Source organism: Heteronotia binoei, chromosome 15 (genome assembly GCF_032191835.1).
Source record: "Heteronotia binoei isolate CCM8104 ecotype False Entrance Well chromosome 15, APGP_CSIRO_Hbin_v1, whole genome shotgun sequence".
Lineage (NCBI taxonomy): Eukaryota > Metazoa > Chordata > Lepidosauria > Squamata > Gekkonidae > Heteronotia > Heteronotia binoei.
This window is the reverse complement of record NC_083237.1, coordinates 56531260-56603348: the sequence shown is the minus strand read 5'-3', so window position 1 is coordinate 56603348 and position 72089 is coordinate 56531260. Positions and strand designations below refer to the sequence as shown.

Sequence of the window (72089 nt, the reverse complement as noted above, 5' to 3'; positions counted from 1 at the left end):
GAGGGAAAATTTAGGCTGAAGGCAGGTAATAGTGTTCTCAGGCATGTGACAGAGGCATTATTGCTCACAATGTGCTCACATCTGTTGTGATTAGATCTTTCTGCTTTTATTTAATAAACTTAATGCTAAATTTTGTTTTTAATTACATCAGCTGAGCTTGGAGAGCATGTTTAGCCCTTTCAGCCACATTGTTGCCAAAATTGAAATATGTCCTTTCAGCTGCTGTTAGCCCCACAGCTGAAGTAAATCTCTATTATCCCACCATTATATTAACAGCAGTGTTCAAGGTAGTTCTGCTCCAATCAAACTTTGAAGCCTTCCACAACTTCTTCCCTATGAAGAAAGGTTAAAATGCTTGGGGCTCTTGAGCTTGGAGAAACGTCAACTGAGGGGGTGACATGATAGAGGTTTACAAGATTATGCATGGGACAGAGAAGGTAGATAATGAATTAATTTTAATAATAATAATAATAATAAATTTTATTTATATCCCGCCCTCCCCGCCTAGGCAGGCTCAGGGCGGCTAACAACATTTCAATAAGTTATACAATATAGGGTTTAAAACAATTAGGTTATACAGTAATATAAAATAACAATCTAAAACAATATAAGATTATACAATAATTTAAAACAGCGATCTAAAACCAGTTCCAGTTGCCTGGATCATTCCATGATTTGGACGGCAGTGATCTTCCTGATGTTGTTCTGTTCACTTATGTTATGGCAGGGGTCACTAGATAAATCGTTGATGGATTAAACAGCCATCCTATCAACGGTCTACAAAAGCCTGCTTAAAAAGAATGGTCTTACAGGCCCTGCGGAATTGATCCAAATTCCGCAGGGCCCGTACCTCCTCCGGGAGTTGTTTCCAAAGGCACGGGGCTGTAACAGAGAAGGCCCGTGCCCGGGTACTCTGTAATTTTGCTTCCTTTGGCCCAGGGATAGTCAGCATGTTCTTCCCTGCTGACCTCAGTGCTCTTTGGGGCTCATATGGGGAGAGACGGTCCCTCAGGTAGGCAGGTCCTCGGCCATATAGGGCTTTAAAGGTGATAACCAGCACTTTGTATTGGACCCGGTATGTAACTGGCAGCCAGTGCAGTTCACGCAGCCCCGGCTGTATATGCTCCCATTTCGGGAGTCCTAATAACAGCCTGGCCGCTGCGTTCTGCACCAGCTGCAGCTTCCGGGTTTGACACAAAGGCAGCCCCATGTAGAGGGCATTGCAGTAATCTAATCTTGAGGTGACCGTCGCATGGATCACTGTTGCGGGGTCCCGGCGCTCCAGGAAGGGAGCCAACTGCCTTGCCCGCTTCAGATGGAAAAATGCCGACTTGGCAGTGGCCGCTACCTGGGCCTCCATTGATAGTGAAGGCTCCAGTAGTACTCCCAGGCTCTTGACCCGGCCCGCCGCTTTCAGCGGCGCACCATCAAAAACCGGGAGAGGTATTTCCCTTCCCAGAGCGCCGCGCCCCACGCAAAGGACCTCTGTCTTCGTCGGGTTCAGCTTCAACCCACTCAGCCTAAGCCAGGTTGCCACGGCCTGCAGTGCCCGGTCTAAATTCACTGGGACGCAGTCAGGCCGGCCATCCATTAGCAGATAGAGCTGGGTGTCATCCGCATATTGATGACAACCCAGTCCAAAACTCCGGGCAATCTGGGCAAGGGGGCGCATGTAGATGTTAAATAACATCGGGGAGAGAACTGCTCCCTGAGGCACCCCACAATCTAGTGTGCGCCTCCGGGAAAGCTCACTACCGATTGCCACCCTTTGTCCCCGACCTTTGAGGAAGGAGGAAAGCCATTGCAAGGCCAGCCCCCTGACCCCTATGTCGGCGAGGCGGCGGGTCAGTAGCCGATGGTCGACCGTGTCGAACGCTGCCGACAGGTCTAACAGCATCAGCACCGCCACGCCACCTCGATCCAGTTGCCGCTGGAGGTCATCCGCTAAGGCGCCCAGCACTGTCTCCGTCCCATGGCCCGGGCGAAAGCCGGACTGGCAAGGGTCTAGGACGGAAGCGTCATCCAGAAAACCCTGTAGTTGCAACGCCACTGCCCTCTCAATAATTTTACCTAAAAACGGTAAATTAGAAACCGGTCGGTAATTTGCCAATTCGGCCGGATCTGCTGTACATTTTTTCAGGAGGGGGCGGACCAAGGCCTCGTTCAGAGGCCTTTTGCACAATACAAGAACTTGTGGACACTCAAATTGGTTAGAATGGATAAAAGAAAGTACTTCTTCACCCAAATGGTGATTACCACATGGAATCCGCTGGTGGCAGCTACAAGCATAGACAGCTTCAAGAAGGGATTGGATAAGCATATGGAGCAGAGGTCCATCAGTGACTCTTAGCCACAGCTTATCATTGGAACTCTCTGCCTGGGGGTGTGATGCTCTGTATTCTTGGTGCTTGGAGTGGGGGGGGGCACAGTAGGAGGGCTTCTAATGTCCTGGCCCCACTGATGGACCTCCTGATGGCGCCTGGTTTTTTTTTTTATCACTGTGTGACAGAGTGTTGGACTGGATGGGCCATTGGCCTGATCCAACATGGCTTCTCTTATGTTCTTAAGTTAAGAAATAAAACACCCAGAGAGCTGATCATGGATCTCCTACATCATATCCATTTTGGCTCTCTATTCATGGGACTTTCCACATTTCTATTTACTTGTTAAGTTCCTGTTTCTTTGGGGTGGTGGTATTGTTCCTGTTCCGCTTGTGTTTTGCTACCTTTAGTTGTCAATTCGACATCAAACAGGTTTATTTCCAGTTTATCTCCCTGAAATTTAAATCTGCAGGGAAATAACTGGAAACAAACCTGTTTGATGTTGAATCAACCACTAGAAGGAGCAAAACACGCATGGAACCTCCCCAAGAAACAGGAACTTAAAGAGTAAAAAGATACTCTGCAGGAAAGCCCATGGTTTCACAGGTTCTTTTCTTTTGCACAATTGTCTTCATCTGATGCAAGAGTCAGAGAAAAAGATATGTGTATACCTCAAGAAGCAGTGCCTGTCTCTTTCCATTTTCCACTCACCTAAAAAAACCCTACCTTTTTTCTGACAAAGAAAACTAAAGGGAATTGAGTCAGCTTCATTTCACATAGGACAAAAGAGGCAATAATTGAACGCATTGTGGAACTGAACTCAGAATGTATGTCTTTGTATCTGCAAGGTGTACCTCCAGTGTTTCACCTTCTTCTCTTTTCCCCCCAGATTATGAATCCTAACATCTTCCTGGTGACATATCGATGGAACATTATGTCCTCTTCCCTGATACGCAGAACTTCTGACAGGTCAGGTAAAAGACACTTTACTAGTGCCAGAATTTGAGAACTCGATAAGCAACATTCTTGTGAGTGCTTAAAAATGAGCCAAACATGATGTGAGTCAATGGTTGCGACAAAATTGTTTCAATACCCAGCAAGCCTTTCTGAGGAAAATGCTCAGGTGACTCATTAAATGCTCTTGAAACCAAGGTGGGGATTCCATACCTCTGGATTATTATTATTCTTTTGGTTCTGTAATTCTAGCCTGGCTGCTTCCTGTAGCATATATTTATTTCTCATTAAAGAACTCATCACCTGTTTTGCTTCTAACCTGCAGACTTCATCTGTCCTTAAAAAACAGTCACAGTTCTTCTTTTGCTTCTACTTCTTTTGCGTCTGTTGTCTAACACCTGCACACCTGCACCCTTCTGTTCTGGTGGAGTTTTAATGACCATATAGCTATATGATGAAAGCATTCTACATAACCTGTTTTTTTAATTTGCTGACAGGCTCAGAAGCCTTGTAAGATCTGATTAAGACCACTGAGTTGGATCCATCCAGTTTTTTTTCACTCAGTTGGGCCTATTCCTCTTCTTACTACAGCCTGCATCTGACAAGGCTCTTGTCCATTCATGCCCCGTGATTCATGACATGGATGTTTTGGATGTTCAGAGACCTTTGTTATAGTGGAAAAATTGGCTATATTCAGCCCATTAGTTTCACTGTTGTCTTGCATAGACTCTCTGGATTGTTGCTTTTTCATGGTTCTAGTATTCTCTTGGGTGTTGCACCTTGTGGTTAATTTCCTGCCCCTTAGCCTTTCGCCCCTGCTCTAAAAAAGCTTTTTGCATTTTGTATTGTACTTTTGCATCCTGACTCCCGTCTTTGCAAAGCTGGGATACAAGGGCTGAGGGATCTCCATTCCTACTTGTAAATGACGAAGGGAACTTTGACTTTTGAAAGTTTGTTTATACCTATGATTTCTTGTTGCTCTTTAAGGCACTACTGGACTGGTATTGTAGGAGCTGTAGTTCTTTTCTCTGCTATTGAGAAATAATGGCAGTCTTGTAATTTTTTGCTGGAGAAGGGCAAAACATCTTCTTTTTGGGTCACATTCTATCCAGAGTCAACAGTGTAATGGGGGAAAGAGTTCAGGGATCAGTTTCTATGCTCTGAAACTGGCAGTCCTCCCTCAAAGATTATATGCAGTCTTCCATGTGTTCCATTTCCCTGTCATGCCACAGCTCCATTGAAGAGATCTGTCATTTGCATGAATGGTTAAATGCACAAGTGTCAACATACAAACTAGCTCTTAGGGAAAATATATATATATATATATGAACCTCTTTCTATTTATATGAATCCCTGCTTTTCATGTGGAAGGTGGGGAAAAGGACAAAAAATGCATTGTTGAGACATGTTGTGGTGGTGGTTGAATATGATTTCTTTCCTACATCTAATATATCCATTGTCATTGAGACTGAGACTGTGTGTTGAGCATCATTGTCTGATTCTCATGGTGAGAAACCGTTGGACAGTGTCCACAACATTACTGGTGGCAGCAGCCCTCAGTGGACTGACTTTGCGAGATGCAAAAAGTATTCTCAGGTTTTTCTTTATTAAAAAATATGAATGCAATTGTAGTTCAGAGCTGTTATATATCCAGAAGCATAATGGATTCTATAAGGATGTCAGCATAACAGTTTCCATCCTCATTAAATGTGGTGGAATTTACATAAATATTTACAAGAAAATACTGCAGGCCATGCATTTTCTAGAGTATGATCTATGATACTATGATCTAGAGTATGATCTATAGGATGCTATGGTCAATAATGGTAATAAATACTGCTACTTACAGTATAGCACTTCAAAGCAATATGTGATGACTAAGAAATAGCTAATTAATTCCTGCAGCACTTCTCCTTGCTACATAAGGTTTTTCATTCTTCTCTTGTGGAACATGAAACAAGAAAGACTGAAACAAGAAAGAGCGCTTGTAACATCCAGAGTATTACACAAATAAGTGCTTATTTAATTGGGTCTTTTCCTAGAAATATGTTTGGAAAGAGCTTACTATCTATTCTGCCTTCAGTTTATGTTTAATCATATCATGCTTTTTAGGGATTTCTTGTAATCCTCTGTTTTTGTGATCTTGATAGGTTATAGGTGTTTACAATACCACAGACTCTATTTTTTAAAAAAAATCTTGATTCTTTTTAAAATCTTGACATCTTGTCTACATGACAAGATAAATCTTTTTGAATGGCCAACTCAGAGTCTAACAGATGAGAACAGGGATTTCTTGGCTCCATTTGCTCCTGCTATAGACTTTCAAGAGGCTTCTGAAAAGGCACATGACACAATTTCATCTGTATTTTAATCTGGATGGTTTTAGGTTTAGATACTAATGTAATTCAGAGTTCAGTTTTCAAAATGAGAGTCACTGGGGCATAAGGTTCTCTCGAAGCTATTTCCCCTAATATGGGAATCCTTTTGTGTGATTGCAGACTGCCAGAAGAGCCCCATGGCACAGAGTGGTAATGCTGCAGTAGTGCAGTCGGAGCCCTCTGCTCACAACCTGAGTTTGATCCCAGCGGAAGCTGGTTCAGGTAGCCGGCTCCAGGATGACTCAGCCTTCCATCCTTCTGAGGTCGGTAAAAGGAGAACTCAGCTTGCTGGGGGAAAGTGTAGATGACTGAGGAAGGCAATGGCAAACCACCCCATAAAAAGTCTGCCGTGAAAACGTTGTGAAAGCAACGTCACCCCAGAGTCGAAAACGACTAGTGCTTGCACAGGGGACTACCTTTACCTTTTGAAGTGTATTGGGATTATCCAATGATGATGACCAAGCATTCTATGCATTCCTCAAATCATTCTCTCCTTATTTCAATGATCCAGGCTGATCATGCGTAATAAAAAATAGGTTTCAGAATGTGGCAGGATTTCTTTTGGGTTGGGTCTCTTATGAAATCGGCTACAAGAGCTCTTTATGAAAATTGGCCATAAAGGGTTCAAGCATTCATAGTGCCAGCAGCTTAAACTGAGAATCTAGGTCAGTGTGTGAAAGTTGAAAGCTGTCTCTGGGCACGAAAGGCCTTATATGGTATGGTCCTTATATGGTATTCTCAGGAAGCAAGATAACTGAACATCTGGATTTGCATCAACAGTAACTGGAATTCATAATATTAGGTGAAATAGAGATAAGTGATAAAGTTTTCCAGGGAAAGCCTTTAAAAGCCCCGGGTTTTTGAGCAGAAGCTGTTAACCTGCATGAGAGACAGGAGTCTCTCTGCCAGTCATGCCAAGAAATTAACAGCCTTTGTTGATTTCATGCTATCTCCTGTTTGAGGCCTCAAACAGCCTAAGTGCTCAAACTTAGAACATAGAGCATAGCTCTACTATTGACTGAAATTTAGGATTTCATAGATTTGATTCTCTTTAAAGGTATTAGACTATAAGATAGGTATTTGGTTATAAAAAAGGTTAGCTTATAAGCTTAGCTATGAGAATTTGGGTAGCATTCATCTGAATGTTAAAATGCATAACCTTCTACTGTATCCAGAAACTGTACTACTGCTATCTTTTGTTTTGCCTTCTGGGTTTATGTGTCTCTAAGCCTTCCGTTTGGAGTCCAAGCTTAAATGGAATAAAGTTTATTTGTATGAGTTCCTGGTTGTTTTGGTTATTGAGGGTGCACAGAGTTCAAACTTATGCTGAGCCCTGTGCTCTTTGTGAAGGTGTTAGATTTGCTAGATTGGCCATCTACTCCATGCAGCAAAGCAGGGTAATGTTTATAAACCTATAATAAGATGAACCCAGTGCTGGATTAAACCCGGTGGAGGCCCCCTCGGCAGTCGAAATATTGGAAGCCCCCTCGCAAATTGTCTCAGGGCGTTTTCCCACAGAGCTTACCGCGGAGCGACGTCCCTCTTCACCGCGCAGTGTCTGTGCGGATTTCCCACCAACTGCTCCGCAGAACAAGGAAGTGCCGGACCTTTTGCGTCGCAGATGTAAATTGCTAAAAGCCAGTTTACGTTAGCGACGCAAAAGCCGCGGCTCTTCCTGGTTATGTGGAGCAGTTAGTGGGAAATCCGTGCAGACGCTGCGTGGTGAAGAGGGACATCGCTCCACGGTAAGCTCTGTGGGAAAACGCCCTCAGGAGTCTGAGCACCTGCCCCACGGCCCCCGCTGCGGCCTTCAGGCACCTTCTTCAAAGCCCCTTTTCTTAATAAGCTTCAGGGGAGATGCAAACTTAGCGACAACACCAGCAGCAGCTGCATTAGGCCAGTTGGGCAAAGAGCAGCTCAGTTGCTGGCTGTGTGTGCAGGCTGGGAGGGCTGCAAGCAAGGGAAAAGCTGGGTGGGGACCCTAAAGGCATGGGGGCCCATAGGGCAGTGCCTCCTTGGCCTAATTGTTAATTCAGCTCTGGATGAACCCTTAAACATACTTAATCTCAGGCAAAATTTTATTTTCTTGTTTAAAACAACAGATGTTTCCCAAAATACCATAGAGATACCCTTTGACATCTGAAGATTTTACTTGTTCTTGTGTATTTTTCTACATAAAATTACATCCCCTTATGTATCGGTTTCCAAATGGTGCTCTGGGGAACCTTGGGGTTGCACAGCAGCTCATCAGGGGGTTCCTAAAAAAGATCAGTTATGGCAGATATGTGTCCTTGTGAGACAAGTTTGTTATCACTGCTGATCTTCTTCAATGAATAACTTCAGGGAGACTGCATATGGCTCACATAGGATAAAATTGAAGACAAATGTAATATGTACCCTAAAACATTCCCCCAGAGCTTTCTGCGAGGAGAAAGGACTCAAAATTGTCAGTGGGGTGAAAGGGCTCTGCAGAGAAAAAGAAGGGGATCCTGGAAAATGACTTCCTGTCAGATATATTGAATTTCTTGTTGTTTGCCTGACATGTTTCTGTATGTTTCTTTCAGTTATGCCAATAAAGGTGTGATATTAATATTGACTTCCTGTACAAAGCATGTCCCAGAGGCAGTAAATTTGGAAATCATGGTATTGTATCACAAACAAATTCATTGACCTATTCATGTTTTTGACCGGGTTAATTCTGTTTCGCTGAAGGTTTCAACTTTTTAAAAACCAGTAACAATGTCCTTATCCCCTCAGGTACTCCAAATCTCTATCACTATTCTTCAGCCTCTATTTCTTATATTTGAAATAGGAACAGTAGTGACATATGACACGTAGTTGTTGTGAGGACGACTGACAAAGGCTGCGATATATATTGGACACTGAAAGCACTGCTTAAAAGGAATCAGATAACATCCTGTAGAAGTTTTACATCACAAACACAATCCAGTACAAGTATGAATCATATCTTGTTTGGGTTGCAGGGAATGCAAAACCATGCCATAATCTTCTTAGAGATTTTACAGGTGACATAAAATGTTGATCCTTAAATTGGAGGACTTCTGCCATGCGATAATGCTGTTAATGGTCTCTGAGCAATTAATTAGGGCTTTGTTTTCTGTAGGTAGAGTAGCCGCACTTCCTTGAGTCGCTTGGGGCTGTCACTTGAGCAAAACGTGGCAGGCTATAATTGAGCCACCTCTGTTTCCTGCCTACACAACCTGTTGACACAGGCAAAAACTTAGCTACAACCTTGTACAATAAACCAGTCCAGAGAAGGAAGGAAACAATGCCTGTGTTGAAGAAAACATAACTTTAGTAACAGGAAGACATACTTGCTTCTGAATTCTTTAGTAATTCAGCCTTCAGTTTAATCACTTTCCAAGAAGAACTGGGGAATATGAAAAGAGCCCTGATTCTTAAGTGTTAATTATCCATTATAACATGCTGCAGAAGTAAAACAATCTGCCTTTAGCCACGTACTGATTTTAAGGATATAGCAGTTGCCATTGAATATATAGTCTTTCCTGGTACTCTGTAGTATTCTGGTTAGCAATTAATATTACTGGTCAGACACCTTGACCAGGAGCTGGGAGGTTAGCAGACCAAGGCACTGCCATTCCTGTCAAGGTGTACTGCTAGCAATTTAGTGGGTACAGCTGTTCCTTCCACACCTACTTTTTGCCTGGGACTGTCAATGGTAAGGCCAGGTGGCACTGCTTAGTCATTGAGATTTGGCTCAGAGGCTGCTACCTTCCTATTCCTGTCATAGGAAATGCCTGAATTTCTACCATAGGCATCTCCGTATTGAGGAGAGCATTGCCAACTCTGTGCTTGGAGATATCCGGAGATTTCAGGGCGGAGCCTAGAAAAATGGAGTTTAGTAGGGTTGCCAGGTCTAACCTGGCTGCCAGTGGGGGACTCTGGTCCTTTCCTTGGGAGTATCCCCTGATTTCAGGGCCTCCAACCCGCTGCCATGGAGCTGGCCAGCAGGGCCGGATTAACAATTAGGGCAAGTAGACACTGACCTATGAGCCTCCATGCCTTTAGGGTCACTGGGCCGGCTCCCCCCCCCCCCAGGTTTCCCCCCTGCTTGCCCTCAGAGCCTGCATGCCCAGCCGGCAACTGAGCTGCTCTTTGCCCAGCTTGCCTGCTGCTGGTGTTGTTGCCAAGTTTGCCTGTCTCTGCTTTGTCAAAGGGGCTTTTGAGAAGGTGCCTGCAGGCTGCAGTGGGGGCCATGGGCAGCTGGGCAGGCGCTCAGACTCTGAGATAATTTGCAAGGGGCCCCCCAAGATTTTGACTGCCTAGGGGCCTCCACAGGGCTTAATCCAAGGTCTTAGGTAGCGATACAAATAATTTGAGATCTTTTAAGCAGACACATTAAAGAACCTACTGGGTCTCACAAATACAAACCATGTACTCTGCCACAGGGCTATGAACACTTCTCTTTCATTTTGAGAGCTGTGTAAGCTGTAGATAAAAAAAAAACCCTGATAAATGCAAGTTAATGGAGAGGTCCTGTGTATGTATCAAGATGTTGAGGCAAGAAAATGCAAGAGGAGCTAGGATAATTGCTGGGAATGGCGATGAACCACTGGGAGTTGCATGAAACCTGTAATATTTTGAAATGATTGTTTATTTTTTTCTCAAGAGTGTTGGAACTGCATATGGAATATCTGGCTTTCAATCGCAGGCAAGCTCTGGGATTCTGTGGGTGGCCTTTGTAAATTTGCTATCTTTTGGATTCGGTTCTGTCCTTTCTAAAATATAATAGTGCCCTGCCCAAGAATGTTGAGATAAGAGAGCTGAATCATTGGTTTGGAAGGGGAACAATAGTTCAGGTAATCCAGCCTCTTTCATCATACAGTGCACGTGTGACAACAACCTTCTTTGGAAAACTTTCAAGGAGAATGATGCCACAACCTTCCTAGGCAGTTGTATTACAGTCAGGATTCTTCCTTGTTTTAACCTCCCCATAGGTCAAACTCTTTAATGGGTTTTTTCTCATTGGTCAACATTTTATTGAACTTGACGAATCGGCGGATTACACAGAAGACTCCTGAGGTGGTCATTCAGAAACAAGGCCTTGGAAAAGATGCTTAGGTTGATGCTACCCAAAACAACATGGTTTTTAAATACAGCATTATCCATTATGGACTCATATTCACTTTGTTATCCACTCCATCTTCTTCCAGAAGCATTTAGCAATTTTTACTCACCTTGGAGAAACCTGGTGCAGCATAATGGCAAAGGGTAAAAGCTCCTAGTTCAAATCTCATTCCAGTCATGAACTGAGTAGGTGGCCCTCAGAAACAAACTATTAGCTTCCACTGCTTTCGCCATGTGATGATTACACTCAGGGCTTTTTTTGTAGAAATAGCCCAGCAGGAAATAATTTGCATATTAGGCCACACCTCCGACACAAAGCCAGCTGGAACGGTGTTCCTGTGTGTTCCTGCTCAAAAAAAGCCCTGATTACACTACTAATGAGAAGAGTTGCCGTACCCCCAGTGGGGGCGGGGTCACCCACTGACAGACCCCACTGTCTAGCTGCCAATCAACTGACCAGCTGGGGCTCTGTTGAGGCAAAACAATGTACCCATGTCACCCAAAAATAACCTCCAGGATGTCAGAACAGTGCTCTGGTATTTGGGCAAAAACTCTATAGTAGAAACCAATTTGACCATAGAACTTTTGCCCAAATGTTAGAGTGCCACCATGATGTCCCAGAAGTGATGGCATCACTTCTGGGTCATGTGGGCAGTGATGTAAGCATATGCTGCACTTCAGAAGAGCCTCCCTCCTGCTTTCAGCAAGTTCTCACCCAATCCCCTGCCTGTTGTCAGGAGGACTTACCAACCCTACTGATGGAGAGGTAATTTGTGTGTTTTGAAATGCAACATATAAATGCCAAATATTGCTATTGCAGTTACAGTACTAAAGCACTTGCTTTGAGGGCTACCTCTGTACTCTTGGACTGTTTACATTCTCCAGTACCTGTGTTTATGACTGAATGCGACATAAACCCATTGGAAATTAGGGATGCTAGCCTCCAGGTGTGGCCTGGGTATCCCGCAGAATTACAGCTCATTTCCAGACTACAGAGACCATAAGAACATAAGAGAAGCCATGTTAGATCAGGCCAATGGCCCATCCAGTCCAACATTCTGCGTCACACAGCGGCCAAATATATATATATATATATATATATACACACACACATACACACTGTGGCTAATAGCCACTGATGGACCTCTGCTCCATATTTTTATCTAACCCCCTCTTGAAGGTGGCCATGCTTGTGGCCGCCACCACCTCCTGTGGCAGTGAATTCCACATGTTAATCACCCTTTGGGTGAAGAAGTACTTCCTTTTATCCATTTTAACCTGTCTGCTCAGCAATTTCATCGAATGCCCACGAGTTCTCGTATTGTGAGAAAGGGAGAAAAGTACTTCTTTCTCTACTTTCTAGTTACCCTTGAGGAAATGGCTGCTTTGGAGGGTGGATTTTATGGTATCTGCTGAGCTCCCTCCCCTCCCCAGGCTCCACCCCAAATTCCCAACGGGTCTGGCAAGCCCTACCCCTTGCTGATGGCCAGGGAGTGACCTGGCAACCCTACTGGAAATTCAGTGTGAACTGAAGATGGAAGAGCTGTACCTTCTTCCTCATATAACATGGTGAAGTGGGACCCCATAAGAAATTATGGGTGGTGGGAAAAGACCAGTAGTACTGAGATATTGATTTCATTTTACCCTCTTTCTCATGCACACTTTCTCTCTTGTTCCCATTTTCCTCAATCTTCCTCCTTTTTCTTCCACCTTGTATGTCTTTCGCTTCTGCCTCCCAGTTCCTTGCAGTCCTCTCCAGTTCTTTCCCCCATTTTTCTTTCATCTTGCCCTTACCTCCATTTTCTGTTCCTGCTCTTTTCCCCTGTTCTTTGTCTTGCCAGTATACCAAGTCTGAGAGCTGGAAGGGGGGAGGAATTGTTTTCAAGATGATGTTCTAAGAGCTTATTAATGAAGGTTTCTAAGGGTGGTGGTGGTCACCTGCTGCTTTAGGAAGTCTGACTGATAGTCTGACCATGCTTTCCTGCAGGAGGAGTGGATGTTGTGACTTAGTGGCTAAGCAAAGTAGAGAGATGAATCAAGAGACCCAGGTAGGGAGGTGCATGTGCAGACAGCCACTGATTTACTGGTTTCATATTTTGGAATTAGAAGCACTGACATGGTAACTCTGTATTCAAATTATCATGAAACTGATTAAAAGCTTTGAAAACAAGATACATACAAATTTATTTGAGAAACCTTTGATCTTCTTTCTTAGTTGCCATGATGAAAGTGCTTCTTGGTAGGCCATGGAAGCTTGGCATCTGCCAGTACACCTTGCTTCTTAACAGACATAAGATTTACTAGTATGTTATGAAAAAGAAGGCTGTCATTTATGGAAATTAAACCTCTTTTTCTGCTTTGGTAGAATGTGGTTTTGTCCCCTTCATGCTTAAACAAGCACTATATTACCACTGTCCTTTTCTGGCAATCAGAGCTATATCCTCTGTTATGTTTGTCTGGAATCTGCTGCCAGTGAACCATATAACTCATAGTGGCTTGCAGGGGCACCCATGAGCACCGTGGCACCCACCAACACCTTTTCTTGTGCTTACCAAGTGGCTTTAGAAAGTTGCTGTGGGCTTATTGGGTTCTTGTCCAGAGATCTGGCTAGCTGTGCTGATTAAAAGAATGTTGTTTCACCAGCAATTGCACTCCTCCCCTTTTCTCTCTCATTTGGACTATTTCTGCATGGGAGTCTCTGCCTCCTGCAGCAGCCGTTTTGACAAAGGGAGCTTTGATTCTCAAAAGCTGTACCTGGAAAAAAAAATCTTTTGTGTGTGTGTGTCTGTGTCTGCACCTGGAAGTCATGGTGACCTCTGGTGACTGACCCCTACTGGGGGCCTAGAGGATATTCAGGAGGTGGCTGAATAAGCCTGCCCCAGTCTTCCGGCTGGGTATTTCAAGGACAATGCCCCATCCAAGTACTAACCACAGTCAACCCTGCTTAGCTTCCGAGATCTGATGAGATCGGGCTTGCCTGGGCCATCCAGGTCAGGACCATACCCAGAAAATCTTGATGGTTTTTATGTTTCTAGCTGTTCTATCAAGACCCAGTCCCAGACAGCTACCTTCTGTCATAATTCTAAAAGTGTTTAGAAACTCCAGAAGGTTGGGGACCCAGTGTATTGAGAGATTCTTGCTCCTTTCAACCTGTTCCCCCTATTAAATATATTTTGTGTATTGTGTGTGTGTGTGCGTGCCTGAAATCGCAGAGTTGGAAGGGACCCCCAGGGTCATCTAGTCCAACCCCCTGCACAATACAGGAAACTAACAAATACCTCCCTCTAAATTCATAGGATCTTCATTGCTGTCAGATGGCCATCTAGCCTCTGGTTAAAAACCTCCAAGGAAGGAGAGCCCACCACCTCCTGAGGAAGCCACCTCCTGAGGAACCGCTCTAACGGTCAAGAAGTTCTTCCTAATGTTGAGCCAGAAACTTTTTGATTTAATTTCAACCCCTTGGTTCTGGTCCTACCTTCTGGGGTCACAGAAAGCAATTCCACATCATCCTCTATATGACAGCCCTTCAAGTACTTGAAGATGGTGATCATATCACCTCTCAGCCGCCTCCTCTCCAGGCTAAACATGCCCAGCTCCTTCAGCCTTTCTTCATAGGACTTGGTCTCCAGACCCCTCACCATCTTTGTTGCCCTCCTCTGGACCTGTTCCAGCTTGTCTATACCAAGCCATGGCTGAGTTCTGGCAACCCCAGTGAGGCTGGGAATCAAAGATATTCAGGGAGGTGGCTTGCTTGCTTGTCTCTGCAATGTGACCCTAGTATTCTTTGGAGATTTCCTATCCAAGTACTTGGCAGGGTTGACCCCAATCTGATGGGATCAGGCTTGCCAGGGCTATCTAGGCCAGGGCTCAAAAAACGATTTGCATGTTCCCTCTCATCTTTTTTTTCTTTTAAAACTTATATTATTTATTTATATCCCACTTTCTCCTCAATGGGGGACCAAAAGCAGATTACTTAATTCTCCTCAACTCCATTTTATCCTGAATGGATCCTGTGAGATAGGTTAGACCAGGGGTCCTAAAACTTTTTAAATAGGGGGCCAGTTCACTGTCCCTCAGACTGTTGGAGGGCCGGACTGCCGTTACTGTACAAGGCCGCGGGCCGTCAGTTCTCCATCTTCTGCATCTCTCTCCCTTCCTCACACCACACACCCCGGCCTGGGAACTCACCTCACCTCAGTATCACCTCACACTCTGTCTCCGCCGCCTCAGCCCAGTGCCGGAAGTGTGCGTTACTAACGCGAGTTTAGGTCGAACGTCACTTCCGGTCTGATTTTGCCATAACCCGGCGGGCCGCATAAACGTCCTCAGCGGGCCGCATCTGGCCCGCGGGCCGTAGTTTGAGGACCCCTGGGTTAGACTGACAGTATGTGACTGGCCCAAGGTCTCCCAGCAAGCTTCCATGGCAAAGCAGGGATCTGAACCTGGGATTCCCAGATCCTAGTTGGACACTTTAACCGCACACCACTCTGGCTGAGTGTAAGTGTCCCAATTGTTTATGTGTGTTTTCATCAGGTGGAAATTTCAAACCTGATCATTTTTGTTTTAAACAATTTATTGGTAGCATATGGTTACAAAGCTTATCTATTTCTTAATTTTTTCTTTTTTCACATTAACCCATATGACATTTCCATCCCCCCTCCCTCCAATGTTGACTTCCCCGAGGTTATAAGTTCAAATCCATACTAAAGGCACTTCTGATTGCTCAAAGTTCCGTATATATATATTCTTACAACTAAAAAAATGTCCAATATTTCTTTACTTTCCAAGTTTTCTCCATATATCCTTTAAATTTTCTCCACTCCCTTTTGAATATCTCTAAATCATAGTCTCTTAGTGTTCTGGTTAATTTGTCCATTTCACACCACGATAAAACTTTCATGGTCCATTCCCATTTCTCTGGTATTTTTTCTTGCTTCCAAAGCTGCGCGTACAAAGTCCTAGCAGCTGATAACAGGTACCAAATTAAAGTCCTGTCTTCTTTTGGGTATTTTTCTAATTGTAATCCAAGTAAAAACGTCTCTGCAATTTTCTTAAAATCATAGCCCAAAATTTTGGTGATTTCTTGTTGTATCATCTTCCAGAATTCTTTCGCTCTTTCACATGTCCACCACATATGGAAGAAAGAACCTTCATGTTTTTTACATTTCCAACATCTATCCGACATTTTCTTACTTATCTTAGCCAATTTTTTCGGAGTCATATACCACCTATACATCATTTTAAAACAGTTCTCCTTAATGCTTTGACAAGTTGATATCTTCATTGAGTTCTTCCAGAGGTGCTCCCATGTTTCCATTTGTATTTCTCTATTCACATTAATTGCCCATTTGACCATTTGAGACTTTACTACTTCTTCTTCTGTAGACCATTTCAATAATAACTTATATACTTTTGATATCAATTTTTCATTGTCACCTAACAGGACTCTTTCCAGTTCTGTTTGTTCTCGTCTAATCCCCTCTGATTTTATGTCATTTTCCATCAAACTTTTAATTTGTTGCATTTGAAACCAATCATAATTGTTATTTAGCTCTTCTGAGGTTTTTAATTCAATTTTGTCTCCTTGAATCTTAAGCAGTTGGTTATATGACATTTCTCTTTTTTCTTCAGAATCAGCTGTTATTTTTATTACTTCTGCTGGCACTATCCATAATGGTTTTCTCTCGTCCCCGTATTTCTTGTATTTTATCCAAGTATTTAGTAATGTATTTCTGACATAGTGGTGAGAGAAAAAACCATCCATTTTATTCTTCCCATAGTACATGTATGCATGCCAGCCGAATCTATTTCCGTGAGCTTCTAACCACAAAGGTTTTTTATCTAACAGCATTATCCAATCTTTTATCCATGTCAAACAAACTGCATCGTGGTATAGTCTTAGATCGGGAAGTTGAAAACCTCCTCTCTCTTTGGCATCCGTTAAGATCTTCATCTTTATCCTTGGTTTCTTTCCGGCCCAAATGAAATCAGAGATTTTCCTTTGCCATTTGTTGAATTGTTTTGCTTCTTTTACAATCGGGATGGTTTGAAACAAATACATTATCCTTGGCAAAATATTCATTTTGATTGCAGCTATCCTGCCCAGTAAGGACAAGTTGAGTTTATTCCATTTCATCAAATCTTTGTCCATCTTACACCACAGTTTTTCATAATTGTTTTTGTATAAATCAATGTTCTTCATTGTTATCTCTATTCCAAGGTACCTAACTTTGGTTGTGACTTCACAACCTGTCACCTTTTGTAGTTCGTTTGTTTTATTTGGTTGCATGTTTTTACAGAGGAATTTCGATTTCTCCTTATTTATGTATAATCCTGCTAGTTCTCCGTACTCTTTTATCTTAGCTAACAGCAGTGGTGACACTTTAACCGGATTCTCCATTATGAACACTATATCATCTGCAAAAGCTTTATATTTATAAGAGAATCTTCTAATTTTTAGACCTTCTATTTTTTCATCTTTTTGAATTTGTTGTAACAAAATTTCAAGAGTCATTATAAACAACAATGGTGATAGCGGGCATCCTTGCCTTGTTCCTTTACTCACTTTCAATTCTTTGGTAAGGTCTGCATTTATACACAATTTTGCATGCTGATCTGTATATATTGCTCTTGTCATTTTTATAAATTGTTCCCCTAAATTAATTTTTTCCATTACCGCAAACATAAAGTCCCAATTTAAGTTGTCGAAGGCTTTCTCTGCGTCAACAAAAAATAAGGCCACTTCTTTTTCCGGGTGCTTTTCATAGTATTCCACAACATTAATAACAGCTCTTACATTGTCCCTTATTTGTCTTTTAGGAAGAAATCCCGCTTGGTCTTTGTTTATAAAGTTGGTCAGGTATTGTTTCAGTCGCTCTGCTAAAATTCTTGTATAGATCTTATAGTCATTATTCAACAATGAGATTGGTCTATAATTTTTTACGTTTGTGCTATCTTTATCTTCCTTAGGAATCAGAGAGATTACAGCTTCCCTCCAGGTCTTTGGGATTTTCCCTTCTTCTCTTATCGTGTTTAACAACTTCAACAGTTTGGGTGTTAATTCATCCTTGAGAGATTTGTAAAATTTTGACGTGAATCCATCTGGCCCTGGAGCTTTACCCTCTTGCATTGCTTTTATTGCTGCTTCTATTTCAATTTTCTCTATTGGGTCATTTAATATCTTTTTCATATGTTCCGTCAAAGGTGCCACCTGAATGTTTCGTAGATACTCTTCCACTTTTTCTTTACTTACATTCACACCCTTGAATAAATTTGCATAGTATTTAAAGAATTCTCTTTTAATTCCTTCTTGATCCACTACTGTTTTCCCATTTGCCATGATTTTATTTATAGTCTTATTTTCTTTCCTTTTTTTTAATTGCCAGGCCAGGTATTTACCAGGTTTGTTTGCACTTTCAAACGATTTCTGTTTCAAATTTTTTAAATTCCATTCTAGTTCTTTATTCAGCAAATGTTTAACTTGGGATTGTAATATCGTAATTTCTTTTATTAATTTTTTCTTCCCTGGTCTTTTTTTTAAGTCCTTTTCTTTTTTATCTATTTCATTTTGCAGTGCTGACAGCCTTTCTTCTCTTGCTCTTTTGTCTTTATTATTCAATGTAATTAATATACCCCTCATTACTGCTTTATAAGTGTCCCATACTGTTGGATATTCCATATCATCCGTTTCATTTATTTGGAAGAATGCTGCAGTCTCCTTTTCTAAGAATGATACAGTGTCTTTATTTTGTAGTAAATCCTCATTAATTCTCCATCTTCTTGATTTTCTTTGCAATTTTGTTGACCAGCATATTGGATTATGGTCCGCCCAAACCTTTGGAAGAATCTCAATTTTTTTTGTTATGAGGCCCAAGCCTTGGGAACCCCACAACATGTCAATTCTGGAAAAAGAATTATGCCTTGCTGAGAAAAATGTATAGTCTCTTACCTCAGGGTTGAACTTTCTCCAAATGTCTTCTAGATTTTCCTGTTTAATCAACTCAAAGAAAGAATTGGGCAGCTTCCCTTCTTTATCATTCTTCTTTGAACTTGATCTGTCAAGGTTGTTTTGTATTGTCCCATTAAAATCGCCCATCATCAATACCTGGTCATAAGTCTCTTCGTCCATTTGTCTATTTATGTCTTTAAAGAATTTGTCTTTCGCTCCATTGGGTGCATAGAGTCCTAGTAGTAACGTTTTTTTCGCCTCTATCGTCACCTCAACAGCAATGTATCTTCCTTCTTTGTCTTTAAAGATTAATTTTGGGTCAAGTTGTTCTTTAATGTAAAAAACCACCCCTCTTTTCTTTTGCTCTGCTAGTGAAAAAAATTCCAACCCCAAATTTCTATTCCACAAAAATTTACTGTCCTTGCATTGTATATGAACTTCCTGTAAACAAATTATATTACATTTTTGCTTTTTAATCCAATGAAATGTTCTCCTTCTTTTCTGTGGTGAATTTAGTCCATTTATATTCCAAGATAGTAATTTGTACTCCATTATGATGTTGGTTCTTTATTTTCTTCAAAAAAGCTATGCATCTCTTGTTCGCTTCTTATTGTAATCCTTTTGCCATTTTGTTCAAATCCAAGACCCTCTGGTATTATCCATCTATATCTTGTGCCCTCTGCACGCAACTGATCGGTTAGCTTCTTGTACTTTTTCCTATCGCTGATCACTTCTCTTGGTAGCTCTTTCATTATTTTAACTCTGCTCCCTTCTATTGCCCAGGCTTTTTGGTACCCTTTCCTCAAAATTTTCTCTGCCACTTCTTTTGATCTTAATCTTATGACGATGTCTCTTGGCAGACCTTTATTTTTCGCATAAACTGAGTTGACTCTGTAGGCACCCTCCAACATACTCTTAAATCTGTCAGGGTCTTCTTCTATGTACTCAGTGATGATATCCACCATATAGCCTTTTAAGTCTGTATCTTCTTTTTCAGGTACCCCTCTTAGACGCACTTGTGACTCCAGCAACTTACAGTCGTGTATTATGACCTTTTCTTGAATTTTTAGCAAGGCAGAGGCCTGTGTATCCACTTTCATCTCTACCTCTTTCACTTTATTTTGAGTCTCTTCCTTAAAATTCTCTATCTCCTTCTTAAGGTCTCCAACTTCTTTTTTAATATCTTTTTTTATTGCCAAATGCAATTTGTCCATAGCTTTTAACATTTTTGCCTCCAGAGCGTCAAATTGAGACTGCATCTTGTCAAATGATTGGGCTCTTGCACATGTTGTTCTTTCTACTGACATATAAAAAATCACCAAACCTTAAAAAAATCCCCACATAAAATTTAGCATCCAATCCAATAGCTTAGAGCCAGTTCTTTCAGATGAGACTAGTTTCGTTTTTCTCCCTTCTTCCTGAGCAAAGATATTGAATTTTAACAATTTTGACAGTTTTTCTCCCTTTTAAAATGGCAATCGTTATTTCTCTATGGTACAGTTCCAGCCTAGAGAGGTCTCTCTTCGTCTTTCTTGATCTGAGTCTTGGACTCAATTCCTACCTAGTTCAAAGGTCGGATGTCACAGCTCTTGTTGTCCTTATAGGCTCTGATTTATTGTCCAGCCCCTTTTAGTTTCACTTCCTGTCACAGCTTAGACTGATCTCGTGTCTAGTCTCGCAGTTTTTTGAGCTGCATGAAGAAACCGCAACCACAAAAATTCACAACAATATGTCTTTTCTCCAAAATATCTTTGAAGGCAATTGTTTTTACGGCGTTCAGTTTTCACAAGCTGAATTCTTTTCCTGCTATGCCCCAACTCAGCTCAGTTCATTCTAGGTTCTGCAATTTATGGGCATATATACACGGCAACTCTCTTTTCTTTCTTCTGCGTCACCAGCCTCCCATTGCCAACTTTCACTCTTATCTTGAAGGGTTTTTTTTTTTTTGCTGTTGTTCACATCCAAAGCCACAGAGCTCAGCTTAACAAGGTAAAAGTTTTTTTTTCCCATTCAATTATGCTTTGCCTTCGTCTGTTATTAATCCACTCAGTGTTTAAACTATATTCAAAGTCTCTCAGAGTGAAGATAAGAATGATGAGTCTACCTTTTAGATGTTCTCAACTCCCCCGGCTGCTATTTTCTTGCAATTAAAATCAGTCCTTCTAGAGTGCTTGGATTCCGACAGCCTTAAGTGACCGAAGTCACTTTAGAGTCACTGCAGACGATGGTTGACATTCCATTGCCGGACATCAAGAAATGAAGGAGTCAGCTCCCTGACTGCTCCAGTTCGATATCAACAGCATTAAAGGAAGATAAGTCGTCTTGGGTTAACCCTTGCCTAGGGTTAATGAGCATAGACCTTATCAGGGGTCTTTAATACCCTGAACAGTGACAATAAAATCCCCCTCTGTTAGGGAGCTGCAGACTGTCTTCCAGCCAAACAGGAAGTCCAAACCTGATCATTTTTGTTAGCATTTTAAGTGTCTTTTCTACCATTTCAGCATTGTTTTAAAAGATTTGATGGGATTGGAGATGTGAAAATAATGGTATGGTATTAGGAAGCCATGCCCATGCTAATCTACCTAGAGATGTTAAAAATCAGATCTAGCTGGCTGGGTTGCTGCTGGGTGTTAAACTGAAATAATATGTCAGAATACGCCTAAAGCCATCTATCTGGTATTACCTGTTCTACCCAGTTTAGACACACACAAAGATTAGGTAATCTACTCGAGGTCTTTTGGAATCTTCCTTATGCAACCAGGGGTTGTGGTCACCAACTGGTCCTGACATGTTTATAAAAGGTTTGGCTCATGAGAATAGGTTCTATATACAGTCATCTTAATGGGCAATTTAAGAGGACGGATTCATGGAACCTTTCAAAATGATCTCATTTCATGAACCAAAAAGCCGTCTTCTCCAAGCCAGTTTCCTATATCTTAGCCATCTTTATGACAGTCTCTGCCTTAAGACTGCCAGCTCTGGGTTGGAAGATACCTTGGAAAATACCAGAATGGTGCCTGGGGAGGATAGGGTGTGGGGAGGGGAGGGACCTCAGCAGGGTATAATGCCATAGTGTTTACCCTCCAAAGCAGCCATTTTCTCTAGAAGAAGAGCTGTTTTTTATACCCTGCTTTTCTCTACCTTAAGGCGATTGCAATAAAAAAGGCCAGCACCATGCTGGGAATTATTAGGAAGGGAACGGAAAACAAATCAGCCAGTATCATAATGCCCCTGTATAAATCGATGGTGCAGCCTCATTTGGAGTACTGTGAGATCACCCAGCATAGTAGATTATCTTCATCCAGAATTCACCAAGCAGTCCAGTCCTGCCAGTTAGCCCTCCCCACCCCCCCACCCCAAATTCAAGGCCTATCAAAGTTATTCCATTTTGTGATGTATATGGAGCTCTTTTAAAGTGCAGTCTGATTCTTTATGTTGTCATAACCTCCTTGTGAGTTCCTCAGATGGAACCATGCTATAGATGTCTTCTATGTCTGAAATAGGACTTGCACCCACAAAGAGTAGAAACCCTCCCTGAAACTTGGTGTGCCATCGGCTATGAAGCCTCCGGGGTTTCCCTATTCATCTTTGGGAAGGAAGTGTTCCTGTTCTGTTAATCCCAGGAGATATGTTCCTGTTTTTCTTCATGGTGTTCCCTATGAATTTCAATAAATAATATTTTACGGAGTTGCTTGGTTTTTAATTGGTTTAGTTTTGAAATATTGTGGTTTTTATTGATGTATGATGCTTTGTGGACTCGCTGGGACAAAGGTAGAGTTTATTGTAAATAAAACTCCCTCACAGATATTTGTTGTCTGTTCACCAAACTGCAAATAGATATGAACATTTATTTTCAGCTGTTTTTCAGTGTATTTTTGGCAGGGTTAATAAACTCTGCACTCGCTTGTTAAAATGTTTGCTTTTGAATTTAATTGAAAACAAATACATCGTGTTGATTAGCTGGCATTATACCCTTCCATTAGACTAAAGGTCTGTATTTTTAAATACTTCGCCACGCAGCATTTCAGCACACTTCTTTGTTGATATATTGCTAAACTTCAGGCACCAGGAACAATAGTAATGTAATGACATTTTTATTGATCTTTATGATCTTTAAAGAAGTCAGAGCCAAAAGAAGAACGGTAGATTATTTGCATTCATATTAAATTAAATTGCATCCAGTTTGTGGGAAATGTGTAAATGCAAAAGGAAAAAAAAAGCATACATTCCTGAAAGAGGTGTTTAAATACAGAAAATTCTATTTATTAGATAATAGGACTTCCGTAAATTTTCCTGTATAGAAGAATTTATTTTATTCAAACTGATGAAGTCACGCCTGTCTTTTGATCTCAGCAGTATGTGTAGCAACTATGTGCCCATCCACACTGTCTTGCACAATTTTCTTTAAATTTTGACTGGTTGATCGTTCATGTTCTGTAAGAAATTTAGAGATATATCATTACATGGGAAGCAGTACATGATGTATTATATACATTCTGGTTCTTTGGACTGAGTAACTCACTTGAAAGGGTATTAGAAATCTTAGGGTTTTTAATATAACCTAGAAAGATGAAATTTGTCCCATACACTCGTAAGCTACCTTCATTGTTAGAAAAATCTGAAAACCTGACACATTTCAAAATTCAGAAAATAAAGTTTGTCTGATAAAGGAGGTAAACTCTAGCAGATAGCAGCCCAAGTCACCCATACTGATTTGTGAAAGTTACGGATGGGGAGCCCTATCAGTAGTAATTTCATTTTGTGTTATGTAAAACATACTTTTCTACTGATATTTTAGCGTGCTTGAAGTAGTCCTGATCATGCTAATGGATGACCTTGTCAGGGAAGAAACAGGGAAGAGTAAAACCCTCTTGGTTTTCCTGGATCTCTCAACACCATTCATGATGTCTTTCTGGACTAATTGTGCAAGATGGCTGGTTCATGGGCCTCTTGTAGCTCTGTTTCTGTGTGGTTGGATGGTTTCAGAAAGTGGTGCTGCTGAGTGACAGCTTGTTTGGCTCCATAGCACTTGTGCTGTGGTGTCCTGCAGGGTTCCATCCTGTTTAATATGAACATGATTCTCTCAGAGAGGTCACCTGAGGATCTGAAGTGAGATACCATCAGTATGAGGATGACATGTGACTGTATTTCTTCTTGTTAACCAAGTTAGGTGAGTCAGTGGTTGTTCTGAATGATTGTCTGCAGGCAGTAACAGGCTGGATGAGGGCCAAAAAACTAAATCCTTAGTGGTGTTCACTTAGAATGTAGCCAGTCAGGGATTAAGAAGTGTGCCTCTCCTGGACAGAGTTGCATCCCCCCCCCCCCCAAAAAAATAGGTTAATAGCTTGGCATGCTATTGGGTGCAAGCCTCCGCATAGAGACTCAAAACTCTTCTGTGGAATGTAGCTCTTTTAAACAGCTTTGGTTGTTATAACTGGACCTTGGAAGTGAAATCTGGCCATCGTTGTCCATGCCCTGAGCACATCCAGGGTAGATTACTACAGTTCACTGTAATAATACATGTGGACAGGGCTTTTTTTGAGCAGGAATGCCCAGGAACACAGTTCCTCCTGGCTTGGCATCAGGAGGTGTGGCCTAATATGCAAATGAGTTTCTGCTGGGCTTTCCCTACAAAAAAGCCCTGTGTGAAACAATAGTGCTGTCAGGAGGTGTGGCCTAATATGCAAATGAGTTCCTGCTGGTTTTTTCCCTACAAAAAAAGCCCTGCATGTGTTGTCTTTGAAGACGTTTGGAAACTTCGAGTCGCCCAAAAAAGCTAATTGGTGTGGTAGGGTCCCTATTCCCCTGATGGGGCCTCTAATCCCCCGGCATGGAGCTGGCCGGTGGGGAGAAACCTGCTCCCGAAGAGCTCCTTCATGTCCAACATGCCCAATGCAATGATGTCACCTGTTATATGTTATCACAGCAGGCACATCACATGGGAGGTGCTCCATCATTTTTTGGGGGGGAATCTGTGGCCCCTATAAACTCCAGGGCACAGGACAAAGCTCCTGCGCCGGCAGCCAGGTAAGACCTGGCAACCCTATGGTGTGGCCTGCGAAGATCACAACTTGCCTGTTCCTAATTATGGTGGTTGCCAGTCTGCTTCTGGGCACAATGCAAATTGCTGATCCTGACCTTGAAAGCCCTAAATGATCTGAGGCCAGGATACTTTACAAACTTGCCTACACTCACATAAATCTATGGGATGGTCAAAGCACAAATGCAGCATTTAAAACCTATTGGTGTGCTTTACCACCAGATTCAGATTTAGCAAAGGCAGTAGGGGGTCTAAAGACAGGGATTTTACAGTGTGGGTGGTACTGCCCTTTGCTGATGTTCTCACAACAACCGTTGTGTTCACCCAGTTGCAAAGAACATTTGAATCTTAATTCAAAGAGATGGGTTGTTAATGGCTAACTTATCGCTCTCATAAAAGCAGCTTCTGTGAAGTGAAATGCACGTTCGCCTTGCTCATACTTGGAGTCAGGTGATGCTCTGTTACTTAGAGTGTGAGCTTGCTGCTGGTCTACTTCAACTTTTCACAGGTATTACTTGTACTCAGCCATGACCATAATCATACACAGATAAGCTTTTCTACAAAAAAGCAGGACAAGAAGCGCTTACCTTTATAACTTGACTTGGAGTCTGTCATCCTATAAAGTAATAAAAGAAAAGCAAAATAAATCAATATGCAGTGCAATTTGTGTTTAATAAGGTTCTCAAGGTGAAACTGATGAATTGGTTTAAGTAAGCAATGTGAATAAATCGATGCTTGCAACTTGTGAAGTTATAAATATATGTATTGTTTCATAGTGTGTGTAATATTTATATGTTGAATACAGACCCTACTGGGTGTTTTTCATGTGATTTGATAAGAAAATAACAGTAAAAAGAGTTGGTGACCTTTCTTTTAAAGTGATTCCTGCTTCCAGGGAGTGGTTATGGTATATAGTATAATTCAAGGTGCAAAGGGAATTATAAGCTGTGGGTAGGATAGACAGTTGGTTATCAAGTCCAGCATTTTACTGGTATTGGAGCTCTTAAATAAAAAAGTTTATGGAGCCTTAATTTTGGATGCATCTAGATTGCATTTTCTTATACTTCTGTTTTGCCACATGTGTGAGAAATTGGGCATGCCTACATGCCCAATTTTAAAGCTTTGGGCAATTGTCATGTACAGCCGAGGCTAGTTTCAAATTTAATTCTGCCTGCAGTAAAGATCTGTAGGGAAGCAACATGGAGTAAAATCCCTGTCCTCTGTGAACCTACAAGAAATCGGTGGGTACACATCTTTCTGGCCCCCTCATTTTAAAAAATCCCATTAAAAACTATCAGCCATGCTCACTTTGATGATTCGTACATTGATAGCTACTGTTGTTGTCAAGAGATACATGCAAAATATATCTGAAGAAAAAATGTGTGATTATATTGAGTCTCCTCCCATGTAAATGCAATCCCCTGCAGAGTTACTTTGGTCTACGCTAAATGAAACCAATGGGTTGAGCCTGGACTAAGGATTGCGGTATGGATGTCTTGCAAAATGCATAGGGCGGGAGTCCCCAACCCTTTTGAGTCTGAGGGCACATCTGGAATTCTGACAGTGTAATGAGTGCAGTCACAAAATGGCTGCTATAAAATGGCTGCCACAGCTTGCCTGCAATCACACAATGAAGATTCTTGTCTTATGCTGGTGGCTTTAAAAAAATCCACAAAGCCAATCAAATCTCCAGTGTCCAATTGGAAACCTTGCTGGGCAAAAGCCCCACCCGACCACACCGACTTTCTTAAAACACTTGCTGAGTACCAGGAAAGGTGTCAGTGGGTGCCATGGCTCCATACTGGGGACCCCTGGCATAGGGGTTCCATAGGACCAAAAAGTAACCCTTTCAGGGACGTGTGGGACCCTATATACTAACTCAAACCCATGGATGCAAATATGGTAAGTGCCTGCCTGAGGCCTATTTTCAGACTTCTTTCTTCAGCTGTGTTTGCCATGCACTGTCCATGCATGAAAATACCCTCAGCATTCCCTCTTAGGTTGTGGGCATTGCTTCCCCCTTCATTTTCCTGCCTGCAGGTAATTTTGCCTTACCCATCGATCTTTCCCTCCAGCAGCTGGCGATAAGTGGAAATCTCTTTCTCCAGGCGAGTTTTAATTCCCAGGAGGACTTTGTACTGGTTATTTTGACGCTTGATATCATGACGAAGGTCACTGAGTTCATCTTCACATTTGGAGATTACATGTTGGATGCTTTGGAGTTGAAAGGAGTAGCGGGATCTGGTTTCGTCTAAGCTGTTCTCCAGGGCGTATTTCTAAAAGAATAAAGGATGTTATCTTTTCAAAATTGGCATAGTGACTGTGTGGAAAATGATTCTTGGGCAAAATACAGCCAGTGCAAGTGCAACTGGCCAATCTTTTATAGCTATAGCATTTGTTCTCACAACAATATTTGTTCACAATATTTATGTCCTTTTTTTTTAAGCTCCTCAGAACAGGGGTCTGAATTATGCTTATATCACTTGAAGTGCCATTTGTGTGTATGGTCCTATATAAATAAAAATAAGGTCTATGATCAAAGTCCATTTTAAGCATGAAAGGAGACTTTTTGGGGTGGGGGTGGGGTATTAAGCCCATCTAAATGCCCATCTCTTTTGCACGAGTGTTCATCGCAGTGCTTGAGTGTTGCTTTAGAACAGTTTCCTTTTTTATAATCTGCCTGCTCTTTCTGGAAATGATTTTATCAGGTATCCAAGTAGAGCTGGCTCTGCAATGATACCAGTGTGGGCACTTCAAGCTAATGAATTCTTCTGCATTTATTTATGTATTTATAATTTGATTTCTAGTGCACCCTCCCCTGCCCAGCAGGGCTCAGGGTGGATTATAACAGCAGTCATAAAACAATTGTTAAGCAATAATTAAAACTATTAAAACATAAGACAGTTAATAAAACCTAGTGCAATAAGAGGGTTCATAAATCCCGGAGTTGATTATCTGTATGAGTGCTTGATTTAATCAAAGACCCAAGCAAGTGGCCAAGCACATCCAACAAGTAGAATGATACTAGGCAGAGCAAGGGAGGCTGATGTCATTAGACGCCTGCTGCCTTAACCATAGGCTTGGTGGAACATCTCCATTTTGCAGGCCTTGCAGAACTTGTAATAAGTCCCACAGGGCCCTGATCTCACTCGGGAGAGCACTCTGCCAGACTAGAGCTGAGTCTAGGCAGATATCCTTTGGGTTAGAGGTCACTGGCAGATGTTGGTTTGTAAAGTGCAGAGCTAAGAAATATGTGTCTTCTGCTGCTCAAGATTTGTGAATCAATGAGTTTCTAAGGATACAAAAGGAAAAAAAGAAAGAGCATAGAGCTCTTTGAGGGACATACTGGCAGAAACAGTCCAATACTGGGAGAAACGCAGTGGGAGTAACAACACCATGTGGGTGTGAACATTGCGAGGGAGAAGGATTCAAGATTCCCATCCATGTATTTTTGCAGGTGGAAACAGTTATGCGGGGTGCTATTTGCCCCTTCTTGGGCTCCACTTGTCCTGGGATCATGTGATCAAGAACACATGGAACCCAAGGAAGGGGCAAACACTTTGTGGCTGTTTCCACTTGCAAAAAAGAGCCCTGAAACTCTTCCTCTCCCTAGCCCCCTCACAGCCTCAGAGTGGCAGAGCTTTTATTTTACTTTTAATTTATTTTTATTATACCAATAATTAAACATAAGAAGATATATACATAATTAAAGATCCTACTTAACAAGCATACATAACTTTTGCATAACTGGTTTGCAAAGCAATTCAGTCTGTTGTACATCTTTTCCATTTCTTAGGACTGTTAGTTTAATCAATTGATTTTTTGTGTATGTGTGCCCATTCTTGGACTGTAGGAGCAGTAGCCTGTTTCCGTGCTTCACAAATACTATTCTAGCAGTGGTAATAAAGGACAAAACACTAGATCGTAGATTATTGGGAACTTTTGGTACATAGTTAAGCCCCGTGGCGCAGTGTGTTAAAGCTGCAGTACTGCAGTCCTAAACTCTGCTCACAACCTGAGTTTGATCCCCTGCGGAAGCTGAGTTTTCAGGTAGCCGGCTCGAGGTTGACTCAGCCTTCCATCCTTCTGTCGGTAAAATGAGTACCCAGCTTGCTGGGGGGAAAGTGTAGATGACTGGGGAAGGCAATGGCAAACCACCCTGTAAAAAGTCTGCCATAAAAACGTTGTGAAAGCAACGTCACCCCAGAGTTGGAAACGACTGGTGCTTGCACAGGGGACCTTTCCTTTCCTAAGCAAAGAAGCCTCAATTGTTAAGGAAAGATTAGATCCCAAACCAGCTTTCATTACATCAAAACAGAATTGCCAACAGCTTTTAGCCCATATACAAGTCCACCACTTATAGTAAAAGTCAGTTGTAGATGAGGTAGAGATTCCCATAATTTTTTTGCTAATTTTAAAGAGAGGGGTACCATTGATGTAACACTTTCACTTCTCTCCCCCCCACCCCAACAAACTGTGAAGACACAGTTGACGTCGAACTGTACTTTAATATACAGTATACCTCCATATTTCACAGGGAATAATATCTCCCAGATCCTTTCCCCATATAATTTCCTCCACCCTGCCACAGAGCGGCCGAGCTCTTTCTAATGGTGAATCCCCATACATGTAGTTGTGAGTCACACAATTTGTGTCCATTGTAGAATAACACCCTTAATACCAGATGCTGAAAACGAAATAGGTGGCTGTTGTCACCTTCACGTTCCATTTCTGAATTTCTGCAGGCATTTGTTTGGCTACTGTTAGAAACCAAACATTGAATGGCAGAGACCCTGGTCTGACCAAGCAAGTTGGTCTTAATTTTCATAAAACCATAGGCTAGTTAGGAAAAAAAAGATTCACATTGGGGCATGCTGTATATAAATGACCCCAATGAGCACATAAATTTGAATCCTGCAAGGCAGGGTATTGTGGGACTTCCATGGTCAAAAGTCATGTTCTTGGCCAAATTCTGCTATCATTTACAGCACCGGTGGAGCCAGCTTTGGGTACACAGATTTAAATCAAAATCACAATGTGGAGGAATGTATTAAGGAACACAAAAAGTGTTCTGCCTTAGATCTTGAGTCCGCCTTCGATCTTGGTAGTTACCTTGTTTAGCTGGGTCTGTAGATCAATTTCCAGGGTTTGCAGCGTGCGGTTCAGTTCAGTGATTTCTTTCCGAGCGGTTTGTAGTTCATCTTGGTTGGGGCATGCTTCGGTCGACTCATTTGCAAACTGTAGAGAAAAAGCAGATGAAATATTTTTTTGTTAACTTGCTGTCATGAGCCTGCTTACCTGAGAGTTTTAGTGCCCCATTTTAGGCAGAGTTTTACAGGTTTAAGTAGAATAGGCTTAAGTACAGAGTTGCCACCAGACTTCAAAATTGGGGAAATTGTTAAGGAATGGGAGGAATTGTGAAGCTGGGGATATAAGGTCTTCTACCCCGTGCTTTATGGCATGGTTCAGTCATATTGGCAAACAATGGTTTGATACTATGCATGTAGTGGGGAAGGGGAGGTGGCACAGTGTAGCCCAATCTCATCAGTTTTCGGAAGCTCTGTCAGTGTATGGAAGCGAGGGTTCCAAGGAAGACTCTGCAGAGGAAAGCATTGGCAAACCACCACTTGCCTTGAAAGCCCCTTGCTGGGGTTACCGTAAGTCTGCTGCGACTAGGGTTCCCAACCCCCCCACACTGCCGGGGGACCCCTGGATTAGGAGCCTTTCCCCCCGATCTCCCAAGAACATGGAAGTGAGAGGGGTAGGGGGGGAAACGGCGCGGCCTCCCTTTGCGAGGTGCATGCTGGGACTCGTAGTCCTTGCATCCTCTGCGGCTGCTACAGGCATCTCCTCGGGGAGTCTGGTCGGTGGAGGGGGGGGGAGCTCCGCCCCCAGAGGACCTTGTGCGTTTCTACCTCCGGAGGCTTCAGTCGCTGATTGAAAGGCTTCCTCTTGGGATGGGGTGTCTGTGTTACTTTGAAAAAGTTGGCAGCAACTCGTGAGTAGAGAGGCCGATCCCCCTTCAGTGTTGCCAGCAATGGGGGGGGGGGGAAGTCTGCTGAGTACTTCATTATTCTCTATGTGGAGATCGATTCTCATAGGGTATAATGGGGAATTGATCTGGAGGTTTTGAGGGCTCTGGGGGCGCTGTTTTTTGAGGTAGAGGCACCAAATTTTCAGTATAGTATCTAGTGACTCTCTCCAAAGTATCCGCCAAGTTTCAAAACGATTGGACCACGGGGTCCAATTCTATGAGCCCCAAAAGAAGGTGCCCCTATCCTTCATTATTTCCTATGGAAGGAAGACATTTAAAAAGGTGTGCTGTCCCTTTAAATGTGATGGCCAGAACTCCCTTGGAGTTCAATTATGCTTGTCACACCCTTGTTCCTGGCTCCGCCCCGATGTCTCCTGGCTCCACCCCCAAAGTCCCCAGATATTTCTTGAATTGGACTTGGCAACCCTAGCTGCGACTTGGTGGCACTTTATGCCAATAAAGGTTTGAAACTGAAACTGATGGCACTTTACACACACACACACACGTATAATGGGGAAGCAGGGACGCCTGATTCATGTGTTCCTTCCTCCCATTGAATTAAACCAACTCAGTTATTCCCCCTTTCTCAGCAAGCAATGATTTTCACATTCCTTGGAAACCACGATCCCAACAGCAATTGGATCATTAGTTGGCTTTAAGTGAGGGCAGGGGGAAAGCAGAGAACCCGAGCATTCACCAAGCTCTTTTACACAGTGGCAACCTGTAGTTATGTCTGTCCTTCTGAACCATGCCTATATATGTGGTATCCATACCTATTCAGTCCATTGACATTTCTCAGCCAGGTACATGTTTTTGGGGGGTTTTACAATTTCGCGTTGTTGCATTATCAACAGTACAGAGCACTTAGCCACCAGAAGTGTTTTATTTTAGCAGTGAAACAAAGAGAGAAAAAGAGCAATTTAGGAAGGAAAACAAAAAGAGAACATAGTTCCAACTCAGGGCTAACCAGTGTGGTGCCCATGGGTGCCATGGTGCCCTCCAGCATACTTCTGGCACATGCCAAATGTTTTTAGGGAGGGAGGGAGTGAGGCCGGGCAGATTTTTTGCCCAGCAAGGCTTCTGAGTAGAGAGTAGTTAATTGGCTGTGCAGGTTTGTTTAAATGTTGGTTTGGCAGCAGCCGTTCTGTTGTTGGCACCCACCATGCTGTGTCAGAATTCCAAGTTTGCCTGCAGCCTCAAAAAAGTTAGGGAGCCCTGTTCGGACTTGTAGACTCTCACTAGGAATTGGTGTAATTAACTGAGGTGGTCAGCCTTCAGAATTCAGCGTGCACACACTTGCATCTTGGAATCGAAATGCTGGACACTCTTCCCTGGATGGCTGATGTCATACAAAAACACACACACAGGAAAACCTGCTTTTCAAAAGGACACTTTGTGGGAGGAAGTTTCCTTTGGGCCACTGGGCTAATCAAGCATGGAGGGTGAGGCACGGAGAGTGTCACATTCTAATTTGGGCCCAGCCGATAGAGAACTTAGCTTTAAACCAGCCCTGCCAGGTCAGGGTATTAATAGTTACCAAGTGCAGAAGGGTCAGAAGAGAACGCTGCCTCTCACAAGGAAGTGTAATTTCTTCACTACTGGCACAATTGAGCATTTTATCCATCTGAGGAAGTTAATTGCAACAGCAGGGACAATGTGTGTCCATGACAGCTCCTTGGGGCACTGTAAATTCCTAGAATAGGATTAAGTCCGCAAGCTCTTGTGGTAACCTGGGGCCAGGCTCTAAGCCATAGATAACAAGGGTGCCTATCACCTTGCTCTACTTACCTGTCGTTGGAACCAGGCTTCAAGGCTTTTGCTGTTCTTTTCAATTATAGCTTCATAATCTTCTCTTATCCCTGCCAGAATCTTGGCCAGATCTTCTTGTGGGGCTGTGTTCACCTTCACGTTTACCTTCAGTTCATCAGAAGAGGAATGTGTTGCCATATCCTGTGCATGGACAAGCATGAGGAAGCAAATCAGCACAGACCAAAGTTAGAAGCAGGACAACCCCATTGCACTATAACATTCTGTTCTGCCACCTCTCCCCTTGGAGTAGAAGACAAATGACTTTAAGACAGATATACTTCTCTCCTGCTAATAAATCCGGCCTCTGAACTTTGCCTTTCGTTTTGCGCAGTTTCACCTTCAGTGAGATTTTCCTAAATATTTCCTAGCTAAGTATGTCACAGCTCCTTTAAAAGTTAAAACAGAAATGAAACAAACAAACAAACAAACAAACAAACGCCTCGCTAAGCTTGAGTTGCAAAGCAGGTCAAATGTAGTCTTGCAAAGAGTTCATTTGCTGGAAATAAACATTCAGTGGGATTCACCTCCCCCCCGCCCCCTTCACCTTTCAGATAAAAAAACTTCTGCAATGATCCCATTTTACGGCAGTCATTTTGTTGCTGTGCCCACTGTGCTGCATCAGAATTCCAAATACGTCTGCAAGTTCAAAAATGTTGAGGACTACTGAGTTAACACATTGGTAAATGAACAGCGGGGATGGCAGTGGAGAAGCAGGTGAGGCAGAGCTAGGGTGGTTCAGAACAGAGCATTCCTTGACTCACACCTGCCCATTAAAAAGTAATTAAGAAAAGTTGTAGGACTGGACTTGATGTGACAGGACACATGTATATATTAGTTGACATCGCTGCTTGCTCATGCATAAAGCATAGCAGCAGGATGTGCGGTTAGGGCTTTTTGTTGTTGTTTGTTTTTCTTTTCAAAAGAGAAAATGATGCATGCAGATGATAGAAGCTATGCCTTGCCACTTCCCTTGCAGGGCATCATTGGTTGAACCATTATCTTTCCTGGAAGGGATCTGAGCTATAAAGTTAAATGGTTCAAACAACTGTGCAGTGAAGGCAGTAGGCTTGCCAATCCCCAACTCCCAGCGGGGGTTCTTCCGCTTTCCCAGGCTCCTTCTTGCCCCCAGTCAGATGGCTGGTGGGGGGAAGCCCCGCCCTCAGAGGACCATGGGCCTTTCCACCTCTGGAGACTTCATTCTCCGATTGAAAGGCTTCCTCTTGGGATGGTGTTTCTGTGTTACTTTGAAGAAGTTGGCAGCAACTCGTGAGCAGAGAGGCCAATCCCTCCCTTCAGAGTTGCCAGAAATGGGGGGGGGGGACGTCTGCTGAGCACTTCATTATTCCCTATGTGGAGATCGATTCTCATAGGGTATAATGGGGAATTGATCTGGAAGTTCAGGGGCTCTGGGGGAGCTGTTTTTTGAGGTAGAGGCACCAAATTTTCAGTATAGTATCTAGTGCCTCTCCCCAAAGTACCCCCCAAGTTTCAAAACGATTGGACATTCTATGAGCCCCAAAAGAAGGTGCCCCTATCGTTCATTATTTCCTATGGAAGGTGTGCTGTCCCTTTAAATGTGATGGCCAGAACTCTCTTGGGGTTCAATTATGCTTGTCACACCCTTGTTCCTGGCTCCGCCCCTAATGTCTCCTGGCTCCAACCCCAAAGTCCCCAGATATTTCTTGAATTGGACTTGGCAACCCTAGAAGGCAGGTAGGGTTGCCCATGCACACAAATACAAAGAAGGAAGACCCACCCTGCCCAGTGTGCTTTACACATGCAGTCCTGGGCTGTGCCCATCATCATGTCTAATTTGGCACTGATTAGCCAGGAGATATTTTAACAGCCTGCTCTAGCACTACGAGGCCCATGCTGGTGGAACAAGATTCCTGATCCTCCTCTTTTTAAATGTCATTTGCTTATCCTTTCTGCATTGCACAGAGTTGTTGCAGTTAATCTATATGAAACCAGTGATTTGGAATGTTGAATGATTCCCCCCCTTAAAGCTTCCCTTCCCAGACAATTGTTCTCTTGCTCGTAACCCTTTAACTTGGAGCCTTTAAAGGCTTTAACTTGGTAGGAAACACAGGTGTAAGTTTTCTTGTGCCTTTGCAATAAACAGTCTCCCAAGCCAAAATTCTCACACTAAGGTTCATTAGCGAAAATTAACTCCAGTGTTCCAGGTTTGTGCAATTTGTATTCTGAAAAGGGAGTTTTAAAATACTGTAGGCAATGAGGGCATAGTGGGAAAGTTGTGGCACATTGAAGGGTCTTTAAGAAAAATGATTGGAATGTAATTTGGGATCCTGTGCATGCTAAGTGTATATCAGCCACTGAAATTACCTGTGTGAGGTAGGGGGAGCTGCAATGAAGGACATTAGAGATGCTATGAATTTTGTTGTTAGCACATTTGATGGTTTAACTGCAGAGTTTTGCCCGAATGTTGGAGCAGCCTCAGTTGATTTAACTCATGTCTAGCAGCTACACATGTCTCCTGAATAGTTTGCACTGGGTTTTCCTAAAAATGTGCATGTGCAAGGATACTGCTGATTCAGACTGACTGACAGCCGTGAAAGTAGCTAAAAACTATTCAGATGAACCACAAAAGGTAGGATTTTATTGAAACATGGCATTTAGTGATGACTGATTTATATGATTTGTGAATGATCTAGTTGTCTTTTTGAACTATTGCCTGGTGAGCAGAGCAGTATTGCAGCAAGGATGGGGAGGCAGCAGACCTTAGATAGGCTGTGTGAAAACCCACCTGTGAAAAAAGCCAATTGCACTGTACTGCATGGTTAGTAAGGAACACTTTGAACAACCTTTCGAACACCCATGAATGGATCAATGAACTAGCAGACTGATCACTGAAAAATCATGTTCCTGTTTGCAACCAGGTGTTCAAGCATCCATGTAGGACACCAGGGTAATAATAATGTATGCTGGAAAAATGTGTGCTTGTGAAAGAACACAAAGGTTGGAACCATGTTGAGAAAAATTTAACCTTGTGAGGCAGTTTGAAAGCAGAGTTAAAAAGGATGTTGGAATTCCTACATCCTTATTGAAGCAGCACTTGCAACTTCAAGGGGCATCACATAGAGGAAGGCTTTGGCCTTTATGCTCTGTTGTTGACTATCCAGAGGAGCTGGTTGGCCCATGTGGGAGACAGGATGCTGGACTAGATGGACCCCTGGTCCGATCTAGCAGGGCTCTTCTTATGTTCTTAAATTCTTCTACTTAATTTGAGACTGTTTTTCGTTTCCTACCCACAGTTTCCACGGAACTATGTGTGACCAAGTTATATGCAAAGGCTGTAAACGTTCTCTGTAATTACTACAGCAGCAACTGAATGGAATACACATAATTACTGTGTAAACAACCTAATTATTAGGCAAGCTGAACTGGTTTGGTAAAGTTCCCTTCATTGCCTATCATCCTGTGGTTCATATACTGCAAAGTGCCCTTGGGAAGCCAAGATAATAATTTTAAAACTTGCCAATATTCAGGTTACTAATAAGCTGTGATGTAGTACTCCAAGTGCTTGCTTAAAGGGAAAAATCTCAGTGGATCATACAAAAGCATATTCTCTCTCCCCCCCCCCCACCCCCACCATAAAATTGCATTAGCAGTGTAACTCTGCCTTATATTTGGGTCACGTGCTACATTTTTGTAGAAGTTTTCATTTCTCTTTAGATGTGGGAATTGCAGGATCTCTCAGCACAGCAATGATAGATAATGATAAAATTTGTTGTTGTTAAACATAGCACTAGCACTTTTAAAAATTAACTTAATTTTAAAGTTTAATCAGATTTTAAGTAAATGCTGATAATGTTTAATGTAGTTTTATTCACTTGTATAAGTTAACTCCGAACCATGTTGTTAGCCGCCCTGAGCCTGCTCCGGCGGGGAGGGCGGGATACAAATAAAATTTGTTGTTGTTGTTGTTGTTGCTTCTCTTGTATTATTAGAAGTTGGGTTGTACTGCCATCAGAAAAGCAAATAATAGTTCTAGAGCTTTGCAGGGTAACTGTTATTAAAGGCACATTTAAGTCAGATCAAGCCACTGGGACATTTGCTCTCCTCAAAAGAAGTAGCTGGCTAGAAAATGGTATTTTCAGATGCACAGCACTCTATTGGTTTGTAACAATGAAGTATGGATTTACTATACCACTCTGTGCGTGTGTGTGTACGCATGCACACATATACTACTGAAATGGGTTAGCAGGTAAACATTAAGATGAAAATAAGGAGATAAACTGTTCAAAATGAAGCAAAACAAATAAAATGGGCAGAGAGGGATCTTGCTGGCAGCTGAATGCTTTCTGAACGAAACTTGCCTTCGTCTTCCTACTATACTGTACTGTACTGTACTGTACTATACTATACTATACTATACTATACTATACTATACTATACTATACTATACTATACTATACTATACTACAGGTGTTACAAGCTTGGGTAAGTCCGGATGCTCAAACCAACAGACAAGAGTAGGGTTACCAACCTCCAGGTAATCACCAAAAAACAAGTACAATTGCTGTGTAATAGATAATTTTAATGCAACACTATTTCTATTATAAAAAATGTATTTGGAATTTTAACAATAAATCACTACGCATAAACCAAAGTGTATACAATTCTTAGTGGAGCTTTGTCAGCCTTCATTGCTGCAACAGTATTCATTTGTGGTTTGGATATTATGGAACTGTAGACCAGTGTGATTCTTCAGAGTGATTTATGGACATTGCGTACTTTATGGACATTTGGGGACTTGGAAGTTTTCATATCAGATTTGTTTGACAAAAATTGTGTATGCTTTCGTTTATGTGTAGTGATTTATTGTTCATATTTCAAAGAATATATTTTTATAATAGAAATAGTGTTGCATTAGAATTATCTATTACACGGTGATTGTACTTTTTTTGGTAACCTCCAGGGTAGTGCCTGGAGATCTTCTGGAATTACAATAGAGCTCCAAATTACAGAAATCAGTTCCCACTGGAGAAAATGGCTGCTCTAGAGGGTGGAATCTATGACATTGTACCATACCCTTTGCTCCTCAAACCCTGCCCTTCCCAGGCTCCACACAGAATCTCCAGGTATTTCCCAACCCAGAGCTGGCAACCCATGGCTGTTGGTCCATGGCCCTCAGATAGTATCCCAGATGAACCACCAATTGATTCCCGGCCTACTCAAGCCATAGTGTTCTTTCTATTTGTTTTAAGTTTATCTATATTGTGTTTGTTTGTTGTAATTTTATTTTATTAATATAATTTATAGTCTGCCTTTCTCACTGGGACTTTAGGATTGCCAGGCTCTAAGTCCAAGCAAGGGATCCCCTAGTTTCATGGGCTTCTTCCCACCACAGACGAGCTGACTGGCAAACCGCCCCCCACTTCTAAACAGGAACATCACATGGAGACACTCTGGTTTTGGGGCAATACTCTATGATTTGGGGGGTCAAATTTACCATAGAGCTTCATCCCCAAACTAGAGCATTGCTCCTAGCGTTGCTGACGCAATGCTGTCACTCCCAGGTGATGTCAGTGCATTATGTACAGTGTTGCGCAACATCCCTGCACGTCCTCGGAACACCCCTCAAATCTCCCTACTGGAGCAATGAGAGGACCTGGCAACCTTAGACTCTAAGGGTGTTTTCGCACTTACCTTTTACTGGCGCGACGACCCTCCTCACGCCGGCGGATCTGCAGTGATTTCGCACTAGAAGCGCCGGCGCAGCCCATTGCGCCGGCTACTTCCGTCGCTAAGCCAGCGCAAACGGAAACCGCCAAGAAGCTGGAAAACGTTTGCGCTGGCTTAGCGACGGAAGTAGCCGGCTCTTTGGGCTGCGCCGGCGCTTCTAGTGCGAAATCACTGCAGATCCGCCGGCGTGAGGAGGGTCGTCGCGCCAGTAAAACGTAAGTGCGAAAACATCCAAAGTGTTATATAGAGCAAGGGTGACCAAACTGTTGCTCGGGAGCACAGCCACATTTGGCCCTTTCACATACGTTGTGTTGCTCTCAAAGCCCCCACCATCCCATCAGCTGGCTTGGAAAAGTCATTTGTGTCTTTAAATCGCTTCTCCAAGCCAAGCCAGCCAGTGGCTTGGAGAATGCATTTAAAGTTGCTTTCTTCCTCCCCCCCATCTATTTTCCTTCCTTCCACCCACCCTCCCTCAAACATCTGATGTTTATTCTGTGGCTCTTACATTAAACAAGTTTGACCACCACTGTTATGGAGTAAATCAATACAATCAACAGGATGGGACATTATGCCCCCCTCCCAGAGAAAAGCAGGATACAAATACTTGAATATACGCCTCTTGCTTCAGACACATCAGACTTTGATCACTCTCTGTGGTACAACTTGGCATACAGATAAGACAATGAGTAAAGCTGGCTGTGTGGTGCCAGCGACTGGCAGGGAAAGGCACGCAAAGCCTGCATAGGCAGGGTGAGAATTCATCCTTAGTGTTTAACTGACAGGGATTACGTTCAAGAGTTTTTTCCCCACCGTGATTAAAGAGCTTTAAGTGGTGCTGCTTTTTAGGGATTCAGGTAAACATTTTCTTTGAGTTCTGATGTAATTATAGTTGCACTACCTTAAGGCCAGTCCCCAAAACTACAATAGTATGTTTGGGTTGTAACAGACAAGATTCTGTAGCAGAAATAATTTTAATCAGATCCTGAGACTTCAGCAGTGAAACTATATTTTAAAAAACCTCTTTCACGGGGGATGTTTAAATGGCTTGTTAAAGTGGCTGTGGGGCAGGGGTGCCAGCTCCCAGATGGGATGAGGGGACCCTCCAGAATTACACTTCAGACAACAGAGACCAGTTCCTAGGGATGCCACTCCACAGGTGGGTGGGGGGACCCCCCAATTTCTTGGGCTTCTGGCATTGGCCAGCTGGTTGGTGGAAAAGTCCCACCCCCAAGAATGACCACTGGGGCCCACTCCTTTCCCATCCCTCCAGAAAGATTTAAAGGGCCCTCCGCAGATCGGCAGGAGCGTGTGGTCCCCCGATCAGCCAGAGGGCTGTTTAAATCTTGCAGGAGGGGAGGGAGAGGAGCAGCTCCTGGCCGCACACCTGAACTCTGGCAAATTCGCTGCTTGGAGTGTAGGCTCATGCAGCCCTCACTTCTTGCCAAAAGAATTTACAGGATCCCCTAGAATGACCACCAGTGGTGACCACTTTTTCTCCCCTCCTGTGAGATTTAAAGGACCCTCCAGCTGATCAGCAGGAGCATGGGGCTCCTCGATCAGTCAGAGGGCCATTTAAATCTTGCAGGAGGGAAGGGAGAGGGGCAGCCACTGGCCACACTTAAAGCGTCCCTTTAAATGCTTTTGGCAAGGGGAGGGAGGGGCCTGAACTCCAAGTGTCAAAATCACCGCTTGGAGTGCAGTCATGCACGGTCCCTGCTTCTTGGCCAAAACTATTTCGGTCAGTTTAGTTTATTATGATCAAAGATCAGTTGCATGTCAAAAAAATCCTTGGTTAAAATACATTAGAATTAAAATTGGACCTAAATATAAAACTTGTATAAAACATATACAAAACTTGTATAAAACATATATAATTAAAAAAAATAAATAATAATAAACATGTTTAAGGGATTCTACGGAAACTAAACCCTCGGGATGCATAAAACGTGGATTCTGATGTCTCTACACTAATGCACAGAGTATGAGAAACAAACAGGAGGAACTGGAAGTCCTAATAAAGGAAGGAGACTATGACATAATAGGCCTTCCTGAAACTTGGTGGGATGACACTCACAACTGGAATATTAAGATTCAGGGGTACAACTTATTTAAAAGGGACAGGCAAATGAGAAAGGGTGGAGGTGTAGCAGTATATGTGAAAGAGGTATATACTTGTGAAGAAATATGTGAATCTGAGCATGGCCGGTCAGTTCAGAGTCTCTGAACTCTGAAATAAAAGTAAAAATAAAAGAAGCAAGAAATAACAGTGATATTATTGTGGGGGTCTGATATAGACCACCAAGTCAGGCAGAGGACTTGGATGAGATACTTCTACAGCAGATTGCAAAGTTCTCCAAGAGAAGGGATACTGTGATCATGGAAGATTTCAATTACCTGGACATCTGTTGGAAGTCCAACTCTGCTAAAAATGAAAAGTCAAATAGATTCCTGACTTGTCTTGCTGACAACTTCCTTTTCCAGAAAATGAAGACGGAAACAAGGGGATCTGCTATCTTGAATTTGATTCTCACCAACAAGGAAGAATTGATTGAAGAAGTGGAAATAGTGGGCACCCTGGGCAGTAGTGACCATGTGATTTTGGAATTTACAGTCTTAGGGAAGGGAAAAGCTATACGTAGTCAGACTTATAGATTGAACTTCAGAAAGCCAAACTTTGATAAACTAAGAACTATGCTGGGTAAAACCTCATGGTCAGAAATACTTAGGAGGAAGGGGGTTCAGGAGGGGTGGGAGTTTCTTAAAAGCGAAATACTGAAAGCGCAATCACAGATGATTCCTATGAGAAGAAAAATTGAAAAAGCCTAAAGAAGCTGAAGTGGCTCCATAAACAGCTCTCTAAAGACTTGAGAAATAAAAAAGACTCCTTTAGAAATTGGAAAGAGGGCCTTATAACCAAGGATGAATTTAAACAAATCACCAGTGCTTGTAGAGAAAAAGTTAGGAAAGCTAAAGCTCAGTATGAGCTTAGGCTGGCCAAAGATGCTAAAAACAACAAAAAAGGGTTCTTTTCTTATGTTCAGAGTAAGAAAAAGAGCAAGGACATGGTAGGCCCATTGCGAGGGCAAGAAAGTGAAATTGTAACGGCTAATGAAGAGAGGGCGGAATTGCTCAATTCCTACTTTTTCTCAGTCTTCTCTTCTGAGGGAAACGGTGTTCAACATGGCAAAAACAGACTATATAAGGAGGGTATGAAGTTCCAACCTAGGATCAGCATAGGGGTAGTACATAAACACCTAGTTTCTAGGCCAGATGAATTGCATCCAAGGGATCTAAAAGAACTTGCGGATGTAATTTCTGAGCCTCTGGCAATTATTTTTGAGAATTCTTGGTGAACAGGAGAGGTGCTGGAAGATTGGAGGTGGGCGAATGTTGTCCCTATCTTCAAGAAGGGGAAAAAAGAGGATCTGGGTAACTACCGACCCGTCAGCTTGACGTCTATACCTGGAAAAGTTTTAGAACAAATTAGAATAGTTGGTCCTGGAACATTTAGAAAGAATAAATGTGATTACTAAGAGCCATGGTTTTCTCAAGAACAAGTCATGTCAGACTAACCTGATCTCTTTTTTTGAGAAACTGACTACCTTGCTGGATCAGGGGAATGCTGTAGATATCATTTATCTTGATTTCAGTAAGGCTTTTGATAAGGTTCCCCATACTATCCTTGTTGACAAGTTGGTAAAATGTGGTTTGGATTCTGTTACTGTTAGGTAGATCTGTAATTGGTTGACAGATCACACCCAAAGAGTGCTTGTGAATGGTTCCTCATCCTCTTGGAGAGGAGTGACAAGTGGAGTGCCTCAAGGATCTGTCCTGGGACCTGTTTTGTTCAACATCTTTATCAATGATTTGGATGAAGGAATAGAGGGAATGCTTATTAAATTTGCAGATTATACTAAATTGGGAGGGGTTGCAAACACAGAAGAAGACAGAAATAGGATACAGGATGACCTTGACAGGCTGGAAAACTGGGCTAAAATCAATAAAATGAATTTTAGCGGAGATAAATGTAAAGTTCTGCATTTAGGCAGGAAAAATCCAATGCATGGTTATAAGATGGGGGAGACTTGTCTTAGCAGTAGTATGTGCGAAAAGGATCTAGGGGTCTTAGTGGATCATACGCTGAACATGAGTCAACAGTGTGATGCGGTGGCTAAAAAGGCAAATGCAGTTTTGGGCTTTATCAACAGAAGTATAGTGTCCAGATCACGTGATGTGATGGTATCGCTTTACTCTGCTCTGGTAATATCTCACCTGGAGTATTGTGTTCAGTTTTGGGCAGCACATTTTAAGAAGGATATAGACAAGCTAGAACGAGTCCAGAGGAGGGCAACGAAGATGGTGAGGGGTCTGGAGACCAAGTCCTATGAGGAAAGGTTGAAGGAGCTGGGCATGTTTAGCCTGGAGAGGAGACAGCTGAGAGGTGATATGATCACCATCTTCAAGTACTTGAAAGGCTGTCATATAGAGGATGGTGTGGAATTATTTTCTGTGGCCAGAACCAGTGGGTTGAAATTAAATCAAAAGAGTTTCCGACTCAACATCAGGAAGAACTTCCTGACTGTTAGAGTGATTCCTCAGTGGAACAGGTTTTTTCGGGAGGTGGTGGACTCTCCTCCTTTGGAGGTTTTTAAACAGAGGCTAGATGTCCATCTGACAGCAATGAAGATTGCTGTGAATTTAGGGGGGAGGTGTTTGTGAGTTTCCTGCATTGTGCAGGGGATTGGACTAGATGACCCTGGAGATCCCTTCCAACTTTGTGATTCTGTGTTTCTATGATTCTTCAAATGGTTTTGGCGAGAAGCAGGGGCTACACAGGACTACACTCCATAGAGTTCAGGCATCCATGATCCCCCCCCCCCCTTGCTTTTGCCAAAAGCATTTAAGGAGACCCTTTGAATGCCAGACCAAATGGCAATGCCACACTGGTTTACCATGTGATCAGTCTGCATACTTAATGAACAAACTGCTTGTATTTCAGCCCACAATACCTGATCCCCTCGTCTGATGACGTGTGCTTAGAGAGCACACGAAAGCTCACGTTCTGAATAAAGCTTGGTTGGTCTTAAAGGTGCCACTTGACTCCTGCTTTGTTCAACTACTTCAGACCAACACAGCTGCCCACTTGGATCTATTTTGCAAGGGGAGAGGGCTGAACTCCAGACAGCAAAGGACCTGGCAACCCTATCAGTTCCCTTGGAGAAAATGGATGTTTTGAGGGTAGGCTCTGTGGCATTGTGCCCCACTGAGGTTGCTGTACTCCTCAGACTCCAGGAGATTCCCAGGCTGGATCTGGTAAGCCTACCCCATCACCCACTGCTGGTAGGGAGGATCTGGCAACCCTACTGGTGGGGGAGGGGGACTAATGAATTTACCATTGTAATGAATGCAGTATAGATAGTACTGGTATTTGCCAGTAGGTTGCCCTGGCCAGAGATAAGCTTTCTGCACAGATAGCAGTATAAAAGTTCCTTTTATTGTACATTATTTTTATTGTTTGTAATGGACATTTGCCCTATGTAATAAAACTGAACTAAATTAATAATATTCCTCTTAAGTGCAGTGGATCTCTTCAAAATTGAAGCAAATATTACAACATGACTTCTCAGCACCTCTATTTTCAGCTGGACTATCAGCTGAAGAGGGTCTCAGGTAATCTATGCTATAGCCCTAAACAGTTCTGAAGAACACCCTCCTAATCCATTTATATGCATGCATTTAAAAGGAGTGTAACTCTCTTTAGGACTGCAGTGTTACATTTGGATGCATAAAAATTAAAATGTATTGGAAGCATAAAAATTAAAATTGATACACCTCAGTAATTTTTTTTAAAAGTAGCAAATCTTTAACGTTTGTCCTACCTGTTCATGTTTTTTCTTCTTGAGAATATGATCTTCTCGCAGAGCTTCGATTTCCATTTCCAGATCAGTTATGATGATTGTCATATTGTCCAGTTCCTTACGGATGTTTTCAACATCATTCTGCACACTTTGACGGAGTGCTTTTTCTGTTTCATACCTGAACCAAGAGGGAAAAAGTGATATATGTGAACAGAGCTTGGACAGAGCCTCCCCTTACCACACTTGAACTTTTAGAAATGCATGATTTATGAGAGCAATGCTAAAAAGGTCTGCTCAGAAAGACTTATGTTAGTCAAAGGGGCTTACTCAAACCAATCAAATACATTTTAAAAACCTAAATGACTCCTTAATTTTTTTTTAAACAGGCTTACTCGAATGTGCTCCTGGGATTGCAGCCTTAACCTCTTAGCCAGTCCATGCTTTTGTCTCATAAAGGTGATGGGGGACCACCTTTATGCCAAAAACTATAATCCGGGTCCCAGCAATAAAAACAGCAACGATATTCCATTTTAGGGTTGCCAAGTCCAATTCAAGAAATATCTGGGGACTTTGGGGGTGGAGCCAGGAGACGTTGGGGGCGGAGCCAGGAGCAAGGGTGTGACAAGCATAATTGAACTCCAGGGGAGTTCTGGCCATCATATTTAAAGGGACAGCACACCTTTTAAAATGCCTTCCTTGCATAGAAAATAATGAAGGATAGGGGCACCTTCTTTTGGGGCTCATAGAATTGCACCCCCTGTCCAATCCTTTTGAAACTTAGGAGGTATTTTGGGGAGAGGCACTAGATGCTATACTGAAAATTTGGCACCTCTACCTCAAAAAACAGCTCCCCCCCCCCCAGATCTCCCTATACCCTCGGATCAATTCCCCATCATTCCCTATGGGAATCGTTCATGGAGGTGCATAATGGCTGTGGGGGCAGAGCTTCCCCTGCCGGCCAGCTGGCTGGGGAGGGGGGAAGTCTGTAAAACCGGGGGATCCCCCGCTGGGACCTGGGGATTGGGAAGCCTATTCCATTTTGTCTTCTATCCTGGAACATTCCTGCACCTCAGAAAAGTATTTGCAGAAAACAAACAAGTAAGTACTTGATTGATATTTGGCATGCACCAGAAAGTGGCCCAGATTGATTACTCCTTAAATCAGTTCAGTAAAATGTAAAATTCATGAGCTAAAGCAGAGATGTGGGGGAGGCTGGGGGAACCAGTGACTGTATAATATGCAGTGAACTAGTATTTAGAATGAAGTCTATGTTGTAACAAGTGTCAGAATTATCCTGAGGTAACTGTCAGCACTAGAAGATAATTGTTCTTAATACATTTGGTGTCGAGATCTAACACAGTTCCTTTGTGTGCACACACAATGGCAGATGACAGATGTAGTGGTGCAAATTTATTTGTCTGCTATAGCAGGATAATCATTGCTGTATCTGGAAACCATCTCATTAGACCAGGTGGAGTAGGTGCAGGATTGGCCTAGAAACATTTGAAACTTGTCGCTCAGGCTGAACTATTTGCATGTTTGTGAAACTGTTCTGGGGGAAATCTAACAAAACAACCTTTTGGCCCATCCAATTAGACTGCATTACAGTGACTCAGAAAGGAGTTGTAGCCAAGAGGACTCCATGGTCAGCAGAAAGGGACCCATGGCAAAACAAATGCTATATTTACTCAAATGCAAAACTAGGTTTTTACCAGGTATGTCATCAGAAATAAAAGGTGGGGGTCATCTTATATTTGCATTAAAGTTACAGTTGAACTATTTGCACATTTTTAGGGGAACCGTCTTATATTCAGTGTCACTTTCCTTTCAAGGAAATACAGTATTGAAGCGAGACTGTGTAAAGGGATGGGGCAAAAGCAGACACAGTGTGCAAGCATTGGAGGATTCCTTACCCAGAACTTATTTGAAAAGCTGTTCTTCTGGTCCTTTGTGATTCCTGCAACCATCTGTAATGGATACTTCACACAAAGTGCTGTAACTTGCCATACAGATGTAGCCAAAGGTAAAACTGGTCGTTCAGTGCGAGTGAATAAGACTCAGGCGAATACCAATTTTACTTTTCACTCTTATGCTTTTCAATGCTACAGATTTGTCCTCTATCTAGCCTAGCTACTAATCGGTGGTCTCCTGAACTGAGCAGCAAACCTGAGTGTGGTGCAATGAATGGTTTGTGACTCAAACTTTATATGAACCATGCTTTACCTATATACAATTTGGGTTGCTAGAGATTAAGAATCAGATCTAGGGTTTGGCCTTTCCTCTTTCCAAGCATAAGTGAGAGATTCAGGAAACAACTTACTTGATCCTGAAGTCCTCCGTTGCCATTTTAGCATTGTCAATCTGTAGAACGATGCCTGCGTTGGTAACCCGTCCATTTTCAATCTGTAATTTTTTACATACAGAATTAATTTCATACAGAATTAATCTCTTTTACATATAGAATTAACCTCTGTGTGGTCATATAGCTGTAGCTTATGAGAGGGCTCTCCTGTGGGCTTGGGGGCAGAAGGGTTGTACGTTTTGGGAGTTAACTTAAATGTGAGTAGGACTTTTGCATGTTAGCACACTGGGTTGAAGAGTAATTCTTTTACATACTATAGCAGGAGTGGCCAAACTTGCTTTAATGTAAGAGCCACATAGAATAAATGTCAGATGTTTGAGAGCCGCAATACGTCAGATGCTTGAGAGCCACAAGTCAAGAAGACAGGCAAATAGATGGGGGATGGAGGAGGGAGGGAGAGGTAGAAAGAAAGCAACTTTAACTTTAAATGCATTCTCCAAGCCACCATCTGGCTTCGCTTGGAGAAGTGATTCAAAGAGAGAAATGCTTTCTCCAAACTGGCAGACAGGGTGGTGAGGGCTTCAAGAGCCACACAATATGCGCGAAAGAGCCAGATGTGGCTCCTGAGCCACAGTTGGGCCACCCCTGTACTATAGCAATAATATAAATAACATAATATCAGTTTCAAAGATAAGTGTGCAAAACATTGGTATCTCTCTTGTGACTTAAGCATTAGATATTGGCTCAAGACGTGTCGGAGCTCTTTCTACACAAGGAAAATGAGTACCAAACTCTTTTGCTATTTATCTTCCATTTCTGTTCTTCCAATTAAGAGTGCACTGAATTCTTGTCTTGTGTTTGATTTGAAGGTTGCACTGTTGGAACTTATTGTACGATCTCTTCTAACGGTGGACCTCTTTTCATAACACCTATTGAACTGATTTTAAAAAACCTTTTAAAAGTACTTCAGGTGTGTAACGAGTTAGCATCTTAAAAATTGGAGGGCTCATTGAATGCAACGTGGCAATTTAATTTAACTTCTAGGTAAAATGGCTCAGATTCTGGTGGTTTGTAAGATACATTTCAAAAATATCACTTGCTGATTTACTTGGAATGATTACTGTTTCTATGAATAAAAAAGACATAGGCGCTGTGAAGAAACATTCTTTGATTGGCCCCTGCATTCATGGCAGCCATCTTGTGGCTGACTGCTGACCCCACGGCAGCCTTTTAAAAATAGTTCTCAATGTTCCCTCTGATCCCCCCCCCCCCAATGGAGCTGTTCACATTCTGGGCAGAATATGACAGAATGGTAAGCTGCAGTACTGCAGTCGAAGCTCTACTCACAACCTGAGTTTGATCCCAGCAGAAGCTGGGTTCAGGTAGCCAGCTCAAGGTTGACTCAGCCTTCCATCCTTCTGAGATAAGTAAAATGAGTGCCCAGCTTCCTGGGGGTAAAGTGTAGATGACTGGGGAAGGCAGTGGCAAACCACCCCGTAACAAAAAGTCTGCTATGAAAACGTTGTGATCCGACGTCACCCTGGACTTGAAAATGATTGGTGCTTGCACAGGGGACCACCTTTTACCTTTACTCTTAATCTTAAAATGGGCAAGGGGCAGTGCAAGACACAGCTGCTGAGCAATAGGCTTCCAGTGTTAACAAGCAGCCGCTCACACACACAGCTTAGAGGGAACACTGATGTCCTTCTCATTGTTCTCACAATTCCTGAAGTTTCCATGGACCGAACAAGGTTGAGGACTGCTATGCTAGATTAATAATAGATCTTCAGCCTTATAAACTCAATTTGTTTCTTGGCTAGCAAGAGTATCTCACTAATTAAACATTTCCTTTAGTCCTATTCCTTTGTGTGTCAAAATAATAATTACACTTATGGTTATAAATTGCATGGCCATGTATTTACCAGCTGAGATTGCTCAGTCTCAGTTTACCTAAGGGGAACTGCTATCTGCTTTTAGGAGCTGTAGCTATACAGATACTCATTATGCTAAAGAATCTGTGAGAAGGAGGGTTGACAAACTGCACCAGAGGCCTGGAGTTCTCCAGGTATTATGATTAAGGATGCCTGGGGATCCCCCAGAATTAAAGCTCATCTCCAGACTACAGAGATTGGTTCCTCTGGAGAAAATGGAGGAGGGTGTACTCTCTGACACTGTACCCCACTGAGGTCTCTGTCCTCCCCAGGCTCCATCCCCAAATCTCCAGGAGTTTCCTAGCCTGGCTCTGGCTACCCTTCCTCCTCATCCCCTGCCAGTGGACAGGCAACCCTAATGATTGAACTCCAGAGGACAGTGGTCAGTTCTCTTCAAGGAAATGGAAGCTTAGAGGGCAGAGTTTGTTGTGCCACATCCCCCCTAAGTGCCTCCAACTCTGTCGATAGGGATGATAGGCATAACGCCCCTGTTGCCTTCTACCACGCCGCTGGCCCCAGTCATCCTGCCAGTGCCTTGGCTGCTCCAGTGAAGATTTGGACTTCGCCCATTGCCTATTATTTAATCTGATGTAATGTAACACCGTCATTGACACCATATATTCTCCACTTGTTCTCACAGACTTGCAGGAAGAGTGGGAGAATAATCTTCTTTCTCTAGAATTGCAGTTGCAGTATATGCAGATTGCAGATATATGATAAATTGCATGAAACATCCCCTTGGATTGGAAGAAGAGACACTTGGAGTTGGGAGGTTATTGAAGGGTGGCTCTGAAATGTGGAAGAGAACGCGGAGTCCAGTGGCACCTTTAAGAGAAACAAAGTTTTATTCAAGGCTTGAGCTTTTGTGTCAAAAGCTCACACCTTAAATAAAATGTTGTTGGTCTTCAAGGTGCCACTGGACTCTAACTTTGTTCTGTTGCTTTAGTCCGACATGGCTTCCCACCTTGCTCTATTTGAAACAGGTCCGTAGCTACATTAGGGGCACGGGGGGGCATGGCCCCTCGGTTTAACCCCCCCTTCCCTCTATAGGGCCCCTCCATTGGAGCTGCCCTCTAGGAACCCGATGCACTTTCTTTCCGAGCAGAGTGGAGGTGGTGAAGCTGAGTTAAAAGGGGGGGGACAGCGAGAGAGTGAGCAAGAAAGGGAGAGAGAGCAACAGCGCACGGGGGGGGGGGGAGCGACAGAAAGAAGGACAGCGAGAGAGAGTGAGGGGGAGAGTGAGAGAGCGAGCGACAACACCTGGGGGCTGCAAACGCCACAGACATCTTGGGGCCCACGTGAACAGGGGCTCCGTGCTACCACAGGCCCTTTCCCAAACTGTCCTCTGCCACTGAGGTGGTGGTGGCAAAGATCTGGAAAGGCAAGCAAGCTGAAGGAGGAAGTGGTTGCCCGTTGGGCTGAACAACTTGCATCCTAAAAGGGGTGGGGGGGAGTTATGTCCTTCCTGAAGCCCTCAGCAACAAATGAAAGTCTGCTCAGCATGGCATGACTGTTTGGCGGCTGTCACTCAGCACTGGAGGCTTAGTTAAAACGATGGCGGCTTTGCCAAGGACTGAAAACACACCGCAATATTTTGTTCCTGCTACAATAGCACGTTCCAACCCGACCTTCTTAGAGACCTGAGAGCGGTAACAAATGTTACTGCCTGAGCAGAGGGGGAGACCAAGAGGGTTGCTAGGAGCCTAAACCCCACCCATCAGTGGTCCATCCAACTTCTGTAAGCGGCTGACTGTTCCACGGACTGCCAAGTGATTCATGGGGGAAAACATCATTTTTCAGTACAAGGATTTTAGCTGCCTGCCGTAGCAGACTGAAAATTAGTCACTTGTGATCCTTCAATGTAACTGGTTTTGTAGAAGCGCTGCAAATGTGCATACTAGGTGTGACAAGGTTGGGGGGGGCTTCTTCCCTGTTAGCATTCCCCCCCCCCCCCCGTGTTCCCCTCCCACCCCACGGTCGGACTCTGGCCTGCTGCAGGCTGCTCAGGCAGGCATGGGCTTTCTCTTGAGTAGTAGGGGGAAGTGATCATTGCCTGGGGGCAGGTGGAGGTGGAAAGCAGAACCTGGAAGAAGCAGCCAAGCCCTGCGGCCCCCCCACCATTTTCTTTTTCACCTGGACCCCTCCACCCAAAATTTTCGGGCTATGGGCCTGATCTAGGGTTGCCAAGTCCAATTTAAGAAATATCTGGGGACTTTGGAGGTGGAGCCAGGGGACTTTGGGGGTGGAGCCAGGAGACATTGGGGCGGAGCCAGGAGCAAGGATGTGACAAGCATAATTGAACTCCAAAGGGAGTTTTGGCCATCACATTTCAAGGGTCTGCACATCTTTTAAATGCCTTCCTTCCATAGGAAATAAGGATAGGAGCACCTTCTTCAGGGGCTCATAGAATTGGACCCCCTAGTCCAATCTTTTTGAAACTTGGTATTTTGGGGAGAGCCACTGCATACTATACTGAAAATGTGGTGCCTCTACCTCAAAAAACAGGGCCTCCAGAGCCCCAGATACCAGTGGATCAATTCTCCATTATTTTCTATGGGAATAAGTCTCCATAGGGAATCATGAGTTCCCAGCAGATATTTCCCTCCCCTCCTCCCACTTTCTGATGACCCTGAAGCGGGGGGAGGGCCTCCAAACCGGGGGATCTCCTGCCCCCACCTGTGGATTGGCAACCCTAGCCTGATCTGAAAAGGTGGTTTATAAAGAGGTTATAAAAGGTCTGTGGATAGCAGCTGCAGTTTGGCTCAAGGCCAATTTTTGTGTATGTGTGTATAGATTTGTATAGGAACTTGAGTCACCTGAACCCTGCAACTGAAACATTCCCAAGAGATGACTCTAAATCCTTTCCTCGAAGAAAAAAAATATCAGAGAAGGACCCATATTTAGAATGTATTCATTATGCAATACAGGGAACAGGTACTACATTCCTGGGAAATAAGAGTACTACACCTCAAGTATCACCAGCAGGTGTGAGGTGGAAGGCCCTGAAGAAATCAGCTGGCTGCAAAATACATCTGACAACCTTTTCATATCCAAAGCATGTAATTGTTGTTGATCTGTGGAACAGGAAAAGGGCCTTGGAATGAATTATTTATATTTTAGATCCAGGCGGCTAGCCATGTTGGTCTGAAGCAGCAGAACAAAGCAAGGAGTCAAGGTACACCTTTAAGACCAACAAGGTTTTATTCAGAATGTAAGCTTGTGTGTGCTAGAAGCACTGAATAAACTGAATAAAGACACTGAATAAAACTTTGTTGGTCTTAAAGGTGCAACTTGACTCCTGCTTTATTTATAGTTTGATAGTTCCAAATTTGAAGGAATATCCAGAATGTTCAACTGCAATTTGGAGGAATAATAATGACAGATTGTGTGTATGTGTGTGGGGGAGGGGGGAGAGGAAGGGGAAATCAAAAAGCTTCAGAATCAAATCTTTATTTGGCTTGGAGTTGCAATGGTGTACCAGCCAAAAAGCCATCTAGTTTACCCATCAGCACTTTCCCTTGCCCCCTTTTCACAAATATGTACAGCCTAGACAGCAATCTGTCATAAATCGAATATAACAAATGACCTCAGATCATTTGAACAAGAGAATTAAGTTATCCATTACAGGAGACAATAGATACCCACAGGGTTTCCATCCAAATTGAACTGGGAACATTTGCTTCTTGGCTCCAGATCTGGTGGCCAGCCTGATTGTAAGTGTGAACAGAACCAACATGCCAGAAAGGTTTTATGGTGATCGCAGAGGTGATGAGATGCTGCACAATAGCCTGGCTTTAATTGTTCTTGCTTCAGAGAAAATCCACAAGCATGAGGGAATGGGTCAACTATTGGGTCAAAATGGAGGCACCAACATAGAAACCCTAATATCCTTCACGTAAGAAAGTACTTGCTCATATAACTGTTTTGAGATGAGAAAGACAGTTTCTCATCTGGTTGTCCTTGCTGAATAAGCAACTGAATGAGATTGAAAATATGGGAAGGATTGGCACATTGTAAATGCCTGCACTTTTCTTTCACATTCTCGAGGATCTAGATCAACATGAGAACATGACTAAATGCAGATCTGAGGTCAAGTCTTGACTGTTTAATATGCTGAAAGAAGTATTTGAGATAGGAAATCAAGCAGAGATGAAAAATGAGAACAGCTTGAGTACAGAGAAGGGTATTTAGGATTTACGGAGGTCCTTTCAGATTTTGGAAACTAGATAAAGTCAGCCCTGATTAGTACTTGGATGGAAGACCACCAAGGAAGTCCAGGGTTGCTAGAAGCAGGCAATGGCAAACCACCTGTGTTCATCTATTGCCTCGAAAACCCGATAGGGTCACCCTAAGTTGGCTGAGACCTGAAAGTACTCATTACCACCACCAGAGAGGAAGGACTATGTATTTAAGTGAAGGGGCAAAGGGAATCATTGGCAAAGTCCATTTTTGAACACACACATGAACACATGAATTTGCTGTATACTGAGTGAAGCCTTTGGCCTGTCAAAGACAGTATTCTGTCCTCTCATTGGCCATGGTTCTCTGGGGTCTCAAGCGGAGTTCTTTAACATCACACACTGCCTTTTAAACATAGGTGCTTGGAACCAGGCCTCAGATTCAGTGGGAGCTCACAGGAGCTCAGCTCCTGAACCTTTCTGAGCGTTCCTCCTCCTCCTTCTGAGAGTTCCACCTCTTTGTCCATTGAATAGTAGGTGCAGCTGCATAACAATCTGTGGATGAGCTCTACCACCTATTTTTCTACAAAATGACCCCTGCTCAGAACTGAAAAAGGACTTGCTAGCAAAACAGAGTGTCTGCAACTGAGCCATTGCTTCACCCCATGAGGAAGGTTGTCAAGGATCACATAAGGATGAACCAGCCCAGTAAGGACAACACAGCCAGACCAAAGGCAGCATGTAAACATCTTCTTTATGTAGTACTGACTTCCTGAGATAACTGTGGATGGAGAACCAAAAACACTCTGATCCCAAATGTATTACACTCCGGGTGTCAGGTGCCAGCAAAAGGACTTTTCCATCTGCCAGAAACCTGTTCAAGCAAACAGAGCTATGCATGGTCAAAATTTCAAGCAATTTTTGATCAGAGCAAAGACAGATGAGAACTGTGCTGAAAGGGGACAGGGAAGGGAGTAGTGGCATTACCAGATGTGCTGACTATGGTCTCCAAACCTGAGAGAATCCTCAAAACTGAACAACACGAAAATATGTTAAATCACTGCTTCTTGAGTTCTTCCCTGTGGCTTAAACTTCTTTCCCTAGACCTAAATCATGCTGGCTGTAATCTCAGAGGGTCTGTTACCATGAAGAAGGAGTTACCTAGATGTGTATTAAACCCCTGGGAGGAGTGCCATGAAATGCAACCTTGAAGAGCTTTTTGTGAAAGTCATCCAGGATAACAAGAAGCACAAAATTATCTGCATCCAGAACCAGAAATGTTCTTTCTAAACTAAGCCTCAGTTTTGTGAGAATCATGATTTCTTGCCTTTTATGGCAGTGCAAAAAGTTATTCATCTGATTAGTCACAAGGATTAACGCCAGTTAAATAGGTTTTACTTTGAGTCCAGATTAACATCACAGCCATGCATGGGAAACTGTGAGCTTAAAAGGCAACATCATTGAATGCTGATATAATTCTCAGTAGGAAGCAGAAATTCTTTCTTGAATTATTATTATAGTGGAATTACAAAGACATGATTTGTGACATTGTTTTAATTATTAAGAGCAGAACTGCCCGCTTTCCTGCAGGACCGGATCTATATGTTTTTTGAGGTGGGGCAAAATTAAAAAATGAAGCCCCTTTATGGGCCCATAAAATAGAATGGACTCCATACCCTCAAGCGGCGCCCAGGGCAAGTGCCCCCTCTGCCCCGCCCCCCAAAACTGGCCCTGCTTTCCTGTAGTGCTCAAAGGTACTCCAAAGGTGGATACTCTAGAAATTCCCTCGTCCTGCATCACATAAAGTCGTGGAAGATGGACCCATAAAGGGAGATTTCAAAAGAAGTTCTGCTGGAATGGTATTTATTGCCTCTGGTTAACAGCTTTTCAATATCTTGCATCTATTCAATGGCTATTTAAGTCCCACATATACATACATATGGAAATATTTAATTAAAATGCCCCATCCATTCAGCTTGCTTGAGGGTTATTCAATTAACTGAATATGGCAGGAGTATAGGATGCACCCCAAGGATCCTTTAGAGCTCTTATGCTTTGCACCTGCCACTGTGCCAACAATTATCCTTAAAAAAATGCATATAAATGGTAGGTATCATTTCAGCTTCAGCATACAGAAAACAACATGCTGTGCTTAGAACTCAAATGTTTTAATGCAAATTTAAAATGTTAGTAATTTGAATCAGACATTTTTCATTTAAGTTCCCCCCCCTTTTTTAAAAAAATATTAATTTTAGAGATACTTGGGGAAAAACTAAAATTTGTTGTGTTAATAGAAAGTTTAAGCAGCACTCTTCAGCATTAACTTGCCATTTTGCGATCCAGATTTTTAAAATTGTTCCACATTTGGGATATTGTAAACATATTCATTTAGAAAATGTAACATTTCCCCAAACAAAACTGCCATTAGAAGAATTAACCTTCATATTCTTCTTAAAAGTTTGCATACCGTTACCCTTATTCTCTCTGTTCTAACCTTTATGTTCACACCCCTTCTTGAGGACGTTTCTTATGCATTACTTCAGCAGCAGTACCCACTTGGAGTAGTGCACATATTCAATGCAGCTATCAGCAATGAGTGATTTACAATTTGTATGTCTGACTTACCTGCTCATGCATGTCTAGAATGTTTTCCTCATATTCCTTAAAGTCGTACTTGTTGCCACGGGATCTCTTGTTGTGCCACTCCCGGATGCAGCCCTCCAGCTGAGTATTGGCTTCCTCCAGAGAACGTACCTTGTCCAGGTAGGCAGCCAAGCGGTCATTCAGCTCCTGCATTGTCTCCTTCTCATTTTTTTCAGGGAAGATGTTCCCAGGGCTCTCACAAGAGCTTACCCACCCAGTCCCTGCCTCACAGGTCACCCAGACTGGTCTTCCAATGGAGATGGGGATATAAGTAGTGTTGCCTGCATGCATGCTGGAAGCCCTGTAGGAAGCTCCTGCATGGGCAAAGCCGCATCCGACAGGATGAGACCGACAGGAAAAATGGTACAGGCCTTGGCTGGAGTTCATGCTGTCATCTGCTCGAAACTCAACATAAACACTCAACACGCTCTCTTGACTGCCGGCACAGTCTGACAAGTGCTTCAACCTTCCCGGAGCTCTTTTAAGCCTTTCCCCGTGGGAGTTTCCTTATGTTAAATAACTATGCCAACAAGATTGTGTCATCACCAAATATGCGTTTCCTCTTGGTCAATTCTGAAACCCTTATTAGCCGGCAAATACAGTTGTCATTAGGAAGAACAACAACAACAACATACCAAGGGTTCTGTCCTTCCTCTCTCTCTCTCCCCTCCCCACTCCCCTTGTTGATTTTTGCATTATATCAGCGAGGCGTGGCCCCCGAAGAGCGGGTGGAGCTGAGCTGAGACAGCTTCGAGTTTCTTCTCAGTCTCTAGGCTCATGTGTGTTATGTTTCACTGTTTGCAGTGCTGAGAAAAGCTGCTTGAATTACACACAGTGCTAACTGGCAGAAAACAGTCAGGCTTCCTGCATTTCACTGTAACCAATGAGCACTGTGCATTCATTTTGTGAAAATCCATGTTATGATTTCTCATAATATTTCAATAAGTGTGCAATTCCACAATCAAGTTAGGGTTGTCTCAAGCTGTCATATTAAAAAAAAAAATCCGTAGCCAATTTCAGGAGTTCTGCAATGATTGCTGCCTTGTAATTATTCTCTTGCTGTTCTCCTGTTCTCTTGTAATTGTTCTATAAGAAATACCATGGAACGTTTTAGTGATAGTTTGGTAGGTGCGGTTCAGAATAGCAGTGATACCTATCATCACAATATCTAATAATGAACTCAATGACCCAGTGCCTATCAATACAGCAATGAACTGAGGCCACTTACAGAGGCAGTAAGGTTGGAGGACTACCAAATATAATTGTTTAGCAATCTAAAAATTAGAAGACACCCCCCCCCCCACACACTCCTTCCCCAATGTCCTGATGAGGTCCAAATGCTCCTTGTTGTTCAGCAGCATAGAATGTTGAAGTCAGCTGAATGTCAGTGGAAAGGAGAAGGGAAACATGGAGATGGGAGGGAATTTGTCTGATCATGCACATTAATGGTATCCTGGGGAGGAATATTGAGCCTACCTCCCCACCTCCTGGTAAGAAATTTGGTGGTGTGTACATGGATAAAGAGGTCAGGTTGGTAGACCATTTGGTGGTATGTACATAGATAAAGAGGTTAGGTTGGTAGACCAAAAGAATGGCAATAGCAGCAACAGCATCTGGAGCTGGTGGGTTTATGAGCCCAAGGTAGCTCCTCTTGCAATTACAATGGCATTGGGGCAGAAGACACCCCATATGCAAGCAACACTGTGAGTGCTCTTATAGAAACTAGAAGCACCAGATTAAGCCACTTGTGCTTCACATCAGCCTGTACTGAGTGTGAAGAACTGACCTTGGGTATGTTTTTAATGACAAGGGAAGGAAAAGGAGCCCTTCCTTCCTTCCTTCCTTCCTTCCTTCCTTCCTTCCTTCCTTCCTTCCTTCCTTCCTTCCTTCCTTCCTTCTCCTGTTTTCCCCTCCCTCAATTTACCTGCACTCATGCATGCATGCACACGCACACAGGTTCAGTCCCTGGCATACAGTGAAACGGATCACTTGGTAGGTGATGCGAAAGACCTCAGCTTGAAACCCTGGAGAGCTGCTGCCAGTCTAAGTAGATTGTACTGATCTTGATGGACCGATGATCTGATTCAGTAAAAGGCACCTTTATATGTACTTGTATTCTTGTTCTTGCATTCATGCATAGGGCACAGAGCATCAGACCTCAGACTGGCCTGCTCACCTCTGCAATAACTGTGGTGCCCAGACATTTTGCTAGTGTCTATTATTTTATATATGTAAAGAGACTTACATGTTTTATCTTGTCCACCTTCAAAACAGCACTCCAAGGTTGGTCAATCAAAGCATAGGGCTCTTTTTCTAGCAGGAGCTCCTCTGCATATTAGACCACGCCCCTCTGATGTAGCCAATCCTCCTGGAGCTTACAGTAGGTTCTGTACTAAGAGCTCTACGCTCTTGGAGGATTGGCTACATAAGGGGTGTGTGGCCTGATATGCTGAGGAGCACCTGCTAGAAAAAGAGCCCTTTGTCTGTAACATCTGGAGCACTCATGCTGTGATTTTCCTTGGTTCATATTTGCAGGGCTTTTTTTTTAGCAGGAACGCACAGGAATGCAGTTCTGGCTGGCTTGGTGTCAGGGGGTGCGGCCTAACATGCAAATGAGTTCATGCTGGGCTTTTTCTAGTCTTTCTAGATATAGTTGAACTGTAGCACTGAAATGTATAATTTACAATGGTTTAACTGTCTATTTAATTTTAACTTAACTTATGAATGTAATTTTATCTGTTTTAATTGCTTAATTGTTTGTTGTAATATTGTATTTTACTATCATGGTATATACCGTGTCGTGTTAGCCGCCCTGAGCCTGCCTTTGGCGGGGGAGGGTGGGATACAAAAATAAATTTATTATTATTATTATTATTATTATTATTATTATTATTATTACAACCCCCCCCCCCCGCATATTTGTGTTGCTGTATAATGCTGGCACAGAAGGTCTCCATGTAATTGGGGAAATCCCACGTGATGAGCAGCTCTAGATGTCACAACCAAGTTAGGGGTCAGCAGAAACACCTTGTGAGTGTGACTGTAGTTAAGCTGTGGCAATCAATTTGTGACAGCCATTTTATGGCTATGCTCACCGTGCTATGTCAGAATTGTAAAGGTGCCTGTTCAAAAACGTTGGAGACCCCTGTTGGGGAGGGGGACAAAGAGAGAGAGAGAGAGAGAACTAGCCACTCACATTCCTCTAAGCTGTAGAAATAAAGCTGAGGTAAACTCAAGTCTTAGCAATCGATTGGTTTGCTCAGCTCCTTCTTTGCTTTGCACATTGTGAGTGCATGCTTGTGTGAGGGCATACTGGATGTTCATTGTGCCTAATCAATACAAGCTGTGCATTCCCAAAGCTGAGTCTACACTAATTCGGTAGAGTTTCAAAATTCAGATTTGAGTTTTTAAATTTTGCATTTTCTCAAATTGTGCTTTGGGAATTCAATTTGGAAGGACACTTTTAAAGAAGAAAATGTAAATGTTGGGTTGATGAATTTTAAGACCATAACTGTAATATATGGTATAAGGGAAATGTCTGGATAATTTGGGGGGTGGAGCCTGGGGAGGGCGGGGTTTGGGGAGGGATCTCAGCAGGGTACAATGAGTCCACCTTCCATGGTGGATATTTTCTCAAAGGGAACTGACTGATCATCTGGAGATCAACTGTAATAGTGGGAGATGTCCAGGTGGCACCTGGAGGTTGGCACCCTAGTTGTTTGTCACCTTGCTGTATACAGCATTTTTGTTCTTTAAAAAAATCTAGCTAGATCCTTGGAATGGGGTGGGGTTTTTTAAAAAGTAATTTTAAAGTTAAAATTGGATTGAGAAAATTTGCTTGGGATTCCACCCATTCTTTCATTCATCTTTCATAATCTCTCTGGTTGGCTGTGGGTGGCCTGTTAAAAATACTTTCAGTATCACCAACTAAATCTGCTTAGGGAAGTGTTTTTGCTGACTGTCCAGTGACTCTAGAACATCTTTTCCAAGGGATTCAGTTGAACATGTTTCAGAAGCAGCACAATTTTTCTTCTATTAGGACTTCCACTTGGAAATAAGGGGAAATGGCCAGTTTGCCAATGGCTGTGCTCCAGCAGATTATCGGACCTGAATCTCCCTCAACTTCATCCCTTTTGGATGCTGTTTATATCTGCAAAGCAATAAAGTGAAGGTTCTTCTGCACATGCCCTGGAGATGCTGCTGTCTCCTATGACCCTGGTGTTAGAAGAGATTTTTGGTCCACTATGTCCTGGCTCATTTTGAAAGGCCTGGCTATTCAGCTTCAGTGTTAACATCTGGTCACAATAAATGTATGCAAAACAACTAGAGGAAATAAAATCCTTAAAAAATAAGAATTGTGAATGGAGTGATGATTTATATTATTATTATTATGCTGTAGGATTTTCCAGTTCAGATAGCATTACACTTAAGTATTTAATGTTGCTGCCTCCACTACTAGTAGTAAATAATTATAATTAACAACAGTAGTATCGTTACTAACTAAAACTTATTTTTCACTGTTAAACTGTTATGACTCCCACCCATCCCTCTCTAGATCCTTGGCTAAGGAATTTTATTTAATTCATTATATATTATTCATTTATACCCTGTTTTCTCCCCATTGGGACCCAAGGTGACTTACATCATTCTCCATTAATCCTCCTGTTCTCCTTTCTATCCTCCCAACAGCCCTTTGAGGTGGGTTAGGCTGAGAGAGCCCAAGGTCACTCAGTGAGCTTCCATAGCACAGGTGGTGATTTGAACCTGGGACTCCCGATACTAGTCTGCAGGCCTTGAATTCAGCAGGAGATCACAGGATCACAGCTCCTGAACCTTTCTGAGGTTTCCCCCTCTTCCTCCCCACCTACCTACCTTGTCCATTGAATAGTAGGTGCAGCTGCATAACAATCCCTGGATGAGCTCCACCACATTTTTCTACAAAATGATCCCTACTGTGACACTCTTAAGCACTACTCCACACTGTCTGTACACACTAGAAGACAAATTAAGAACGTAAAGATGGACTTGCTGAATTAGACCAAGATTCACCTGTTGCATTCTGCTGGAGTGATCCTCAAAACTGAGTGGGGATCTGAACATGCATCTTGAATGTCTAACTAGTGTCCAATCCACTCATTTTGGTGATAATGGCCAGCCTCTGCAGCAGGGCATTTTATTCCCTCTTTCACGGTGACACCAATAATGATCAACAACAAATTGATCAATACCTTATGTCCAGATTTATTGTCTCATGTGGATCAGATATAATAGTTACAAGGGGAATTATAAACTGTTTTCGCACACAGCTCACCTCGCAGCCACAATCCTGTTCCCTCCGCAGCGTCCGGTTGGATTTCCCACCATCTGCGCCGAAGTTACAGGAAGTGCCGCAGCTTTAGCGTAGCAAACATAAACCGCTAAAACCCAGTTTACGTTTGCTACGCAAAAGCCACGGCACTTCCTGTAACTCCGGCGCAGATGGTGGGAAATCCGACAGACACTGCGGAGGGAACAGGATTGTGACTGCGAGGTAAGCTGTGTGCGAAAACGGTAATAGAAATGAAGTGTGTGTGATTGAGATGTGCTTTCAGGATAATGTGCGTAAGCCCATCACGCAGTAGATCAATTAGAACAATTCTATAGCTGGAGATATTTTTAATGACAGGGATCTCCTGCTTTTTCTGCTGCTCAGCAAGTTGTCATATTGTTCTTCTTTCTGTTACCTGGACAGTCCAACCATTAGGTTCTGCATTTGTGCAGCCAACTCCTTATGTACTCTTGGGCCGTTTTCCCACTAGCGTTTGCGCCGGCGTAGCGCCCCATTTACCTCCGGATCTTCTCTTGGATTTCGCACATGTTGCTCCGGCGCTGCGCTTTGCTCCGGCGCTTCAGGGATTTTACGCCGGAGTATGTTTTTCAGCAAGTTGCCGGAGTTTCCGAAAACCTCCGGATCCACTCCGGATCCACTCAGCGGAGTTTCCTGTGCGAAATCCATCCACGCCGGATCGACTGCTTTGGGGGCGTCACCCTCTCCCTTTCCGTCCTCCCACCCCATCCACCCGCTTGGCCAATCATCAGCATTTCGCGGCACTTCCCCAAAGTGCCGGCACGGCCATTTTTTTTTTTAAACTTCACAGTTTTGCGTAATAGCGATATTTCGAAATTAACAAATAGAAAAAAAATAAACCCTCCTGGAATAGCCTCAATTGGCACTTCAATTGGTTTCGTTAGAATTTTTTTTCATTATTGACTTTAGTTGCGTTATTCCGCTGTTGCGTTATCTCGATAATGCGAAAACGACCATTGCTGGGGGGGGGGGGAATGTAGTGCCAGTGCGGGCCAAAGCGTCCATGTGTGTGTGTTTTAAGAAGGGAATGCCTCCCTCAGCTGTGCCACCAGGATTTCTGGACCTGCACAAAATCGCCATGTATAAAATGGGAAGTTGGAGTCCTGCATTCTTCTCCCTGGCTACATTCCGCTCGGTTAGAAAGTAGACGCGACCGAGCTCCTCACACGCGCCACAGAAGGGGAAGGAGAGAATGGAGCGGGGGGGGGGGAGCTCTGGCAGCAGGAATCAGTCAGGTCCCCGTTGCAAGCGCCAGCCGGGGAGGGGAAAGAGAGCGGAGGAAATTTGGGGGGGGGGGATCTAGTGCTTCAGAATTTGGGGGGGGGGAATCTAGTGCTAGGATTCTCCACTGTGAATGCTTCTGTTAATACATAAAGGGCTGTGGAGGATTCTACAGCTGCAGCCAATCCATAAGCAGCAGCAGCACACGTGATGCGGTTTGTCCAAGAAATGAAGGGGAGGCAGCAGCTTGATGTTACGTTAGTACGTTAGTACGTCATTACGCAACCAGACTTGCGCTTAAAAAAAAAATGATTGACAGGGCATCGGACTCAAGCCGATGCCAGTGGGAAAACGATTTGAGCCGGGGCTTCAGGGAAGGCGACTCCGCAAAGAGTCACTAGTGGGAAAACGAGAAAAATGCTCTGGACATAATTGCGCCGCGGAAAAAGGGGAGCAAACGCTAAGTGCGAAAACGGCCTTGTAGTTCTAACCGAAGGGCTAGCACTCATGTGTCTTCGGGAAGAGAGTTTTGTCACTTTGTACGTATTTTGAGGGACAGAGCAAGCTGCCGGGTCCAACTCAGGAAATATCTGGGGACTTTGGGGTGGGGCCAGGAGCAAGCACGATAAAACTCCAAAGGGACTTCTGGCCACCACATTTAAAGAGATTGTGCTCCTTTTAAATGCCTTCCCTTCATTGGAAATAATGGAGGATGGGGGCACCTCCTTTTGGGGCTCATATAATTAGACCCCTGGTCCAACCTTTTGAAATTTGGAGAGCTTTTTTAGGAGAGGCACCAGATGCTATGCTGAAAATTTGGTATCTCTAACTTGAAAAGTGCCCTCAAGCCTCAAAAAGTACCCCCCCCCCGTTATTACTGCTGATATTGATGTTTATGTGAATTCACAGAATTTTATTATTTTTCAAACCTTAAAATATTGAAAAATTTTTGGTAGAAATATCATGGTTCATTTACCTATCCCGTGATCTCTCTAGTTACTCCAACCCAACTGGGGATTGACAACCCTATACCACCTCACTGGCCTTGGGTCAGCCATAGCTCTGGCAGAGGTTGTCCTTGAAAAGGCATCTGCTGTGAGAGCCCTCTCCAGCCCCACCCACCTCACAGGGTGTCTGTTGTGGGGGAGGAAGGTAAAGGAGATTGTGAGCCGCTCTGAGACTCTTCGGAGTGGAGGGCGGGATAGAAATCCAATATCTTCTTCTTCTTCTTCTTCTTCCTCTTCTTCTTCTTCTTCTTCTTCTTCTTCTTCTTCTTCTTCTTCTTCTTCTTCTTCTTCTTCTTCTTCTTCTTCTTCTTCTTCTTCTTCTTCTTCTCAGTGACCATCACAAAGGAAACAGAACTGCTTCTTTTCTCCATGGGAACAGTGGAGAACTCCGCTACATTTGTGGTCTTGACAGTGCTCTTGACATGCACGCCAAGTCTTCCAGGTCTTGACATTCATGCCAATTTCTTCTATGGTTAGCACTTCTAGTACCCTCCATTAGACTAGCTATGCTGTCTCCCAGTTCCAAGACTGCAGAGAGAATGAAGAGACAAACTGTTTAGTTATCTGGAAACTGTTTCTTTGACTGGTCATCTGGCAACCTGCTCACCGTTGACTGGCAACCTGCCCACCTTCCCCGCAACAGGCATATCTCATATAAACAGAATTTTCTGTTTATGGTGGTTGCAAAATAAAGTTTAATCCACCACCATGGAAACATAGAGAAATAAATGTTCATGAGCACCATCTCTCTTGCATATGCTTTGGAAGGTTCCTGAAGATGAGACTGTGCCAGCATAGAGCTTGGTTTTGTGATGGCACAGTGCTCTTGACATGCACGCCAACCAAGTCTGCCTGCTCTTGACATGCAAGCCAGTTTCGATATATGTGCACTTTCAAAAATACTGATAATAATGCATATGGCAACAGATGTTTCCACAAGGTATCAGCCAGAAGGATATAAGGCAGCTTTAGCATTAGAAGATTTCAAAATATGTAAGAGCTAAACTATACCAGATGATATGAACATATGAAGCTGCCTCATATATATCATCAAAGGCAGTATTGTTTCCTCTGACTGGCAATGTCTCAGGTGGGTAGAGATTTTTCACACCACTGACTGATTGGTTTAAATGGACATTCTAGGCGTTAAACCTGCCACCTGCTGCTTGAAGGCAGATGCTCTGCCAGTGATTCACAGGTCCTCCATCAAGATGTCTGAAGACCAAATGGTCAGATCCTCCCACATTTTTTGAAAATAAATCTAAAGCAGACATGAGGATCACTTGGGTCAGAGAATGGCAGTGGGGGAAGGATGTTTAATCTTTACTTTCCTCCAACACTGTTGTTTCAGCATAAACTATGCCTTTAAAGCTGCTATTTGCCCAGCTTCAGAAAGCATTCTTGTACTCATATGATAGGTGCATAGTTCCTCCTACAAGCCAAATAATAGCTTTCAGTGTATATGTGTGGTTTGGATTGGGGAAAATCTCATTGGATAAAGGCCCTAGTCTGAATTGGTTCCTCTATGCTGGCTCCCCATTTTGTTGATGTGGCCTAAAGACTGTTCTGTAATGTTTGCCTCACGTGCCATTAAGTATAATGTCTCTCATTCTCTCTAGCCCTGAAAGTATTGAATCTATGGCCGAGTTGCTTATAACAGTTAGGATGGAAGACAATCTCAGTTTGGTTTTTAATCATAAAGCAGCAGAGCTCAGCAAAACCTTGTCCAAACACATTCTGACTTGTTCTAAACCTACAATTGCATTGTTATTGTTAAAGGTTGCCAAATCTGCCATTCTATCAACGGCACCCTGTTTTCCAAGTCAACTGATCCTGGCATTTTCTCATGGTCTCTTTGAATAGGGAGCCCCAATCGTCTTTAAGGTTTACACTACTTTCCATAACTGCTTGCTGATGACTGATTTTCCCTTGGAGGAATCTTACCACAAACCCCTTGTTGACTTGAGCTGTGCAACTTGCCTTTAACACCTTACCTGACAGAGTGAATGCAGGTTGGAGATAAGCAGCTATTGGAAGACATGAGAAGTTAATTGGAAGAGATGAACATGAAGAGTGAGCTAGACTGAATCTTTCATGGCTAATATGGGGGATCCTATATTTAGTTACCACTTCTGGTTGTTAGTGAGGGCTTGAGTACCTGCAAGTGTGCAAAATTGCTTTTCATTTATGTAGAGAAAACTTGCTTGGCTGTTGGGAGATTGTCTAAGTCAGAGGTGGCCAAACTTGTTAAATGTAAAAGCCACACAGAATAAACATCAGTTGTTTGAGAGCCACAAGACAAGAAAGGAAGGAGGGGGAGGGAGGGAAAGAAAGCAACTTTAATTTTAAATGCATTCTCCAAGCTGCCAGCAGGCTTAGTTTGAAGAAGTGATTTATAGAGACAAATGCCTTCTCTAAGTTGGCTGACAGGGTGCTGGGGGCTTTGAGAGCCACGCAATATATGTGAAAGAGCCATGTGTCTCCCAAACCTGGTCCAACTGTTCTGTGGAATACACTGCCACAAACCCCATTTTGAGCCTGATTGCAAAGGGTGGCAGGGCTGCACAGATGCTGCACTGTCTGAGAAGTAGCCTAGAATGGGTCTACATCTGAGTTGAGGCCATGTTGCAAGAAGAAAGGTGCTAAGCTCATTTCCCCTATGCGCAAGCACACGCACACACCAAACTGCTATTTGCTCCATCATGGAAAGCATGCAGAACTTTATATGGCAAATAACAGTACAGACCCAGGGAAGCAATTTGCAGTAGAAAAGCAGAATGGGGGTTGGGGGATGGGGGGGGGGATGATCCACTGCCCTGATCTAATCCTCTCCCTCTCCCTGCTTCCGTTTAAACTTTGAAAAACTGAGGAAGATCCTTTCCTCACATATAGTTTGGTTCTCATTCTGTTGAATTCAAGAAGAAGGATGGTCCACCTAAAGCTGTATATACTTGGTATTTAAAAAGTCCACTGGGGTTCCTCAGATTTTGTATACCAGCATAAAATGAACCAGCAAATTTGCTCAAAATTTGCTTGTGATACATTACACTGAATGATTTTATTGTACTTCAGTAATGTTTATATTGTACCTTATTTATTATTGTACATCTCCCAGAGCCCTGTGAACTCGGGGATTAGGCTATCCATAAATTTATTTTATATCAATCAATCAAGTGCCGCAAACATGGAGGCTTTCAGGGAAGGCAATGTTCTAAGTCTAGGAAGTGTTGAAGGAGGATTGTAAAGGGCAGAAGCCATGCTACCCGATCACGAGGACTCCTCCCAGCAGGCAATACGGCACGTTTAGCTTGCCTGGCTAGTTGTAGAACATCCTTGCTTCCTTCTTTAATGAAGCAAGATTTTTAATTACATGCACAGGGATATTTAAGGTGTCATTTTTAAAAGCTTAGTTGTGATTTATGGAAGAGTCCTAAAAGGAAGAAGGGCAATTGGTATTGTGTTTGAAACTTTTCTGTCTGTAGCTCTCTACCTTTGGATTGCACACTTGAGCAAAGCTAAAGTTTAAGCAATTTAAGTCTTCAGAGAAAGATAAAAGGCTTTTTGTTTGAACATGCCTTTGGGTGATGTGACTGTTTTATTTTTGTTGGATGTTAACTGATATCATGCAATGCATTAGGGTGGCTTTATGGAGAGGATTTATTATGATTCTGACGGTTCTTATGATTATTTTATGTGCAACATTATCTTGGGCCTCTTAAGTGGAGAAGGGAATAACAAATCTATCGATATTTATATCCCAGTTGAAGGACGCATAAGGCCAAGGGAGAAGAGGATCAAAACACAACATAGCACTTGTCAGAGATCAGCATTCCAAAGTTCAATGAGACTCATGTATAAATGCTTTGTGGGAGAACAGGAGAGAAAGTTCATAAATCTGGTTTTCAGCCTCAAAGAGCCTTGAGATGCTTGCCCATCTCAAGCATTCCATCCCAAGACACCAGACTAGGAAAGTGTATATTTCCAACACATTTCAGATTTATGCATCATAAATGAAATGATCTGTAATGCATGATCTTATTGATAACCCCAATTAGCTGTATCAGGATTTCCAGCTACCTTGGATCACTGGATTAGCAGCACAATCAGCCAGATAATCTAATTTTTAGTTTACTGGTTCTGAAAATTCTAGATAAATTGATTAACTTCATTTATATTCTGCCTTTCTTGCCAGTGGAGACCCCAAGCACTTACATCCTTCTTCATGTTATCTTCACGACAACCCTGTGAGAAAAGTTAGGTTGAGAGAATGTGACTGGTCCAAGGTCACCCAATAAACTTCTATGGGTAAGTAGAGATTTGAATATGGGTCTCCCAGATCCTCATCTGAAGCTCTAACCCAGGGGTGTCAAACATGTGGCCCCAGGGCCAAATCAGGCCCTCAGAGGGCTCCTATCAGGCCCCTGAGCAACTGGCTGTCATCCGCTTCCTTCTCTCTCTCTTTCTCTTGCTTCCTTTTGCATAACAGCTTGCTTTGCCAGGCTCGCACAATAGCACAGGAGCTACAGAGCAAAGCCTCTGTTTTCTCCATTGGCTGAGGCTCCTCCCTTGGATAGGAAGTGGGGAGGAATAGTCTGCTTTGCCAGGGTCTCTTAATTGTACAACAGAGCTATTGAGGCAAGCCTCTTTTCCTTCTATTGATTGATGCTTCTCCCCCTCTTGGTCCCCTGTGGAAGGAAGGAAAGAGCCAGAGCTTCCTTTGCCCAGTTCCCGGGATCTCACAGGGGAGATACAAAGCAAGCACCTTTAAGAGTGCAAATGTTTTAAGATTTTAAAGAAATCTTTGTATTTGTCTGTAATCTTTATAAAGTTTATATCACAGCTACCTAATCTTAAATAAGTATACAAAAGGCCCGGCCCAACATGGCTCAGCCCGACAAAGTCTCATTTATGCCAGATTTGGCCCTCATAACAAAATGAGTTTGACACCCCCTGCTCTAATCGCTATACCACACTGACCCTCCTATGATAAGAGCACTTATTAAGATTTATTACAAAAAGTAAAAAAAAATATCACAAACAAAGCAAAAGAACTTGCCAATATAGAGGGGTTAAACTCAGCATATACTAACCTCACTCAACACAGTCACCATAATCCAGCTCACATAAGAAAAACTAAACTTCTAGCCTTCCAGCTTATGTGAAGATGCTGAAGATCAGTCTGTACAGGAAAGATGCTTAATGGCTCTAGGGTAACTCTCAAGATTGCCTCTCTGCATCATGTCAATATCTTCCTTTTGATATTATTGGGAGGATAGTCTTGACCCAATCAAAGAGTTTGTTGTGTGATGTCCTTCCTTTCCAGCTGGACCTTAGGCATATTAGGCTGTCAAGAGCAGGAACGGATTTAGAGGCAGGTGCCTCATCCTGGGAGGCCAGGCTTGAGGCACCATCTGTAATTGTCTTTCTACTCAAGCAGCCACTCAACAGCTGAAACAAATAGTACAACCGGTTCATCGTCATCTGAAACAATGAATGCACGGTAACCCTAGTTAAGATGTGTCAACCTAATGTCAATGTACGGTTCAGTTTCCTAGTGTTAGTACATGTCAGTTATTCTTAATATTAAAAAGCTTCTATCAACTTAGAGGAAATAATTTAGTTTTTATTTGCTTATGCATGGCATGAATAAATGTTGACATACTGCACGCCTGATATTGACATAGGGATAAACGATGCATGCAAGCTGTGCATTAAATCTGCACAAGAGCATAGATACTGTTGAATGTGAGAAGCAGATTTTGGGGATGTAATAGACTTTTGGCAGCCAGCTGACAAGGAAGAAGATGATACTAGATTTATATCCCACCCTCCACTCTGAATCAGAGTCTCAGAGTGGCTCACAATCTCCTTTATCTTCCTCCTCCACAACAAACTCTCTGTGAGGTAGGTGGGGCTGAGAGAGCTTTCCCAGAAGCTGCCCTTTCAAGGACAACTGATGCAAGAGCTATGGCTGACCCAAGGCCATTCCAGCAGCTGCAAGTGGAGGAGTGGGGAATCAAACCCAGTTTTCTCAGACAAGAGTCTGCACACTTAACCACTACACCAAACTGGTGACCAAATGCACAGGTTAGCAATAAGTACTTTGAGAACTGACATGGGTCTGCTGTGGCCTGGTGTTGGTTCAGGTCCTCTGTTAACCTGGCCAGAAGTAAATATGGCCAGACTAGGTGTGGTGTTGCATAAGCAGCAGTAGGACTTGAATTGCCTGCATAGCCCACACAATTGAAAAGGAGCAGGCAGCAGGGGTGATTATGAGGTCTCTGAGAGGCTTCCTTCAGGTGAGGCCTGGACATCTCCTGGAATTACAACTGATCTCCAGATGACAGAAATCAGTTCCCTTTAAGGATATGGTTGCTTTGGAGGGGGGGACTCTATGCCAGCATACCCTGCTGAGGTCCCTTCCAGTCCCCCAATCCCAACCTCTCCAAGGCTCCACTCCTAAATCTCCAGGAATTCTCCAACCTAGAGTTGGCAACTCTAGGCATCAGACACCCAAGGAGAGAGATGGGGGCATTCACAGACCAGATAAGCACACAGGAATGTCAGCCCACATCCTACAGGGTTTATCAGCTGAACGATCCCTCTGCTGCCGGGCAAGATGCTGGCGTAGGGCTGCCCAGAAGTAAAGGGGGCAGCTGCAGGAGAAGAAGGTATTCCCAACATGTGTAGCACCATTAAAGTAATGACAGTGGAGGACATTAGAAAGCTTGGAACAGGCTCATGAGGAGGTGACCCTGATGATACTTTTGTCAGATTACAGTAATTACAGAGTCTCAAAGAACTACAGTGTTTCTCCCCTCTCCCAGTTGCCTCTTTTAATGTTTGTTTTATCCTTAAGTGCAAAGAAACACCATGCCTGTAGATACTGGGGGGTGGGGTTGCAGTTTTATCTCACTGGGTTGTGGAAGCTAGGGCAAGGTTTACTGGGACACTCTACTGTGCCAGAATCTCTTCTTTGGTGTAGTGTTCAGGGAGTTTCTTCCAGAGTCCCAATCTCGTTTTCCTCTTTACTCGCTTTAAAATGTTTGGTCAGTTATAATACGGTTCTCAATAGTTATTTGGATAATCTGAAGAGAAGAGACCCTAGGTCCATCAAAGTCAGTATTGTCTACTCAGACTAGTAGCAGCTCTCCAAGGTCTCAGGCAGAGGTCTTTCCCATCACCTCCTACCTGCTCCTTTCTTTTTCTTTTTAATCTGGAGATGCTGCAGATCAAACCTAGGTGGTTTTCGCACTTACCTTATTCCGGAGCGACGTCCCTCTTCACCGTGCAGCGTCTGCGCGGATTTCGCACTACTTGCTTTGCAGAACCCGGAAGTCCCGCGGCTTTTGCGTTGCAAATGTAAACCGCCAAAAACCAGTTTACATTTGCGACGCAAAAGCCGCGGGACTTCTGGGTTCTGCGGAGCAAGTAGTGCGAAATCCACGCAGACGCTGCGCGGTGAAGAGGGATGTTGCTCCGGAATAAGGTAAGTGCGAAAATGACCCTAGTACATTTTGCATCCCAAGCAGATGTTCTGCTTCTGAGCCACAGCCCCTCCGCTAACATTGAACTGCCTCATAACCAAATTAGTTGTAGACAGTGATAGTTTGGGTGGGCAGGACTGTTTGATTGTATTTGTGCACGTCCTTGGTGTGTGAATGCTGACAGACGAGAAGGAAGGGCATGTCATTCCCCAAGCTCAAAGCATTTTGTATCCACTCAAAATAAGAAGGGGAGGCAGGATGTTATCCAACCATTAAAAATGCCCGTGCCACAGAGAACCAATTTATTCTTGGCATTTGCCCAAGGTGATTTGACACAAGACACCATGGCTTGAATCCTGTGATGAAGAGAGACATAACAGAAAAAAGAGGTGTGACTGAGCCCAGTGTTTCCACTGACATGACCAATGTGCATGCCAGTGAAGTGAAGGCTGGCTCAGCTCTTAGTCTTGGCCCCTCCATCCTTCAGACGATCCAATGGTCTTTTAAATTTTCGAAAGTGCTGCATGACCATTCCATGAATGTTTCTATCCATGCATTGTTTTCATAGTTTATAAGGCAACTTTAGCATGAAAAACAGCTGGGGGGACAGGAGAGGTTCCTCAGTGGCATTACAAGTGGGGAAGCTAATAAGCATAGGTGGCTTCTGTGGTGAAGCTGCAGAACTAGTTTATTCAGAGCTTGACCCTGGAGAGGAAAAAGTTGTGGAACTAAAAGTAGTGATTGTGCTTCCAGAACAGCCTCACAGAGATGTTTTATCAGTCTTCACCCTTGGTCTTCTTTGCTGTTCCAGAAAAATGGGACTGAAAGTCATAGTAGGGTTGTTGCAGCAGCATTGCCCATTCACACTGAAAACCAGGGCTTTTTTTGAGCAGGAACGCAGTTCCAACTGGCTTGGTGCCAGGGGGTGTGGCCTAATATGTAAATGAATTCCTGCTCAGCTTTTTCTACAGAAAGCCACACGCGAAACAATGGTGACATCAGGGGGTGTGGCCTAATATGCAAATGAGTTCCTGCTGGGCTTTTTCTATAAAAAAAGCCCTGCTGAAAACAGTGCCGCGATTGGACAAATATCCAGTCTCGTGCTCAGCAATGTGGAAAGGAAAGTTTTCCACAGTCTTCCCAAAAATATTCCTAGTGCTTTATTTGTCTGCAGAAAAAAAATCAATTTCTGAAGTTTTATTGTTCTATAAAATGAATAACAATGCGAGGATGTTATTGCCAATATTAGACAAGTGCGGCGGTTTCAGAGTTGTAATTAATGCCTTTCCCAGGGGATTAGCCCAACGAATTGTGTGGGAAAATACATGTTTGTTCTACTGATTTGAAAGCTTGGGGTGGGGATATAAAATCATAAAACCATCTAATCATCAAATAAAATATGGATTCACCTGACCGGCTCTGCAGCAGTTTAAATTGAAACCAAACCTGCAATTCTTTCTATGTCTCCTTTCACCTGGTGGAAGGAGTATTATAATCAGCAGCCTAATATGGAACTTGCAAGTATTGCAAGTGATTATGTTTTTAATTCTATGAAAGAATGTTGAATTCTGTAGGTTCATCATCATGAACAACAATAAAATATTTCTATGCTGCCTTTCCACCCAGCTTAGGGTCCCCAAAGCAGCACACATTAAAACATTTCAGTCATTAAAACAGTGTTTAAAATGCAAATGTGTGTGTGTATAAACCGTTAAATAAAACATATCAACATATAGACACATTAACATGTTTAAACACATAAACAGGGAGATAGGCTAATGAGAATCAGTGACAGAACACCAATGCAAACAAAAAA

General features: G+C 43.0%; 1 protein-coding gene across 1 annotated transcript; it reads right to left on the bottom strand.

Annotated features, from left to right (window-relative positions):
• Positions 1 to 22788: 22788 nt before the first annotated feature.
• Positions 22789 to 55848, bottom strand: KRT23 (keratin 23). The gene is made up of 8 exons (XM_060256025.1): positions 55194 to 55848; positions 46478 to 46560; positions 44179 to 44335; positions 32573 to 32734; positions 29863 to 29988; positions 26806 to 27026; positions 25338 to 25366; positions 22789 to 23144 (listed from the first exon to the last, which is right to left on the bottom strand). The coding sequence occupies exons 1-8, from the start codon at positions 55596 to 55598 to the stop codon at positions 23041 to 23043; spliced, it is 1287 nt and encodes a 428-aa protein (XP_060112008.1). The 5' UTR covers positions 55599 to 55848; the 3' UTR covers positions 22789 to 23040.
• Positions 55849 to 72089: the final 16241 nt, after the last annotated feature.

What these genes read in the sequence shown, in the direction of transcription:
- KRT23 (XM_060256025.1), bottom strand. Translation starts at nt 55,598, where the DNA reads ATGAACTCCAGCCAAGGCCTGTACCATTTTTCCTGTCGGTCTCATCCT. An exon ending in AGAAGAAAAAACATGAACAG is followed by an intron (nt 32,735 to 44,178) that starts GTAGGACAAACG and finishes GTCCATGCACAG; the next exon opens with GATATGGCAACACATTCCTC. An exon ending in CTCCAAGTCAAGTTATAAAG is followed by an intron (nt 23,145 to 25,337) that starts GTAAGCGCTTCT and finishes AATTTCTTACAG; the next exon opens with AACATGAACGATCAACCAGT.